Source organism: Saccoglossus kowalevskii, chromosome 16 (assembly GCF_978046115.1).
Source record: "Saccoglossus kowalevskii chromosome 16, keSacKowa6.1, whole genome shotgun sequence".
Lineage (NCBI taxonomy): Eukaryota > Metazoa > Hemichordata > Enteropneusta > Harrimaniidae > Saccoglossus > Saccoglossus kowalevskii.
In genome coordinates, this window is record NC_140656.1 from 13,783,206 (window position 1) to 13,855,294 (window position 72,089).

Consider the following 72,089-nt stretch of genomic DNA (forward strand, 5'->3'; position numbering starts at 1 on the left):
CCTAGGCTACAAAATCTATAGGAACAAGTTATAAGTCATGCCATAGTATGTTTACAGGTGAGTGAATTGTATACCTTCTCTAATTATAGCATAACTAGATATTCACTGCTTGTAATATTAATGAATTAATTTTAATATATTATTTTAATTTCAGAACTAAAGCAAATTCACTACCTGAGATGTATATCGTACATGTATTCACTGCGCCTAGGCTACCAAATCTAAAGGAACAAGTTATAAGTCATGTCATATTATGTTTACAGGTGAGTGAATTGTATACTAGTACCTTTTAATTATAGCATAACTAGATACTCACTGCTTGTAGTATTTGAATTGTAATGAATTATTTTTAATATTTTATTTTAATTTCAGAACTAAAGCAAATTGAATATTTGAGACATATATCGTACATGTATTCACTGCGCCTAGGCTGCCAAATCTATAGGAACAAGTTATAAGTCATGCCATAGTATGTTTACAGGTGAGTGAATTGTATACCTTCTCTAATTATAGCATAACTAGATATTTACTGCTGGTAATATTAATGAATAAATTTTAATAATTTAATCTAATTTCAGAGCTAAAGCTGAATCACTACCTGTGAAATCATATTTTAAAAGATTTCAACTGTGGCTAGACTGACCCCCCCCCCCCCCAGGGCTAAAAGTTATATGTCATGCCATAGTATGTTTACAGGTGAGTGAATTGTATACCTTCTCTAATTATAGCATAACTAGATATTCACTGCTTGTAATATTAATGAATTAATTTTAATATTTTATTTTAATTTCAGAACTAAAGCAAATTCACTACCTGAGACGTATATCGTAGATGTAATCACTGCGCCTAGGCTACAAAATCTATAGGAACAAGTTATAAGTCATGCCATAGTATGTTTACAGGTAAGTGAATTGTATACCTTCTCTAATTATAGCATAACTAGATACTCACTGCTGGTAGTATTTGAATTGTAATGAATTATTTTTAATATTTTATTTAATTTCAGAACTAAAGCAAATTCACTATCTGAGACGTATATCGTACATGTATTCACTGCGCCTAGGCTACCAAATCTATAGGAACAAGTTATAAGTCATGCCATATTATGTTTACAGGTGAGTGAATTGTATACGTTCATTAATTAAAGCATAATTAGATACTCACTGCTGGTAATATTAATGAATTAATTTTAATAATTTAATTTAATTTCAGAACTAAAGCTCAATCACAACCTGTGAAATCATATTTTAAAAGATTTCAACTGTGGCTAGATTGACCCCCCCCCCCTAGGGCTAAAAGTTATATGTCATGCCATAGTATGTTTACAGGTGAGTGAATTGTATACCTTCTCTAATTAAAGCATATCTAGATATTCACTGCTTGTATGTAATATTAATGAATTAATTTTAATATTTTATTTTAATTTCAGAACTAAAGCAAATTCACTACCTGAGACGTATATCATAGATGTATTCACTGCGCCTAGGCTACAAAATCTATAGGAACAAGTTATAAGTCATGCCATAGTATGTTTACAGGTGAGTGAATTGTATACCTTCTCTAATTATAGCATAACTAGATATTCACTGCTTGTAATATTAATGAATTAATTTTAATATTTTATTTTAATTTCAGAACTAAAGCAAATTCACTACCTGAGATGTATATCGTACATGTATTCACTGCGCCTAGGCTACCAAATCTAAAGGAACAAGTTATAAGTCATGTCATATTATGTTTACAGGTGAGTGAATTGTATACTAGTACCTTCTCTAATTATAGCATAACTAGATACTCACTGCTTGTAGTATTTGAATTGTAATGAATTATTTTTAATATTTTATTTTAATTTCAGAACTAAAGCAAATTGAATATTTGAGACATATATCGTACATGTATTCACTGCGCCAAGGCTGCCAAATCTATAGGAACAAGTTATAAGTCATGCCATAGTATGTTTACAGATGAGTGAATTGTATACCTTCTCTAATTATAGCATAACTAGATATTCACTGCTTGTAATATTAATGAATTAATTTTAATATTTTATTTTAATTTCAGAACTAAAGCAAATTCACTACCTGAGACGTATATCGTAGATGTAATCACTGCGCTAGGCTACAAAATCTATAGGAACAAGTTATAAGTCATGCCATAGTATGTTTACAGGTAAGTGAATTGTATACCTTCTCTAATTATAGCATAACTAGATACTCACTGCTGGTAGTATTTGAATTGTAATGAATTATTTTTACTATTTTATTTAATTTCAGAACTAAAGCAAATTCACTATCTGAGACGTATATCGTACATGTATTCGCTGCGCCTAGGCTACCAAATCTATAGGAACAAGTTATAAGTCATGCCATAGTATGTTTACAGGTGAGTGAATTGTATATGTTCATTAATTAAAGCATAATTAGATACTCACTGCTGGTAATATTAATGAATTAATTTTAATATTTTATTTTAATTTCAGAACTAAAGCAAATTCACTACCTGAGACGTATATCGTAGATGTATTCACTATGCCTAGGCTACAAAATCTATAGGAACAAGTTATAAGTCATGCCATAGTATGTTTACAGGTGAGTGAATTGTATACTTTCTCTAATTATAGCATAACTAGATATTCACTGCTTGTAATATTAATGAATTAATTTTAATATTTTATTTTAATTTCAGAACTAAAGCAAATTCACTACCTGAGATGTATATCGTAGATGTATTCACTGCGCCTAGGCTACCAAATCTAAAGGAACAAGTTACAAGTCATGTCATAGTATGTTTACAGGTGAGTGAATTGTATACCTTCTCTAATTATAGCATAACTAGATATTCACTGCTTGTAATACTTGAATTGTAATGATATATTTTTAATGTTTTATTTTAATTTCAGAACTAAAGCAAATTGAATATTTGAGATGTATATCATACATGTATTCACTGCGCCTAGGCTACCAAATCAATATCAACAAGTTATAAGTCATGCCATAGTATGTTTACAGGTGAGTGAATTGTATACCTTCTCTAATTATAGCATAACTAGATATTCCCTGCTGGTAATATTAATGAATAAATTTTAATAATTTAATTTAATTTCAGAACAAAAGCTGAATCACTACCTGTGAAATCATATTTTAAAAGATTTCAACTGTGGCTAGACTGACCCCCCTAGGGCTAAAAGTTATATGTCATGCCGTAGTATGTTTACAGGTGAGTGAATTGTATACATTCTCTAATTAAAGCATATCTAGATATTCACGGCTTGTATGTAATATTAATGAATTAATTTTAATATTTTATTTTAATTTCAGAACTAAAGCAAATTCACTACCTGAGACGTATATCGTACATGTATTCATTGCGCCTAGGCTACCAAATCTATAGGAACAAGTTATAAGTCATGCCATAGTATGTTTACAGGTGAGTGAATTGTATACCTTCTCTAATTATAGCATAACTACATACTCACTGCTGGTAATATTTGAATTGTAATGAATTATTTTTAATAATTTATTTTCATTTCAGAACTAAAGCAAATTCAATATCTGAGACGTATATCGTACATGTATTCACTGCGCTAGGCTACCATATCTATAGGAACAAGTTATAAGTCATGCCATAGTATGTTTACAGGTGAGTGAATTGTATACGTTAATTAATTAAAGCATAATTAGATACTCACTGCTGGTAATATTAATGAATTAATTTTAGTAATTTAATTTAATTTCAGAACTAAAGCTCAATCACTACCTGTGAAATCATATTTTAAAAGATTTGAACTCCGGCTTGACTGACCCCCCCCCCAGGGCTAAAAGTTATATGTCATGCCATAGTATGTTTACAGGTGAGTGAATTGTATACCTTCTCTAATTAAAGCTTATCTAGATATTCTCTGCTTGTAATATTAATGAATTAATTTTAATATTTTATTTTAATTTCAGAACTAAAGCAAATTCACTACCTGAGTCGTATATCGTAGATGTATTTACTGCGCCTAGGCTACCAAATCTATAGAAACAAGTTATATGTCATGCCATAGTATGTTTACAGGTGAGTGAATTGTATACCTTCTCTAATTATAGCATACCTAGATACTCACTGCTGGTAGTATTTGTATTGTAATGAATTATTTTTAATATTTTATTTTAATTTCAGAACTAAAGCATATTCAATATCTGAGACGTATATCGTACATGTATTCACTGTGCTAGGCTACCAAATCTATAGGAACAAGTTATAAGTCATGCCATAGTATGTTTACAGGTGAGTGAGTTGTATACGTTCATTAATTAAAGCATAATTAGATACTCACTTCTGGTAATATTAATGAATTAATTTTAATAATTTAATTTAATTTCAGAACTAAAGCTCAATCACTACCTGTGAAATCATATTTAAAAAGATTTCAACTGTGGCTAGACTGACCCCCCCCCCTAGGGCTAAAAGTTATATGTCAGGCCATAGCATGTTTACAGGTGAGTGAATTGTATACCTTCTCTAATTAAAGCATATCTAGATATTCACTGCTTGTATGTAATATTAATGAATTAATTTTAATATTTTATTTTAATTTCAGAACTAAAGCAAATTCACTACCTGAGACGTATATCGTAGATGTATTCACTGCGCCAAGGCTACCAAATCTAAAGGAACAAGTTACAAGTCATGTCATAGTATGTTTACAGGTGAGTGAATTGTATACCTTCTCTAATTATAGCATAACTAGATACTCACTGCTTGTAATATTTGAATTGTAATGATTTATTTTTAATATTTTATTTTAATTTCAGAACTAAAGCAAATTGAATATTTGAGACGTATATCGTACATGTATTCACTGCGCATAGGCTACCAAATCTATAGGAACAAGTTATAAGTCATGCTATAGTATGTTTACAGGTGAGTGAATTGTATACGTTCATTAATTAAAGCATATAGATACTCACTGCTGGTAATATTAATGAATTAATTTTAAAAAATTTATTAAATTTCAGAACTAAATCTCAATCACTACCTGTGAAATCATATTTTAAAAGATTTCAACTGTGGCTAGACTGACCCCCCCCCCCCCAGGGTTAAAAGTTATATGTCAGGCCATAGTATGTTTACAGGTGAGTGAATTGTATACCTTCTCTAATTAAAGCATATCTAGATATTCACTGCTTGTATGTAATATTAATGAATTAATTTTAATATTTTATTTTAATTTCAGAACTAAAGCAAATTCACTACCTGAGACATATATCGTAGATGTATTCACTGCGCCAAGGCTACAAAATCTATAGGAACAAGTTATAAGTCATGCCATAGTATGTTTACAGGTGAGTGAATTGTATACTTTCTCTAATTATAGCATAACTAGATATTCACTGCTTGTAATATTAATGAATTAATTTTAATATTTTATTTTAATTTCAGAACTAAAGCAAATTCACTACCTGAGATGTATATCGTACATGTATTCACTGCGCCTAGGCTACCAAATCTAAAGGAACAAGTTACAAGTCATGTCATAGTATGTTTACAGGTGAGTGAATTGTATACCTTCTCTAATTATAGCATAACTACATACTCACTGCTGGTAATATTTGAATTGTAATGAATTATTTTTAATAATTTATTTTCATTTCAGAACTAAAGCAAATTCAATATCTGAGACGTATATCGTACATGTATTCACTGCGCTAGGCTACCATATCTATAGGAACAAGTTATAAGTCATGCCATAGTATGTTTACAGGTGAGTGAATTGTATACCTTCTCTAATTAAAGCATAACTAGATACTCACTGCTTGTAATACTTGAATTGTAATGATTTATTTTTAATATTTTATTTTAATTTCAGAACTAAAGCAAATTGAATATTTGAGACGTATATCATACATGTATTCACTGCGCCTAGGCTACCAAATCTATAGGAACAAGTTATAAGTCATGCCATAGTATGTTTACAGGTGAGTGAATTGTATACCTTCTCTAATTATAGCATAACTAGATATTCACTGCTGGTAATATTAATGAATACATTTTAATAATTTAATTTAATTTCAGAACTAAAGCAAATTCACTACCTGAGATGTATATCGTACATGTATTCACTGCGCCTAGGCTACCAAATCTAAAGGAACAAGTTACAAGTCATGTCATAGTATGTTTACAGGTGAGTGAATTGTATATGTTCATTATTTAAAGCATAATTAGATACTCACTGCTGGTAATATTAATGAATTAATTTTACTAATTTAATTTAATTTCAGAACTAAAGCTCAATCACTAACTGTGAAATCATATTTTAAAAGATTTCACCTCTGGCTCGACTGACCCCCCCCCCCCCTCTAGGGCTAAAAGTTATATGTCATGCCATAGTATGTTTACAGGTGAGTGAATTGTATACCTTCTCTAATTAAAGCATATCTAGATATTCACTGCTCTTATGTAATATTAATGAATTAATTTTAATATTTTATTTTAATTTTAGAACTAAAGCAAATTCACTACCTGAGACGTATATCGTACATGTATTTACTGCGCCTAGGCTACCAAATCTAAAGGAACAAGTTATAAGTCATGTCATAGTATGTTTACAGGTGAGTGAATTGTATACCTTCTCTAATTATAGCATAACTAGATACTCACTGCTGGTAATATTAATGAATTAATTTTAATAATTCAATTTAATTTCAGGACTAATGCTGAATCACTTCCTGTGAAATAATATTTTAAAAGATTTCAACTGTGGCTAGACTGACCCTCCCCCCCCCAGGGCTAAAAGTTATATGTCATGCCATGGTATGTTTACAGGTGAGTGAATTGTATACCTTCTCTAATTAAAGCATATCTAGATATTCACTGCTTGTAATATTAATGAATTAAGTTTAATATTTTATTTCAATTTCATAACTAAAGCAAATTCACTACCTGAGACGTATATCATAGATGTATTCACTGCACCTAGGCTACAAAATCTATAGGAACAAGTTATAAGTCATGCCATAGTATGTTTACAGGTGAGTGAATTGTATACCTTCTCTAATTATAGCATAACTAGATACTCACTGCTGGTAATACTTGAATTATAATGAATTATTTTTAGTATTTTATTTTAATTTCAGAACTAAAGCAAATTCAATATCTGAGACGTATATCGTACATGTATTCACTGCGCCTAGGCTACCAAATCTATAGGAACAAGTTATAAGTCCTGCCATAGTATGTTTACAGGTGAGTGAATTGTATACCTTCTCTAATTATAGCATAACTAGATATTCACTGCTTGTAATATTAATGAATTAATTTTAATATTTTATTTTAATTTCAGAACTAAAGCAAATTCACTACCTGAGATGTATATCGTACATGTATTCACTGCGCCTAGGCTACCAAATCTAAAGGAACAAGTTACAAGTCATGTCATAGTATGTTTACAGGTGAGTGAATTGTATACCTTCTCTAATTATAGCATAACTACATACTCACTGCTGGTAATATTTGAATTGTAATGAATTATTTTTAATAATTTATTTTCATTTCAGAACTAAAGCAAATTCAATATCTGAGACGTATATCGTACATGTATTCACTGCGCTAGGCTACCATATCTATAGGAACAAGTTATAAGTCATGCCATAGTATGTTTACAGGTGAGTGAATTGTATACCTTCTCTAATTAAAGCATAACTAGATACTCACTGCTTGTAATACTTGAATTGTAATGATTTATTTTTAATATTTTATTTTAATTTCAGAACTAAAGCAAATTGAATATTTGAGACGTATATCATACATGTATTCACTGCGCCTAGGCTACCAAATCTATAGGAACAAGTTATAAGTCATGCCATAGTATGTTTACAGGTGAGTGAATTGTATACCTTCTCTAATTATAGCATAACTAGATATTCACTGCTGGTAATATTAATGAATACATTTTAATAATTTAATTTAATTTCAGAACTAAAGCAAATTCACTACCTGAGATGTATATCGTACATGTATTCACTGCGCCTAGGCTACCAAATCTAAAGGAACAAGTTACAAGTCATGTCATAGTATGTTTACAGGTGAGTGAATTGTATATGTTCATTATTTAAAGCATAATTAGATACTCACTGCTGGTAATATTAATGAATTAATTTTACTAATTTAATTTAATTTCAGAACTAAAGCTCAATCACTAACTGTGAAATCATATTTTAAAAGATTTCACCTCTGGCTCGACTGACCCCCCCCCCCCCCTCTAGGGCTAAAAGTTATATGTCATGCCATAGTATGTTTACAGGTGAGTGAATTGTATACCTTCTCTAATTAAAGCATATCTAGATATTCACTGCTCTTATGTAATATTAATGAATTAATTTTAATATTTTATTTTAATTTTAGAACTAAAGCAAATTCACTACCTGAGACGTATATCGTACATGTATTTACTGCGCCTAGGCTACCAAATCTAAAGGAACAAGTTATAAGTCATGTCATAGTATGTTTACAGGTGAGTGAATTGTATACCTTCTCTAATTATAGCATAACTAGATACTCACTGCTGGTAATATTAATGAATTAATTTTAATAATTCAATTTAATTTCAGGACTAATGCTGAATCACTTCCTGTGAAATAATATTTTAAAAGATTTCAACTGTGGCTAGACTGACCCTCCCCCCCCCCCCCCAGGGCTAAAAGTTATATGTCATGCCATGGTATGTTTACAGGTGAGTGAATTGTATACCTTCTCTAATTAAAGCATATCTAGATATTCACTGCTTGTAATATTAATGAATTAAGTTTAATATTTTATTTCAATTTCATAACTAAAGCAAATTCACTACCTGAGACGTATATCATAGATGTATTCACTGCACCTAGGCTACAAAATCTATAGGAACAAGTTATAAGTCATGCCATAGTATGTTTACAGGTGAGTGAATTGTATACCTTCTCTAATTATAGCATAACTAGATACTCACTGCTGGTAATACTTGAATTATAATGAATTATTTTTAGTATTTTATTTTAATTTCAGAACTAAAGCAAATTCAATATCTGAGACGTATATCGTACATGTATTCACTGCGCCTAGGCTACCAAATCTATAGGAACAAGTTATAAGTCCTGCCATAGTATGTTTACAGGTGAGTGAATTGTATACCTTCTCTAATTAAAGCATATCTAGATATTCACTGCTTGTAATATTAATGAATTAATTTTAATATTTTATTTTAATTTCAGGACTAAAGCAAATTCACTACCTGAGACGTATATCGTAGATGTATTCACTGCGCCTAAGCTACAAAATCTTTAGGAACAAGTTATAAGTCATGCCATAGTATGTTTACAGGTGAGTGAATTGTATACCTTCTCTAATTAAAGCATAACTAGATACTCACTCCTGGTAATATTAAAGAAGTAATTTTAATAATTTAATTTAATTTCAGAACTAAAGCTGGATCACTACCTGTGAAATCATATTTTAATAGACTTCAACTGTGGCTAGACTGACCCCCACTAGGGCTAAATGTTATAAGTCATGTCATAGTATATTTACATAGTATATTCCATGTCGTGATACGCATATCATCTACTGTTGTAGTAATATGTATGCAAGTGTTAGATCAGAATTTGATCATCTAATCTGATTTTTTACCATGCTATCAAAGCTCAAGCGTGTTACACCAAGGATCTGCTCATCAATATCTGATACAATGGCCATCTATATGAGTAATGTGGAAGAGCACCAATGGTAGTGAATGGCAGCCATACTAATTCCATTCGTCTGATGGTGCACGTAATTAAATTACCTTTTTTCTTTCTGCTTTGTATCACAAATGTAACATGTTGCTACATACTTTCAGGTTATAACACAAGAAGCTCATGTTCATAAGAAGTTCATGAGTTCATCAAGTTACAATGTCATCTAAGTTAACATGAAGCTTTCCGTTGTGTGTTCCATTATCAATGATTTTTTTAGTGGGGTACCTAATATAATTGTACCCAACCCATTTCAGAAACCTTGGGAATGATTTGTCTGTCAAGCCTGAAACGATTAATGACTACACCAGCGATGTGTGATGAGACTATGATGACGACATATGAGAGACATAGAGGCATATGGCAGTCATCGTAAAATTGCACTGTTAATTAGCTTTGGGCTTGTATATTTAAGCAATAACCCCCCGCCGAAGGCGGGTATACCACGAGATATTGCACAATTCACGAAATATATGCACGAGCCGCAGGTGAGTGCATATATGGAGTGAATTGTGCAATATCAAGTGGTATACCCAACTTCGGCGGGGGTTATTGCTATTATATTATACCAGTATATTGACAATTCGATAAAACTAGTAAAAAAAGAGGTTTTTTTATATCTACTAAAAGATCATGATTATGGCCCTTGAACATGAATATTTATAAGAAACACACACATTAGCATAACAAAAGATGACCTTTCTGACCTTTTACTGACTGCTTCAACGCGAATTGAGTGACAGGGTCGTGTACAGTTTGGATCATTGAAACAACGGATTTTCCACGTTTTCATTCCGCTTTTTGTACAATTTGGATTGTAATTTGCCCATTGAAAGTACAGTTGTGAAATAAACCGGTTTTGTAACTCATCATACTACTTTTAACTGTGGATATTTGACGTTCAGCGGTACTTGGTTCGACCAAAATTTGAGACGCGGCGGGACGCGGTGCATCATGTATCATCTGACCTGGATACCTTTGGTATAACCAAAGTTTTGTGACAGTATGACTGACAAGTATTGTCGTTGTTCTGGGGTAAGTTTGATGGTGTAAGATCGGATTCTCGCATCGTTTTTGTGACATGTACATGATATGCCTTGTCTCAACTCCGGCCGAAAGAAAGACTTTGCATGCCGTCGCTCTAATGCAGTGGTTGGTGTACACTCGACACAAATCTGCAGCCTTCAAAATTACCTTCATCATCTCCTATAGTTTATTCACCCACAGTGGAGAATTACAATATCATATATCGTCGTCGAATCCTGCATTGTCCCGTGTTTTTTGAAACAGATGGCAATTACCCGGGTGTAATTTCACTGCAATTTGGTTAGCTAGAATTCGAATGCCGCTACGGGACACTGGTTGTTATTGGTGGCATACATTTATGCCTGTGACTCATAGGTTTTGCATTTTTTTGTCCTTCAATCCCTCAATCTTATCTAGTACTTAAAGGTTATGTTGTCTTTGTTGGAGGCTCGCAATCCATCATCTCAAAGTCACAAGACGGAGAACACAGTGTTCTGGCGTTCGTTTAGGCACCTCACGGTGTTGAGGGACGGTGGTTTAGGTTTGTGTGACGAACTACAATGACCCAACGACCGACGCTCACAACTTGGATCCCACCATTAACAAAAAGCAATATTATGGTTATATAACTTTTCAGATGTTTGTAATTCAGTATTTTTTTCAATATTCTTCCAAAATTCAACCACTATATTTCCCTAAAAATCAAATAATACCGGTTTTATGTATTTCCGTATTAAACCTGTAGTCAATTCATGTTCCAGGGCCACTTGGTTTAGCCGTGCATTATCAGCCAATATACCATGGATTGCATATACAAATTTTGTGTTTGGACCAATCAAATCAATGGATTAACACCATCAATATACTGGTATAATATAATATAGAATATCTATGTAATATATTTGCATGATAGGAATGTGAAAGTGCCAAGGAGAATCTTTTGAATGTATAAAACCTCCTAGTATTGTGTCACACGTAACGTAATATTACCGTAATTGGTATAGTACAGGTGTAATGGTTCAAATACCAAAATGGAAATAGTAACAGAAAGACTTCCCTGGTGGCGATGATAAAACACGAACACGGAGCCAACATATGTGGTTTAAACTGGTACTGGTATTATTATACTCTGCAAACATCAAGTACAATAACGCGGTAAAACTCCACTACTCCAATAACTAGATACTTAAACTGCAATACAATTCAACGAGATCTCCGATCTGAACTCAGTGCTGAACAACTCCCCTATATATACCCCCACTGTCTATAAATAGACCATTACATCAGCATACATAATGAGCCTGGAACTTACTACAAATTTCTAGAATGTTCCATTAACTTCTACTACCTTCTACAGTGTTCTATTACCTATTCAACAAGTTCCTAAAAAATCTAGAATATTCTACCCAGACACAGTACGTTTCTAGAACATTCTCAGTGACACGGAAGTGGTAAACAAGTCGTATGCGACATATTGCCAGGCGATAGTTCCGGGCATTGAATGTCACTGTTGTCTCTTCTGACATTGTTTTTGTATGTGCAAATTCCAAGTTCTCGTGCTGACACAGTGCATTTTTGCCACAGAAGTCATATTCATATTTGGAACTACATGGGCTGTGCGGTCATCTTCCTATCAAATTGAATGCGCTATCCTGGCGTCAACAAAGCTCGGACAAACACAAGCACATGCGGACCTTAACCAAAGTTCCCCCCAAAGTCGCATTCGTTAGTGAATGAATCTTGGCCAGTGGAATTGGCCTTCCCATTGTGTCTGTGGCACACTCATCCAGGGTATGGGTTGACCCATTTGATGTTCAGTCTGAGGTGGGATTTGGGTCTACGAATCATGGGTCTGATGCGACAGGCACTATGCTACCAGTGACAGGCACCATCCCATTCATAGTGCGCCACCAAATGAACACTAAATATTTAATCATTTGCATCACATTGAAGAAGAAAGTTGAGTTCAGCGTAAGGGTTTCCCCCGGTAAGTATGATTTTTTATCTTATAAATGGTTAATTAGATTAATGTTGATTATAAAAATATTTGTGATCAAGTAACCCTTATGTATTATATAGTTAAGTGTAACAGCTACACAAGTGAGCATGTATATCAGCTGTGGTATGTCATGTGTGCAAACCATTACTTCGGTGTGTGACCTTTCAGTTTTTGCTTCAACCAGTTAGAAAAAAAAATAATGTGATATTATGAATTGTAAGTCATGGAGGCTCTGAGACAATTACATCACCATTGAATAGAAAACGTATGTATGTATAAAATGTATATTATCATATGAGTGATTGTCCGTCGTCGTCCATCGTCGTCGTCCGTCATCGTCCGTCGTCCGTCGTTCGTGTCAATGTTTTACTTTTTCGACTTCTTCTTGAAAACTACAAGCCTGAATGCTTTGATACTTGGTGTATATGTACCTCGGGTAGACCTCTCTTAGGTTTGTTCATTTCATCTTGATATCTTCAATTCTCTAATTTTGGTGAATATTTTTGTCATTTTTGGTAAAAAGTGATATTTTCGACTCCTTGTTAAAAACCGCAAGTGCAATTGCTTTGATATTACATATATAGGTACTACATGTGGACCTCTCTCAGATTTGTTCATTTTGTAATGATATCTTTAATTCTCTAATTTTGGTGAATATTTTTGTCATTTTTGGTAAAAAGTGATATTTTCGACTTCTTGTTAAAAACCGCAAGTGCAATTGCTTTGATATTACATATATAGGTACTACATGTGGACCTCTCTCAGATTTGTTCATTTTGTAATGATATCTTTAATTCTCTAATTTTGGTGAATATTTTTGTCATTTTTGGTAAAAAGTGATATTTTCGACTTCTTGCGAAAAACCACAAGTGCAATTGCTTTGATATTACATATATAGGTACTACATGTGGACCTCTCTCAGATTTGTTCATTTTGTGATGATATCTTCAATTCTCTAATTTTGGTGAATATTTTTGTAATTTTTGGTAAAAAGTGATATTTTCGACTTCTTGCGAAAAACCGCAAGTGCAATTGCTTTGATATTACATATATAGGTACTACATGTGGACCTCTCTCAGATTTGTTCATTTTGTGATGATGTCTTCAATTCTCTAATTTTCGTGAATATTTTTGTAATTTTTGGTAAAAAGTGATATTTTCGACTTCTTGTTAAAAACCAATAGTTCAATTGCTTTGATATTACATATTTAGATACTACATGTAGACCTTTCTCAGATTTGTTCATTTCGTGATGATATCTTGGATTCTATAATTTTGGTGAATATTTTTGTCATATTTGGTAAAAAGTGATATTTTCGATTTCTTGTTAAAAACCAAAAGTTCAATTGCTTTGATATTACATATATAGATACTACATGTAGACCTTTCTCAGATTTGTTCATTTCGTGATATCTTCAATTCTCTAATTTTGGTGAATATTTTAGTCATTTTTGGTAGAAAGTGATATTTTCGACTTCTTGTTAAAAACTGTAAGTCCGATTGCTTTGATACTATACATATTGTTCATTTTCTGATGATGTCTTCAGTTCTTTAATTGAAATGTGCATTTCTAACAGCGGAGCTATCTCAGCCGATAGGCTGCTTGTTATGAATTTGGTACAGGAGCAATTTGTTATAGCTAGACATGTGAATGCAGACGACATTAGTATAAACTACCAGCACATTAGAAACACATAAAGAGCCACATATGTGTAGACGCCAAAATCGTATACGTAGAGCTTTAATTTAGTTTGTGCTCGCTTTAATTCAGTGTGGGACGTGAAGCCATATCGAACCTCATAGCGTAGCTGGTGGGTCATGTTTATTTTCACTAACTTAAGGGTTCCGGTTTATGTGTATAAGATATCGCCTGTGTTGTGCAAGTTAGGAAACAGAAAATCGTTTTATGGGTATTTAGCCGTAGTGTGACAACTGTAAAGACCCGAAGAGAGTATTGAGTTTGAAGGAATAAATCGACGAACTTGTGAGTACACTGTAGCGTGTTGTTTTGACGTGTTTTCGTCGCCACAGGGGCCTGACGTTCTATTCGTCTCAATGCGTGGACGTCTATGGGTCCGAGCGACTATGTCCCGGTACAGGACCTTGCCCTTGCTCACAATACTAGAAATTATAGAATTAAAAGAGTTTAGTAATTTAAAGCTAGCATATGTTATTAAATTTAATCATCATGCTTCGAAACCACGAAAATCACTAATATTTGTTTCCGGCTGATCAGCTTGGACTATATATAAGACAAGGGAGGAAACAAAATATGCACACATTTTTCTAGCTGCCGAAAATCATACCTCAAAATACAAAATACCTTGTCCAAACCAGTTACGAGTGCTTATAAGACACTGGACTATCGTAAAATGTTGTCCGATTATATATAAATCATATATTTTTTCAGATTTTAAGCATTTATGACAAAATTTGACTATTTATATTCTCTGGTTACCAGCCTTCAGGTTGTGTCAATCTGCGCATGCGTGCACGCCCTCAAACGCCAGGACTGCATTTCCTTTCTTTTGCTGCCAGAGTTTGAAATTCTCAACTATGCATACTCATTTATATACAATTCTATATTGTCTAACCTGATTTTCTCGATTTAGTTGAAATATCAAACAGGATGCTTCAAATTTATCTCAAAGCGTGATGATTAAATTTAATAACATATGCTTGCGTCACATTACTAAACTGTTTTAATTCTAAAATTTCTAGTATTTTGAGCAAGGGCAAGGTTCTGTACCTTGACATAGTCGCTCGGTCCCATATACGTCCATGCATTGAGACGAATAGATTGTCAGGCCCCTGTGTTCGTCGCTTGTTAAAAGATCGACGACCCCCCACCACGCCGCTGAATGAAATTGGGTCATCGCTACGTCGTGTGCCTTATATAGACGAATCTGTGTCCGACTGTAGTCATAGGACCTAATGTACTGTAAATAAAACGGTCTAAGCGGAACATAGAATATGCAGTCACAATATGATTTCCACTAACGACTATGCAAAGCACCTTGCCACTGTAAGCATACGTGCACCGCAAAGGGATATGGAGTTATGGACATTGCAATGAACAGCTACTAATATGTAACTTATAATAAACTCACGCATTGTATTGTATTGTATTGTATGTTAAACTTTACACACTGGTGATTCGTGACACTCATTAATTGTATGTACCTTGTACCCATGGCGCTTGAGGCGAAACAAGGAGTTTCCATCTGAATCTGTCCGCTGCTATCCTGGAGACAAATACGCTAGTGCAAAGTTGACCCAGATCCACATTTATTCAAACTGAATATCACGAAAAGTAAATACTTTATTTTAATGTGTTATTTAAGTGGAAAGTTACAGTGAAGTTCTAACATTTTAAACTACTGAGTTTGGCATTCCTTGACATATGACTATTTTAGCTAAGCATTTTTATACGATGAAATGTTGATATATGTTAATATATTATGTAATTATCCAAGACAATAAAATATGCTTTACTTAAAAGCTGCAGTCTTGTGTATGGGAAAAGAGTAACATTTTACAAAGCTTGTCTCTTATATCGTGCAGCTATTTATGGCTAGAAAGGATCACATCCTGATAGTATAATTAATTTGGCATTAACTAGTTTGGAAGTGGACCATTTTAAAGTCATCAAGAACAGCAATATTAAAATAGCTACCTAATATGCAAATTATACAACAACTAAACATAATCTTATTTTGACACATGTTTTCAATGCCGATAATATTCGGAACTGTGACTTACTAACATGGCTTTATATACGTGTAGAAAAATCTACATATAATTTTCCTACATATGACAAATCCATTTCTAACTAGTCACTGTGACGGCCTTTACTACATGCTGTCATTTCGGAACCGTTATTGTGATGGTGGTTCACTTGCCATGATTGTGACTTTATCCATATCCATAACAACCTTGCATGCACATTTTGCATTATCTTTCTTTACAAATAATATACCGACTCTCGCAATGTGTATGGTTGTTGTCCGTACGTAACTCTTATGTGAACATTAAATCATGTAGTTGTATATTCTACAGAGGAACTACAGCCATTAGTCTTCGTATCTAGTAACAGCATATTTCTCTGTTTATTTCTTTGTTGTCATTAGATTACGATTACAATAAAGATGGCGGCTGCTCCACTTTCCGAAAAATGGGTTTACAATAATGATACGCTTAATGGTGCAAGACTAAGCGCACTTCTCATAAATGAAGGGACACTTTGCATGAGAAGAGTTTTTGATAATAACTGTCCACCTGGCACACTACAGCAAGTATTGAATACAACAAGAAACTCTAAAATGTTCAATGAACTGCTACGTAAGAAAATTCTCAATCAACGTCAATACGACCTACTTTACCCACCAGCGGGACAGAATCCCTCATTAGAAAAAATTGACATTACACTATTGGTTGTGTTGATCAGAAATCTCTGTAAATTAAAACCACCTAATTGGTCAGGGTGGAATAAGGACCCTCAACCCAATGACAACTCAGTTATAGCTGATGTGATTCGGTTGAAACAATTTCGCAATGAATTATATGGTCATATTGTCAGCACGAAAATTTCAGACATGCAGTTTACCCAGCACTGGAGTGATATTTCTAATATATTGATTCGACTTGGCTGTAAGACACCTGATATTGAAAAATACAAAACACAGTCACTCGATCCTACAACGTGGCTGGAATTATTAATGGAGATCATACAACTATGCAGAGACGACTCTCATTACAGAAAGGTAATAATGGCGAAATATGAAGACATGGAAAGACGCCTAACTGACAAGATAACAAGTAAGCAACATGTTTTTCAACTGCATCTATTGAGTGTAACGTTAGTTATTATTAGTTATTATTCAAATGTATATCGTGTGTAAGACAAATAATTCAATAGCTTCTCACGTTCTTAACTGCAATGTCCAAATATGTTCTTTTTTAATTTCAACACATTATGTTATAATGTTTATGTATGAAACTTTCACATTTGGTAACCATCCTCACTTGTATAACTTCAGCTATACTAAAAGAATTACTTTTAACATTTTTAGTAAATTCAATTATTTTCAGAATGTTTAAACCAAAATCCGTCAACTACTGTGAATTATATTACAAATATTGTTCATGGGGTGCATCTGACTGGAGCATCACATATACTGGCAATGAGATCGCCAGAATGTGAATTATTTTAATGAATTACTCAATCAATCATTTATTCAATCAATGCAAACAACCAAACACACACCTCTACATACACCCAACCACATAAATAACGTATGAACACATATTATACCTACTTATTATCAGTAGCAGTGACATATAGGCATGTAATATTGTTTTATGTTACACCCCTGGGCGGTGAATCGGATTAGTCACACAATTTTTAGCACAAAGTTTTTAATCGTGACGACACCAACTAACCCCTTTCTCAAAACAAAACTCGTTCAATGGCCAGACAATTTCTTATTGTTAAAATGCATAAAAATTATTGACAGAACTAGTCTAAAACTTAATTAAGATGATATAACCGTAATTGATGGTTCGAAATGAAAGTATAATAAATCGCATATTAGATATGGAAACGTGAAATTATTCTAGTTTTTAAATGTATTCATTTTTCAAAAGATTACATTTTCCGGTGAGGGTCTGAATATACCTGCAGTACATCAATATCCCATTGCTATATTAGTAACCCTGTGCCACTTGTCTTGTCGGTTTGAGCAGATTTACTGACACTTCCATTTTGTTAATACAAAACAATTGTCACTGGGCATAGCATGCTTTACACAGAGTTTCCATACAACGCCACCGCATATCATGTAGTAGCTATGAGTATATAATAATACTTTCTTAATCCTAATTCGAATATTCTGTGAATTTTTAATTTTACTCCAGACGAACGAAATTGGCTTGATACAAATGACTGTGCAGAAGAACTTAGGAAACATTATAAAGATAGAATGAACTATGTGGAGCCTGTACCATGGTATGAAGATGGATTTCAGCTGAACTTAGAGGATGTCTATACACAATTGGAATTCAGCGAAAGAACTAAACGTGGTGATGAAATTACAGATGTTGATTTTCAGCAATGTTTGTGTCAAGACAACCTGAATCATCGCATCTTAGTGGAAGGAGAAGCAGGAAGTGGTAAGAGTACACTTCTTAGAAAGCTAGCTTTAGAATGGGCTAATGAGACAGAACCAATGGTACGATACGATTTGGTATTGTTACTTGAATTGCGACAAATCACAAAGTATAGTACTATAATCGATCTAATTTTTGATCAGTTACTTCCAGAAGATTCAAACATTGATAAACATACTTTGAATAACTTCCTTCGCACAAATCAACACAAAGTGTTGATACTTTTAGATGGGGCAGACGAATTAAACGAAACATTTAAGACCGAAGTTTTTAAACTAATTGAAGGAAAGATTTTCAGCAAATGCAGGGTGATAATTACATCTCGAACAATAGGGCGCTTACAACTCATTCGTCGTGTGAATAAACATTATATTATGAAAGGGCTCACTGATGATAATATCAACTCATATATTCAGAAGTTTTTTAACAAAGAAAAAAAGGAACTAGCTGACAAGCTGAAGAAAGACGTGACAGACTGGAACATGACTTCATATGTCTCAACACCACTAATTCTAGTTCTTATATGTGTACTATACGAGGACCTTGAAGGCAAGTTTCCAAGTACATTATCCGAGCTATATCATGAGCTAACGTTTTGTGTATATAAAAGATATTGTCTGAAACACAGTATACCTATTTCTCCGACAATTAGCGACGACGACTCTCCAGAATTTAAAAGTTTGAAATCACGACTCGGAGAGTTGGCATATAACGGTCTAAAAGAGGGCAAACTTCGTTTTGACCAAGGGTCTCTAGATCAATACAAGATCACTGAATCGGATTTAGCAGTTGGCTATTTTAATCTTGAGTATAGCACTGCGAGAATTAAGTATCAACAAATCTATGCTTTCAAATATAAAAGCTTACAAGAATTTATGGCTGCATATTATTTGTATGCATGTATGAAAAAAGTTAGTGAAGAATGTATCCATTATATCATAACGGAAAAAGGGTTTTACATGGTTTGTGAATTTTTAGCAGGCTTGCTTGGACGCGATGAAGTACCGCTGCTATTCAGGAAAATAATTGACAACATAAAATCAGTGCAGAATACATATACTGAATTGTTTGAAAGACTGACGTGCTTGGCATTTATTTGCTTGTATCATATTCAGGAAAGTCAAATTGTTGGTGAGGTTGTGAGAACAATTATTCGTAACAACGAAATGAGATTTAATATGGAGTTGGTGGAAAAATATGTAGCGATATATGGATTGACATCTGTGATCCGATACTGTAACAAGGAGTCGATAAAATTAAAAAAACTTGAATTAGATCATACGTTTTCAAATTTTCCAGAATTATTTGAGAGTATACTGCCAGAATACAAATATTTACATTCAACTGATTTATTGATTGCAGGTTCTTCTATTCAAAATTGTTTTTTTTTTTTAAAACATAAAAGTGTTGGTCATGCTGCTTTAGCATCCACCATCTCTTCTAAGCATGATGAACTTGCAGTGTACGATTTACTGGACGAGTCTGGAGTTACTACATCATCATTATCATTGCTTCTTAATGCCATGGGAAAATACAATTTATCTTTTGTATCCGAATTATCAAAAATAAAATTGAATAAATCATTACATTCACTATCTTTATTAAGTTCTGATGATGTCGCGGGAAAGCTGCTCACTTACATAACTGTTCAAATTATTAATCATGCACGATTAACTTCATTGACTTTTGTAGCTGCATTCGAATATGTATCTTCCAAAGATGGAGATAGTATAGCAAATATACTTAAACATAATACGAATATCAATAAATTGCACACAGTTAGTGTTAATAATAACGCTTTTTTTAAAGCTCTCGAACAAACCACAAATTTGTGTTATTTTGTTTTGTTCGACTATGACAACCAAACCAATTTGGCGTCAATTATGTACTCCCTGAAAAACAATAACTCTGTACGTATATTTGTTATTAGACGCCAGAAATACCAAATGGACATCATAAATGACATGTTGAAGCACAACAGTCATATTGAAATGCTCGCTATTATCAGCGAATACAAGAACGCTGACATGAACATGAATCCAGAATTTGATGAATCCATGTCTAAATGCTTTGACTGTGTTGAATCATACACACGTGAACGCGGGGATTACCCATTAACCCTCATATTTGACAAGTGGTTCAGAGACATAATTAACTTCGAGAACAATACTTCTACAAAGAGTACCATAGACTGTGTTGAGCTTGCTCACAAAACGTTCCGAAACGTCGTATTTCCTAAAATATGCGCATTGGGTTTGCATGTGCGAATCCTTGCACGTAAACTTCGTAAGTAGTACCACCACCTAGCTTGGAAAATCCAAAATACTACTCCTGGAGAAAAATAAATAAACGTGTATATTGTCGTAACATAAGTAACATTACAGTAACAACAAGTGGTAAAATGCATTGACTCACAATCATACACCTATTGCACGATCCACTTTTCACTTCATACCAAGTCGCTAATAAAGCTATGACGTGACAAGAATGGAGAAAATACTTGGAAACGTTATGTGTTGCGTTCCGCGGTTTTGTGTTTCACATGCTTTCAGTTTTAGAAAAGGCGCTTTTTAAAACGTACTAATATATGAAACCACAAAAGGAAGATTTTACTTACACTATGTTTCAACATAGTCCCCTCTAAGTTCAATGCACTGTGTCCATCGGTGTTCCAGTGTTCCTATTCCCTGGTGAAAGAAGGTTTCATCTTCACCTCAACAGCTTGGATGACGTCATCATCAGTCTCAAAAGGGTGACCACGCAAGTGGGAATTCCGTTTAGGAAACAGGTAGAAGTCAGGCGGTGCCAGGTCATCTACCTTTTGTATTGTATTGTTATAATAATCATCATTTACCATTTAATGACCTGATACATTAATTATTAGTTTTTACAATATAAATAAACCTGAGTGTAATTCTGTATTATTCAAAACTTTGTAAATTATCCGTACTCAAATCAGTAAAATCTGTACTTTCCGAAAATATATGTTGCATTTTAGAAATTGGTAGATGTCCCATTTAATGACCTGATACATTAATTATTAGTTTTTACAATATAAATAAACCTGAGTGTAATTCTGTATTATTCAAAACTTTGTAAATTATCCGTACTCAAATCAGTAAAATCTGTACTTTCCGAAAATATATGTTGCATTTTAGAAATTGGTAGATGTCCCAGCGTCATCGTAAAACCTGAAATACATTTTTTTGTACATAGTGTTAAGGTAGCGAGACTATTATTTGTGTTGAATATTACGATTTTCACATTTATTTATTAATTGATGAAATACATTATAAACTTTCATATGATAAAGTCAACATAACGTAGAATGTCATGTAAGTTGGTTAAAATGTTGATTTTCTGAAGGGAAGCAAGGCAGCCACAGTAGTGTTTTCCAAAATCAACAACACATGTTTAATCTGTGTGCCTATGAGTTCCAAAGATAAACTAAAAAAAAGCAATCTTAAGATGTGCTATCAGTAGCTTTCTGACACACAATCAGTGTTTTCAAACACTTGAGTGGTTTGTCTCCGCCCCTGTTTGTTTCACAGATTAGTCATTTGCATATGAATGTGTCTGACACAAGGTCACACAGGCACTGAAAAAAATCATTGATTTTGGTGTTCTCATCTGCAGATTTTATCGAATTATAGCTATCCCATTCCTGTATTTTATGGTTTTCAATAGCCTTACACATGTGGATGCCCCTATATATGTTGAAACAGACCTTGAATAGAAAACAAATCGATTGTGCCGAAAAACAAGCTTGAAAATCTTTGCTGTGACTTCATGGACGTTTTCTAGGAGTGTATTTTTTTCAAAATACAAGGTCTTTAACAAAAAATAACGTATACTTATTGTCGTCGGATTAACACCAAATTCTCACAGCTTTAAGGTGACAATGACAGAAACTTGAATTTGTCCAGAAAAACTATTTCGTGGATTATTTATCAACGTGTTGTGGTTTGAGTTGGGGGCAATGCTACTAAAACGGAAATTAAAATTTAGCACACTACTTTTTAAAACTCATTCAAAACACATTCAATTTACCAGACTATTGAACAACTAGGAAAAGTGAAAAAAACTTCTTATCACCAGCATAAATGCGTAATTATTATTTTTTACAGAAACAATAATGTTTTACCTTTCATTGATTAACGCGTCGTACAATGCAGATATGGGCATGAAAAACACACTTTTGAAAAGTTTAAAGTCTGGCGATTCCAAAAAATACATATCTTCCTGGATCTTTTTGTAGTCATTTAGTCACAATTAGAAGATGAAAACAAGTATGCAAATAATAGTCCCGCTACCTTAAATTTATGTTAACATCTATTCAATAATGTATTTTGTTGACAAGCTTTATTATTTAAAATCGTGTTAGTTTTTGTATTTTAGTTATTACTGTGTGTCTTTCAATTTATGTAATTGATTTAGAAGTTGGTATATAGTTGTAAATTAATATTTATGTATATAAATTTGCATTTATATTTCCGAATATATGTGTTGTTGTATTCAATATATTGCAGAGAAATCTACATATCTGTATATTATATTTTATTTTTTCCTGCTTGTTTTTGATAACAATTAAATCTAGTCTTTAAATTTTGACACATGTCATCTTAAATCATTGTATGTTTTATAATAGGGTAATTCACATATATGATATATGGCTGATGTGTAAATTATTTTCCTACTGCAATTTAACCAATATATAATATAGGTAAACCAAAATGGTTCCTAAGTAAAACACAGATTGTAGATGTTGTCTAATATTGAATTATTGTAAATTTCATACAGTAGCAACTATCGTGATATTTTGATTATTCGTGAACTTATCATGTCGAATGTAAGTAAATTATCTATGTAATGTATACTTCAATTCAAGCTTCCAAAACAGTTGCTTTCCTGATACATATAATAAAAATGGGTATAATGAATTAAAACGATTGGTCTGATGTGTTGATAATGTTATTACGTGCACGTGACAGAAGCAGTTTTGGAATTATTTTGACGATTCTGATGTTTGATCAAGACAGATGACTGTATATTTTGTATAAGGCTTCTGTTTGTCAGTAAACAAATTACAAACAATTATTTCAAATTCATCATAACCAGCATTAGTTTCCTATATCCCACAAAATAAATTTTGAACTGCTACTTGTCACTTTAAAGCATTATTACTAACTCCTATCACCACTTCTCAATTTATATAATGCCACTCAAAACCTTCGACCCAATTCATAGATACGCGATTAACATATCGCCTTTGCAAGAGCTGTGATCAAATTATAGAATAAACTCGAACTTAGTACATGTATCTCTATAACATCAGTACATTTCTTCAGTCGTTTTTATTTTTCCTGACAAGCTATTTCGTGGTCAGAGAAAGTTATGTGACCTATAACATTTTAATTTGCATATTGTTGCAGTAACCTAGGTATAAACATTTTTTTTATAAAACAATACATCTGATCAACTTTTGTTTTGCGGTATTGAATATAGTTTGATTTGCTATGTTTTAAAATAAAATGCAAAAGAATTTGATGTGATCTTTGATGTTTTTATATAAAACATTTATGTCATACGACTTTCGGCGGAGGTGGCCATCTTTGATCACAGTACCTTAATGAGGTGTGAGAAAGTTCATTGGCGAGTAATTGGGGTAAAGGTAAGTGATTGACGTATGGCTCATGAATTATTTTGATAGAATATTCTACCAAATGTCCCCATTGGAAAAACATTTGCGGATTGGTGATATCATTCTAACTGTATCATCTCAAAACTATAACAGTGAGACAAAGTCAACTTTGGAGGGTGAATAAAGTGAATGATTTGCATTAGACGTTGCTTGAGGGCGCACAACACCGCGAATCAGGGGTGACACTAAATCGAGACTGGTTTGTGTTGGATATTAATGTAGCGCCCTCTGTGCCTGGATATAAAACATAATTCCGAGGGCGTCAGTATTAAATCACTGTTGGTCATGTAACACTTTGTAGTGGCAATGTGTTTATTTCTGTAACTCAACACATCGAGGTCACGACTCGATTAGCCTTGCTCAACTGGTTCGTAACCAGTCTTGTGATTGGTTGTTGACAAATGCTGAACAGGCCATGCCTCCAACGGTGTCGTGCGTTCGGATTAACCGTTAGGAATTCCTAAATGGAGTCAATTTGTGTAGTTTTCTTAATTTATTCTGCAGATATCGGTAAGGCTTTGGCGAAATTCGAAGGAGCAACTAATATTCTTCAACCTGGTATTTTTTTTATATTTTATTTTTCATTCTTTTCGTCTGTTTTTTCGAGTTTACAAAATGTGAGCTGGCTGGAGCCTTCATCCCTTGTCTATTTCTTACACTAGATACCAGCCGATACCCCTCCCCCCCCGCTCATAGAGACTGCGTACTACCGTTGATTATAGTTCCTGGGCCCCCTGTGGTATTATCAAGTCGATGGGAATAGAATAGTGTTGTCTTATCGCATCGATGTGAAAAGAATTGTGTGGTCTGACCACGGCGATGTGAATATTATAGTGTGGACTTACCACGTCGATGTGAATAGTATAGTGTGGTGTTACAACATGCACATCTATATGAAAAGTATGGAGTGGTTTTAGAGCATCGCTATGAATAACATAATGTAGTCCTACCACATCAATGTGAGTTGTATAGTGTAGTTTTATCACATCGAATTGAATAGGATGGTGCTGTCTTACCAGATCGAGAATTGTACAGTCTGGTCTCACCGCATCCACGTGAATAGTATAGTGTCGTTTTACCACATCGATGTGATTAGTATAGTGTGATATTTCCGCATGGATATGAATGAAATAGTGTGGTCTTGCCGCATCGACCCGAAGAGTACAGCAAGGTCTTACCACATCAATATAAGTAGTAGCATGTTCTTACCGCATCAATGTAAGTAAAATTGTGTGGTTTTACCACATATATGTGAATAGTTTAGTGTGGTCTTACCGCACCGGTGTGAATAGTATAGTGTGGTACTACCACGTCGATGTGAATAGTATAGTGTGGACTTACTGCATCGATGTGAATTGTATAGTGTGGTCTTACCGCATCGATATGAATAGTATAGTGTAGTAATACCACATCGATGTGAATAGTATAGTGTGGACTACCACATCGATGTGAATAGTATAGTGTGGTCTTGCCGCATCGACCTGAGGTGCAAAGCAAAGACTTACCACATCAATGTAAGTAGTAGCATGTTCTTACCGCATCGATGTGAATAATAGTGTGGTCTTACCAAATCGACTCTAAAAGAAAAGCAAGGTCTTACAATATCAATGTGAGTAGTAGCATGTTCTTACTGCATCGATGTGAATAAACTAGTGTGGTCTTAGTGCATCGATGTGAATAGTATAGTGTCGTGTAATCACTTCGATATTAATAGTATAGTGTGGTCTTAGTACATCGATGTGAATAATATAGTCTCTTCTTACCAAATTGATAAGAATAAAACGGTGTAGTCCTACCATATCAATGTGAGTTGTATAATGTGCTCTTATCAATTCGGATTGAAAAGAATAGTGCTGTGTTACCATATCGAGAATGGTATAGTGTGGTCTTACCGCATCGACGTGAATAGTAGTGATTTCTTACCACATCGATGTTAATAGTTTAGTGTAGTCTCGCCTCATCGAATATACAATTAATCAAATTAGCCAAATGACGCCATGCACGTCGCATTGGCACAGGTAAGATTGATACAGAGAATCTATTTGTGGCACATTGGCGTTTTAAAAAAACACATGTATTCAGTCAACCACAGTAATTGTTAAGTCTATTTGTGACAATTGAGGCAAGTCTCAGCATGTGTTGCCTCGGTTCTGAAATGTACTGAAAATTTAGAATCTGTGATAAAACAATAATCGTTAATTCGTACTTTCTACAATGTTAATAATATCCACTCAGCATGTTTAAAGAATACACGGAGTAAAGTGTATTGAATTATCTAGTTTTATATATTTCAATGCTGTCAAAAAAGGAGATCTGCCGGGCTTAGTATATTGCAGTGGGTTTTTCGCATACAGAATACAAAATAATTAAAGCATATTCAGGTCAATTCAGGTGGGTTACTTGTCAAAAAATCATTGTAAAATAAATGAATTAAAAAACAGTTAGTTTTCTTCGTATTCTGGGAATTCTAGATTCCGTATGTATAGCGACAACATGAACCCAAGCAGCAGTCCAATAAGTATTGTTAAATATAGCAACAAGTAGACGCGGTCGATAATACGAGATATTGCCCGCCATTTGTTCAATCGCCTTCTCTCTACCTCTTCGCTGACATAGTTGTCGTCATCTTTTCCGTCTTCTTCGCTCTCTGTAAATATTCCCATTTCAAGACTGTCTCGGTGCGTCCTTTGACCGTTTTGGTGAACGGACCCGTCCACAATGAACACACCATTAGGGATTTTATTAAACCTGGTTACCGACGATTGTCCGTTTTCGTGCACAAAACCTGAATTATAAGATGTACAGTTCATTTCTACTTCCTCTCGTATTTTTGTTGTTGATGATTTCGTTTTTAGATTTTTTCTACTCTTTCTTTGCAAGAACGGTTTGGCTCGTTTCGTCTGACAAACCACGGGAGCCAGGCATTCAAAGACTAGTGTACTCAGCCATGTGGGCACTTCTTCACAATGTGGACCTCTGAAGTGCATACTGAGCGACCATGCTATTACAAAAGAAGATGCCGCCACGAGGCCAATCGACGCAAAGAAATATCGTTCTGTAATATACAATAATATACACGTGAGCTTCAAAATAACGGCCAAGTTTACGATTATTTTACCTGTTCGAAAAAATAAAATTGAGGCAACAGTCCATATATCTGCTTTAAACAGGGTTTACTATATTCAAATTGGGTTAGATATGCTTCATTATTCAAACACAAACACCGTCACGCCAGAGTGTCGAGCAATGAAGTGGAGTCTAGAAGAACTCAGTGTATGTTTCCTAATCTCCTAATTCCTACAAATACAGGTTACTCTATATACTTATACTCCGCCAAGTGCAATTGATTCACGTAGTCATATGTGAATACAGTATTTTAAGTGTGATCTCTCCTATACCGAGCCGAATCTTAAATGTGCATTACATATACATACATTGAACAATATTTAAAAATAATACTACCAGTACTTACGTAAAAATGGTAGGTGTTCTGAATTAGGAGGCATGAACTCCGACACCACGTTGAGAAAAACAAATTGAGACAATATACTGGTCACCCATAAAGTCACACGTTCTCCCGAATCCGATGGGAGGTAGAAAGCAACAGCGACCAAGGTACTTGCAAGAAATGACGGGAGAATTATATTGAAGACGTAAAAAGTAGAGCGCCGCCTCAGGTGCATTGTGTATATCAACTTGGGGAATGGTACTGTGCAGCAAGGATCCTGCTCCTCTTCGCGTGTTTTGGGCATTCCTAGAAGTTCCCATTCGCCGTTCACCACGAATAACTTGATGTTGGTGTTTGGATCCATAACAAGATTGATTTTATCTCCGGGGTAGGACCATGACGCGAATTTGAATGCGCAGTACTGCTGGTCAAACGGGAAATATCGCGGATCAATTTTGCAAGTGGCTTCCAATACATCTGGTTGTAAAGCTGTTATTGTTCCATCAAACGAAATGATAGCATCCGTGTCATAATGTCTTTGGAATCCCGGTCGAACACTAAAAAAACACATGGATGATACAGTGAGTAAATTGTATTCTTAATCACCAACGTTAGTTTGGTTAGGTCGTAAGATGGGTAAAGATGATAACAAATCATAAAATTATATACATATAATCGTATTGAATGGTGTTTGTATTGGAACTATATAAAGAAAACAAACGGTTCTCGTAATTATTATGATTACTAACAACAACTAACAACTATTACACCTCAAATTACAGATCATTATGCCAGGTTTAGTTTCATCATTAACGCTATAATATACTTGCTAACAAAACTCTTGCACTTGCGATTTTATCTAGAAAATTGCAATCAGAAATACGTGTGGTGTATTGCTTTATGTTAGCCATCTCAAATAATGTATTTCTTAACAATAGTTGGGCGTGTGTTGACAAAATTAAAAAGTACAATTTGATTGCTAATTTCTCGTATTTGTTGTTTTGAAATATCAAAAAAAATCATCGCTAAGAAAATCTATTTTATGTAGGGTTAAAGAACGAATTTTGTCACCAAACTTCTTACTTCTCATAATTTTTCTTTTTATATTGACCAAAACTGACTCAGAAATTCGTCGTTGTATGGTAAATTTCGTACAAGAATCGAGTGTTTTTTATTGGCTAAATATATGTATATTTTCTAATAGTGTTAGTTAGTATGAATACAAATATTTGCGTCCTGGAAATTTAGTCTATATATGGATCAAAAATGATATATCGTCGCTTTAACGACTTAAGTCTCGGGAAACGTGAGAACACTAACTGTCACGTTATTTATACTTTGTAAGTACATTCGAAAATGAACAAATTAAGAACAGTACATCAAACTCGTCGCTACGGAAATTGTTTCGCATGAAATATAACGTATCGTTAAAATGACATGCGCTATGATTGTTGCGTTAGGGTTTTCCTAGAATGTTCTAGCTAATCGAGAGCATCACGCTGTAGAATAAAACTTATACATTATTTATTTCCAATTACCTGTTGACGAGTGTGATATCTGGCTGCCAAACTTCGGTGATAGGAACCTGCAACTCGTCCACACCGCCATAGTCATCAGGATCCCAGCTCAGAAAGGCGTCGTTCCAGATCTAGAAATAGAAACATACAATAAGTATGAGACACTTCTCACCACAATATATAAATGCAACGCAATCGTCTCGCTGCGCACCGCGGTCGTGGCGTAACCCGTCGCAGTCGCCACACAGCGCGCTGTTTGTTTAACAAACAAAACGTCACATAGGACCCACATTGTGCAGGACGCATCGTGACCGCTGTGAATAATTAAAACGTCATTACTGTGTTGAAGTAATTATTACCTGACTCATCCATGTTTTCATGCTGATAACTTGATTTTGTTCATCCTTCAAACAAAAAATAAACAAGACATAGTAGATGAGCTAATCTCGTTAATAAATTAAATAGAAATATTGTGTTATCAGTAAACTGTGTTATCGGCGGTTGGTGGCGCTGTTATACTCACCACATTGAGTATCTGTATTGGTGTCATCCTGTGTACGACGGTGACGACTGACGATCTATTGTAGACAGGGCGTATATACTTCTGATGGTCGCTGAACAAATCTTTGACAAGTTTCGACGCAAATGCTGTTTTTATGCCATTTTCGTAATATACTGTTAAGTAATCAGATAAAATACGATATCCAGTGTTAACAAACATATGTTGAATAAAAACTCGACAAATAGCGCCACCATGTTCATGAGGGGACGGCGCAGTACTGTTTCAGTCATTTAACATGGAAATGAATTGTATACAATGAGTACGAATATATATATATATATGCGATTACCAGGAATAAAAAGCCAAAATTCTTTAGCTCCGCTGTAATAATGATTGATATATGTTCATATATCCTTCGTCCATACGTCCATGGCCCGTCAACAATTCCTTTTATGACTTCTTAAAAATTACCAATCCGATTATATTTGATATATTATGTGTAGGTACCTTGGACCCACCTCTATCGGATTTGTACATTTTCTTCAATTCTCTATTTTATATAAAATATTTATTTTTGACAAAATATTTTATTTTCGACTTCTTCTACTACTACAACTAGCCCGATGGTTTTGATAATTATATATAGCTTGACATTAATTCTACATTTTTAGCGAACAGTTCTTGAAGATTACCATCGTAATTGCTTTTATAGGTTATATAACCTTGGATTGACCTCTATCAGATATATTAATAGGTGTACATTGTTTTTGTGAATAATTTGTTTGATGAAGGTTGGCATGTTTACAGACAGCCAGAAACAAATTACTTAGTGTGGGTTAACTGCGTTTTGTTTTCTGGGTGTGCATTACTTGCCTTGTTTATCACAATAATCTTGTATGAACAGAGTAGATCTCGTAACATGTATATGCTATCCCAGTGGACACACGGACACTTCATAACCATTATATTCACGCACACAACAATGCATATAGTACGTCGGATGAACTCTAACAAAATATTTTTTTGGTATTGAAGTTGTGCCAATCTCGAAAAATTTTCCCCGCACAGAACCAGCCGGTAAAGGTGTAATTTACCTTAATTAGTAGTAAACACGTATCTTGCATTTATAATCTAACTGTGTTGTTTAAGGCGACGTTCCAAGATAATGTATCCGAGGGTACATGTGTATTTTGTATGGTTTGTGAGAAGATAACTCGAGATTTCAATGCAGAAATCCATATCCGGAAAGATTTGATGATCGAAATTGCATTTTGTAAGCCGAAATGTTCAATTTTAGTATGCGCTTAGTTAAAATGTTTACTAATAACTGTGTGCTCTTTCGTGGCTCTTTCATGCGACCCTACACTTTACTCAAAGAGCCCTCCTACTACGAATTAACTTTATTTCAGTGCATGAAATAGTTGTTTATATTCTGAATGTACTATCCTACCACGTCATAGGATAAGTTTTATACGTGATTTACTATTCAAGTCCACTGCCCAATACTTGCACATTGGCTGAGGGAGATATTACACAAAACAACAACTAATCTGATATTTCTATGACGGAATTGTGACGAATTATCTTGATGGTGGAGGCAGCATTATTTGATATATTAGCATATGCTGACTGCTGATTTTATCTAAACGGAAGTTGAAAGCGAGTGAATGACATCTGTGTGAACCTAACCAAGTGTAACTATCCGCCATTGTTAACTGTAATTTTGACAGGCTCAATTTGGGAAATGACGCCCGCAGTCGCCGTTCATATATACAAAGCAACGCTCTGCCACGACAATTTGACAATTATTAATAATTTTTACGGAAGTATGGGTGATTGGTTCATTGTCCAAATAGATGATTTTTTATACTATGTTATTGACTGTGTGTAATCGTAGAGGGCGGTAGTTCCAATTTCAATATGTTAATAATTCTAGAGTCTCTGATGTTGTACGTTATACTGTAGAAGTCAAACGAATGTCACCCTAAGCGAAGTATATTGTAAGAGTTCCTAATATGCGTATTGCATAGCGTGCAAGTCTGAAATGAGAATTCCGATCCCGTGTGACCTATCTGACCACTGCGACAGAGCCCAATTTGACTGTTACTGACTGTTACAATTTGAACCAAGGACTTTAAAATAATCTGAAACATTTATACCTGGTGAAGTCAAATTCAAATATGATAATACCAACGTATAGTGAAGAAAACTTATATATTGTATAACGAGTGATGCTGCTATAATGTGTTTGTTGTCTGATCACGATAGAATTCAGCAGTCAATCTTCACTGGCAGTTTTACTGTCCTGTCGGCACCATTGCCATGCGATTAATCATTGGAACGACTTTGTAGTAAAAAAGGATTCTATTTTAGCGTGGTCATATTTATGTGCCCGTAGAGGGAGAAAGAAAAGAACAGATCACGCCTACAGGGAAGTATTGTAATTATGATTAATGCATAAAAAATACCGTACGTGCGTGTAATCCCGCTTTTGGGACTACGTTGAATAAATAATGCAACATTCGACTTGCACTTAAGTTATTAAAACAGATTCCCATCCGGTTAATAACATCCAGATCTTGCATTTTGCAAGGACCTCACAGAACCACCAACGATCAATTTATTTATTCAAAGCCAAAATCAAAAAAAAAATATTAGATCTGCCAGGTGCGCGCGGGTCCGATGGCCAAAGATTTATTTTGTCTGCCCTCGGCGATTTTATGGCATATTAAGGAACATGGTAGGATTTGGACGAAGATTCTCAGCAACGGGAAAGGGATCTACTATGTTCTCATATGACTGGTTTGAAAGAGAGCATAACAGCTCAGTAAAGTTTTTCGCTAATATTTAATTTCAAAGGGACTTCGACGCTTTTTTCACATTGAACGTTTACTTGCCCTAGCTGACGTTTTTACTAAATACTAGGATCGATGTTTGCAATACTATTTACAGAACAAAAGTTCAGCAGAGTGGTCTTTTATGGCGACGTTGTCAAATAAAATTAAACTAATAGAAGGGTACAGAATTTCGGGATGGGTGAAGCCGCAGTTTTTCAACACCCGGTTGGGAAACGCCTTTGTTCGAAAGTGTTGATCCCCCGATCGCTGGTAACAGTGTGCGTTATGCTTATGGAGTAAAACCCATGACGTCATAGCATCTTTGGATCTTCCCAGATTTACACTGTCATCCGTTCTGCGCATGTGAATCTTTTCCATTTTATACAGCTTATTTCGAGCCAGCACTGTTCATTGCAGGGTGACGTGTTATGGTGAAGCTGTACAAAAAGTTTTCACCCTGTGAAAATGCGTCCCTATATCTAAAACAATCACAGTCGTCATATTGGTTGTAGTTTAATTGTTTCCAAATGTAGATTATTTTGTGTAAAAGCAGCATTAAAGGGTTTATTTCAGTCGGTTATTTTACCGTTAGTTTTGCCCCCGTAGATACTTGTATCCGTCCACGAACCAAGATTGTCGTTGAGTATCGCTCAAAGAAAACGACTGTTCAAAGTTTTTTTTTAATATTGATGCCTAAAATTTCGAAGAACCGTTGATTTATATCTTAGAAATAACTGAACCATTTTGGTGTAGTCGGATTCCGATATTCAGAAAATCACAGAATTTAGACAGCTCCCTGATTTACAGCATACAAAATTCGTTCATGTTATATCAAGATGGTGATTCGAACGACCAAAGTCGATGTTATAGTGAGAGTATCTGATCTTAATAACCCTCCCAAACATACTTTTTCAACTTGAACTACTATTTTATTAATAATAATATTAAGGTGGAAGTTCAAAAAAGTGCCCAATGCTGTTTTAATAGCTGTTCTGTTGATTTTATTCGTTTTTATCAATCAAACTTAGATAGTGTTTTAACACATAAACGTTCAATACGTTTTTTGCGGTCCTGGCAGAATGGATGGCTGCGTCGATGTCTCCGTTTCCGTAGCCTTCTTTCATGCATTCAGCAGCAACATTTTCTGGTTTCTCTTGCAATATATTATTCCAATCGATATCGAAATTGACAAAATCCTCATAGTTTTCCCGCATTTCGGTAAATAATATACCGTCTCTCGCGTTGTGCCAAAATCAAAACGAAGTGTATAGGGATTCGTAGAATCAAGAAGGCTTCTGTTAAAAATTATGTCATACCATATGCTAATTTTATGTTAATATAACAGTAGGTTTGCGTTCACATGGATTAATGAATAAACATTTTGACGAACGCGAAACACTCATTGAGACAAAAGAAATATTAGCGTTTCCCAACCGGGTGTTGAGGGACTGTGGTAAAACATTGCGCCGGTGCCAATGTCAACGATGGTGACACTAGCGAAACCTGGTGCTACGATGCATCGTGCATCAGTACACCGCAGAAACACATACATGCTATATTGAAGTGATTCGTCTCACCATTCACGGATCAAAACTAAAATTACGGGTGTCACATAAAAAATGGCGTGGGCGTTTTATTGGCTTATCTACTTTCTCGATGTGAGCAGTAATATTTTAGAGAAATCAAGCTGGAGTCTCGTGCTCCTGGGTAAAACAACAACTTTACTAAACACACATTCAATAATAATTTTTCTAGATGGCATCCCATGGGTATTCACGTGCTGCCCATTTAATATTGCCTATGAGGCTTGTGATTATATTATTTTAAATACGATCTATTTTATATTAAATGGCAATTCATTCTATAATACTGTATGATTGTATATATATCCATCAAACCACACAAGACAATTGTAGTTTACCTATGTGACTGGCTGGCTCTTCGCTATATATGTGAGAGGGATGGAATGAACTAATTTTGCTGTCCTTTATATGTCTAGAAACTACGTTAGATGAGACCATTCATACTGTTTAATTCGTCAACATTGTTCATATATAAGTATATTCCTGTACCACAGATCCTTGTAATATAGTTTAGTTTTAGGGTATATATTTTTCGGGAGCAAGTGTTTTATGAACGCCATCCAATGATTCCTAATGCAGCTCAGAAGGTGAATACAAGAACATTGATTTCTGCTTTGGTTTGTTTCCCTAAAACTTTCACCATAACACCCACAGGCTATTAATATATAGTATATTGCTTTTCTTTTGAAAGTGATTAACTGTACGTAATTAATGTCAACCAGAATTTGTACCGGGCTTACAAATTACAAAAGCCAATCATAATAATTTGCTTGGATAGAATGAAACGTAATATTGAAGTATAAATAATTAAACAAATATATTATCGGTGCATCGAATGCATCAATAATTGGAATGGCATATCGTGAGAACACCGTTGTTATAAGTCAATGCGCAACACGCGTATAATTCAATATAGTATTGTGTTCTAGACCACTCTACTCAACACTATGTCATCGTACGTGTTCTCTTTACTTATTTATTGTATAACACTAATAAGCGTGAAATAACAATGAGTGAGAACATCCGTTCAATTGCTTACTGTATATTTTTTCCCTTTCAAGTCGACATAACATGTATCAGATTGTGGCAAGGCATCCACGACGAGATGGTTCAGCTTAAGGATATACTGTACATAGTGATATGTAGAGACCGGATTCAATACCATGCTCTGATCAGACATTTGATTACAAATATTTTGCTTTAATCTGTAACATCGGTAGCAGTAATGGCGTATACATACACTCACATTGAATCTTGATTGCCAAATGTGACAAATCAACCACACACACACAAAAACAAAAAAAAACCAAGTCCTGAGGTACTTACACATTTGGGTGTAATGTTTAAAAATTCTTTGTTTCCTTTTCATTCTTATTCTCCGACATGTATCTTATCACTGACAGAATTGACGGTGTTGACAGTTGTTTGTATTGTTTACACAGTTGGTATACCATGTACATATAATGTAGACAAGTGGTATGAGTATGGGATTTATTATAATGTTTGATTTTTCATTTGTGTAAGAGGTCCAAATGCCGAATACGCAGGTGTACTGAAGGGGCTTTAAAGTCTACCTGCATTCAGGATGTAATATACATATTAATGCCAATAGTATATATTTGAGTCAAAGCTGTTTCAAAGTTGAGGGCATAGACTTTTTTTACAGATTCTAATGTAAATTTTTATCCACAGTAGAAGTACAACTAGGAGTTAAATCATGTAATAATACCTTTTGGTAATACCTTTAACCATTGAAGTAACAGCCTGCTAATATTCGACAGAGAACGGTATTTATTCAGCATTTACCCTGAAAAGTACATTCTCAAATAGAGCCACTTTACTAGTTCTGTTGTTATCAACAAACCCCATTTACTATCATGGGACGCTTCAGTATTTACGAATGACACATTATATAAGTAGCAACGCCCTGGATTTGAAACAACGAACAGATCGATGACCTTTGTGAATGAAAATTCTGTTTACTCAACAAGCTAAGCAGTTGGGTTGTTGTAGAAAACAGCATGTTAGTTTAATGTGATATGTACATAAATCAGTTACGATTTCACAGGTCATTGGTCTATTGTCCTTCGATACAAAATGCGTGACACACGTCACTGTGATAACACACAGCCTGCGACAGGACTGTACAATTAATACCTACAACTTGATTGTACCGTGCATTTTTTTAACAAATGGTCGATTGCACCGAAAGACAAGTAACTTGCCGCGTCCGCGAATGAAACAAAAGCATGCTTAATGGTCACGATGCACTAAAAACCTATTATCAACGTTAATTTAGCCTCGGGTAATGTTACTAGTGTACGTTGATAGCAGCGAAGGTGCCACCATTACGGTATTTGTTTTTTTGGTGGATATTGACGAATGTTAGCGCCTTTTATTGCAGTAAGCGGCTGTGGTGATGTGATTATATGAAGGAGTTTAGGATTTATGAGTTGCACAGAAATCATTATAATTATCAACTAATCTTTGTTATGATTTACAATACCGCGCAGTAAACAAAATCAATAAATCAGAGTCGGAGTTGCAATCCGCTTAATGTAATTCATACTAGACGTTTTACTCAGATTGTAAATGTGATGATTATTGGTTTTACATTGGCACAACCGATACATGGTTTTATAAATGCAAGTCGATGTTGCAATACGTAGCGAATAAATAATGTTGGTTGGCAGTGGAATCTGTTAATAAGAAAAAATAAAAGATTTTGTCTAGTATTATTTCAATATTTTTGTTATCAACTATATTCGAAACCCGATCCTAGTCAACTGTAGCAACACACCTACGCTACTGGTAAATGTGCGCAGTATTATTAGAATAACACAGTACTATAATTATTCCAAAGGTCATGCATTCAATATCGAATCAATTATCCAGGAACAAGCATCAGCGGTAAACGGCCAGATGTAATAAACTCCTTTGTTAATGAGAGTTTAATTTTGGTGGAAAATGATTTATTATTTATTTGACCTTGAACTCTGTCTGTGACCGTTTTTAAGAATCGATTAATATTCTGAATATGCATTTACCCAATAAATGGCAATAACCATGACAAAAAGATTTGTGATTTAAAGTGTGTATCGACATAGACTCATCCACGTGACTCGGTTCGCAAGTAGATTGCTGAATGTCATTAGCGCCGTGCATACGTCACATTGGGCAGGGTTTTTTTTTTGAAGACGACGCCGTGCGGCAATTTCTGTTATACAATCAATCATTCAGCGGCATTGCTGTATAATGAATCGATCAGGATCGAAAATGAAAATGGGAGTTTCTTGAAGACTGGCTGCATGGACAGAAACTTTGAATCACTTACACAATATTTATGTTTCTAAATTGTCAACTTTACTTTTTAATTGAATAGTTGGTCATTTGTTACCTCTAGGTATTTGTGAAAACCGTGCCACTGTGCACATTTGCTAGTCAGGCCCGCTTATTAAGTAATCGCATCATACAAAAGTGTGTATTAAAAAAACATTATTATACATTTGTCATCGTAACACCATAAATTAGAGCGTGCCGTGATTTTGCGATATTGCCCTGGGTATTTTCATCCTACCAAATTAGGTAATGCAAATTCCAAATATGGAATGATTACCCCATGCAAAGGAGCTCGCTCAATCTGTTCGAAATATGATGTATCCTTAGTAGGAAAAGATGTATAATAATAAGGTTATTACGAGGATACCGAAATGCATGCACGCGGCCATAGTTCTCCGCTGCGCGTTGGTCGATACTTCCGCTGTACTGTCTTCGTGCATATTTTCGGTATCCTCGTAGTAACCTCATTTTATTCGCAGCAATGCGACTTCAAGTCACGTTGTTTTATGTCCTATGCCATGTGCTGCGCAAACACTCAATAGGCGCATGTTTGACAGACGCGTCAAAATGGATTCATCTATTCTATCAGAATCGGATACGCGACCTCCCGGTAGCACACAGGCTCGTGGAGGTGTATATTTATATCGAGTTAGCAAAACCGTAGGATGTACTTCTTTATTTCTTTAACGTGACAGACGTACAAACTAACATAAATTATTCAAGAAGCTGCTGTTATAATATACCAACCTTGATAAAGAGTGTTATTAAACGCGAAAGTGTGAAAACAGTGAGTCACATTAAACCATCACGCTTGTATTACTGTGGTACTAGATAATGGATGATCAGCAAAATATATTAATCTAGATGTACTACGAAGTAGAGTGTATTATTATTGTCATACATATGCAATAGTCTGCTAGGGTCGACTACAACAGTTCTTATCAAACTGCTACATGATTTACATCGGATTAACCATTATTGGTTGGCCATCAATGGTGTCAGCTGGCAGTGCAGCGGTTAGTGATTCAAACACACGATATGACGCATCATCAGAACAGCCGAACCGAACATCCATATATAAAGCTGTCTGCGTTGCGGTGTACGATGAGTTTAAGTAGTCGAAAACTAATGAACCGATGTATTCTATTTTGTCGCATAATGCGGCTACTGTCTTTTGCAATACATGAACGAGCACTGTAGCAGAGTTTGTTATTTAAATTACGTCTTAATCTCATTGGCAATTTATCGGCTTATTTGCCACGCAGCGCCGTGTTATTTCAAACACCATTACGTCCATAAATCTGATTTACTGATATCAAATTAACGGACATAATGCGAAAGAGTATTGAAGTGCCGGGGTTGGATATAATCCTTGTTGCGTGTTGATCATTAAAGAGATATACAGCGAATGTGATCATGGAACTACAAAGCGAAATATATTCCTCAGTCTGTTTCCGGAATTACACCGGTTTCCAGAACTATTTGCGTAATCCCACATCGCTGCAAGGCGTCGAAATGTTCACGTTCACTGTGAGCAATATGCAAATATAATCAAATGTCAATTTAGTATTCATGTATTTTTTATACTTAGCGTTATACTATATTTACACACAAAAACCCATTACATATTTAAGTAGATGCAAAATGATATCATATTTCCGATTCAGACTATTTTCATACAACTGGAGTATATTTGGTACTTATATGTGATGATGACCGTGTTAATTTCATATCAACAATTCATCAACACTTTTATATTTATATTTTTTTCTAGAATATCCACAATATGATTTATATCAAATTTAAAGTTTAAAACAAAATATATTGAGAATAATATTTTATTTATTTGAATCTTTATTAGAGTGTACCTTTGATTCTTATTCATTTAAAAATAAATTCAAAATAAATGGCGTCCTAGTCAAATTATTATTGTGATTACGTACAATTCTCACTGAATGATTTTTCATAAATACTGTTTGTCAGATTAGGAGAATTCAGAATACAGATTGTAAAATGGTGTGAAGTAGTACAGAGTCTCATTATCAGTTTTCTCTAGAGAATAGTGTCTCTGAATATGCTCGCGTTGATTGTCATGTCGTACATCTTCCAAATTAACTTTGAATACAACGGTATTTTGGCCGCTTACTCCGAGCTAGTGTTCGCGAACACTTCGTAAGCCCGTTCTAAGGTTCTAGCCCGCGTCTCGTAACGTATCAGCTCGTAATATCATAATTTCAACCTCGAAGCCCGCAAGTATTGATTGAGTAGCCTAAGCCGATTTTGCAGTTAGAGACAACTCCATTCAATCATCAAACATTCAATAATCACTAAATTGCAGATATATCACAACTTAAAGAAAAACGCTCAAATCAATCAATCAATCGCGTGATTTATAACTCACGGTTATAGTATATCAAAAATAAAATATATTATGTTATATTATAAGAATCAAAGTTTTGATATATATATCAATTACAGCCATAATATAGACTCATTGGCCATATTATTATTTTGTGTTCGGCGCTGTTAAATTAGATAGATAGTGTGACCGAATTGCATGTCAGATAGTGTTGCCATTAGCAAAAGCGTGTTTGTTTTGACGTATTTCTGACCTTTTCTTCTTCAATGAATGTGTTTATCATTGTTCAATATAACCTTGAATAATTCATACAATTACAATAATATTTTACATTGCATTTGTCCAATATTTGCGATAAATGCATTTTATTAGTCGACTCGCACGTTTAAAAACTTCTAAGAGTTCCTGTGACGTTCATAGGGGAAATTACGGCATTATATTGCCCGTGGTCATCCAACAATGACAAATGAATTCATTTTAGAATTTTATAATATTCCGATCGACAAACGACAATTCAACTAAACAACATTGTTTATAACCGTCTCCCATATTTTGTTGAGTTCACCAAATTGCTTTTGTCGCTAGAGTGCGCGACTTCTTGGACGGGTACATTAACATTGTAAATTTAAAATCAGATATTAAAACGTGAGGTAGTATATTGTATTTTTCACGGTGACCATTCACGCATCAAAATAGTAGACAGACAAATACACGGTAAGACCCTGTATTTGCGACAGTCGTAGTATTCTCTCTGTTAGCAATTGGCGATACGCATTATCTATGTTATGTACCCATAAATAATTTCTGATGCAATTTTAAATTTGTTTGGTTAGCACTGTTATATGCAAGCGTGATCTCTCTAAGTAGCCGTACATTTTATTCATATAGTGCCATGTTCTATATTATATATTATCCAACCACTGCAGAACATTGCGCGCCAGACTGAAATACAATCACACTCGATTGCAAATTCATTATGTCTCAGTGTCAGTCACAATACGCAATGCATGCATCATTTTCTATATTGTTAAGAGAAGTTTATATTTACTGAGTTATGTTCACCCTCTGAGAGCATCATACTAAATAGTAAATACCGCATAAATGCACATACTAATCACGTGACGATATGTTGCTTTCACTGCCTGTTATTTCTGCTTCCATGTTTTATTTAGGGTGACATTAATTATAAATAATGAGTGAAGTTAAATTTATATTAGACCAAACTGACGCATTTACCATTTTCTTGTTTACAGTGTAAATTGCGTGTTCGTAAAATTTAGTTCATCAAAAATTACACAACGCAAGGAAATCTTGTACGTGGTATTCTGTTTATAAACATTGGTTGGTAATTGTTGTCTCTTACTCTCACTTCTGCATAAGACCTTAAACATGATAATATGATGATATTTCTAATTTTATTTCAATATTAAAAAAAAAAAACTTTTTGACGCAGCAAATAATGGATGTTTCAAGAAGAGAATCTTGAAACAAATATTTTCTAAACAAATTCTTTAGAGCTAATGGCGATTAGGTATCATTGGGAGTGCAAGTGTTACGTGACTATGGTTCTTGCCTTTCAAAGTCCATTCCAATCTCTCCCTTGATCGCGTCTACTGTTTCAATCAAATTGATTATCTGAATCAGTAAACGCAATGACGGAGAGACACCAGAGCCCACTCCACAAAAAATCACCGTGGTCATTATTTTGCGTTGATGTTTGTGATATTATATTTAGATGATAAATACTTCTTTTTGATACTAACAAATTGAACAGCGAAGAAAGCTAAATAAAATAAATAATAAACTTATTGACCATTGATTCTTCACAGTTCAACAATATAATTTTAATTTGTTTTGTATTATTAATTTATATTGTTTTTTTGTAATTATAAGCAAAATTTATAACAGTAATTTATTTCAAATACATTGTTTATCAAGACAATATTTATGTTATATCAGTGTTAATAAATGGTAATATGTTATTAAATATGCAGTACGCGTTGATAATCGTTTTTGTTATATTTGTATTTAATATATGTTATTGATACAAACTACACCACCACTATGGTATGCTTAAACAAATACGATGTCAATAATGACAATATGGTATGAACCCAGGGAAGAGAATGCTGTACTGAGAAAAAATCGGATATATTTTGCAAATGAAAGATTAGTACATATTTTATAACAGTAGAACATTTCCACGAACTAACACGTCTGTAGGCTCGTTCAATATTTATACCACGAAAGCTTGAATTAACCGTCAGACAGGCACTCCGTTAGATAGTCACGACGTGCCACAGCCCCGAGTACGTTGCAGGATCGATAGATACATGTCGAATACGATACTCTGCTGATGCCATTGTGTATCAGTGAAATGGCGAGACGACATTTGATAGTTTCCGATCAGGGATACGCTAAAATGCACTGATATTAGCTAAACAAAATTCCCGCTACGCCCTTGATACATAGACATTTAATTTTGTCCCTCACTTCTTCGATTCCGATCGCTTCAAAAACAGCTGAACAAGCATATTTCTAAGCTCCCTGTGGCTAGTTAATGCTACGATCTTCTCTTCGTTTCTCTGGTGTGAGCTGCTGACAGAAATGTTAGGAACTGTAAAGTACGGTGGCTCATATGTAACCAACTTCAACGTCGACTCAGCAACTTTTCGCGAGACGTAAGCAAGTTCCTTATTGACTTAGAATTGAACTGATAACTTGGATATTACAAATAGAATGAAATGCTTCAATGCAGTTACTCTACTAAGCATCGTATTATTTATAAGCTACTCACCCGGTTGTCATAGACCATATTCTCAAAGAGCAGATGCTATCATTTAATCAATTGTACCTTGTAATAGCCGAATATGCACCCACATGCATTGTGCAGATTAGCCGATAACAAACGTTTATATGCATATGTATGTATATACGACTGTCACCAAACCCCGATACGGGTAGAACCTGCCATATCTGGTCAATACACTTAGCATGACCTCCGTAAACATAATCTTCATGGTGTGGCCATTCGTGAACAAATGAATATGTTTTTTTTTATTTAAACATTGTCTAATGAGATCATTCCACAATTGTAGAAAATTAATATAATACGAGTTTCGACATAACTGATTGTTCTAGCGTAATTTACATTCATATTCATAATACATTGAGAGCTTTATCATCATCATCGTCAGTATAATAATTATTATACATGTCTAGTGAAACGACCACAGTTTGAATTGATTCAACAGTGAGTAATTATTTTACCAGTGCATTTTCAAATCTGTTAATATAGTGATGCCTTTACAAATAACGATATTTCTTAACCTTAATATAATGAACTAACAGCAATCGGCGCTCATGCACGACGATCTTTTTTATGCAAATGTATCTGAACGCTTTTCGACGTCTTGAATACGCGTCCAAAACACATTGAGTTGATTACAATTAACAAAACTGTGAACGTTCTCCATATGATGTGGTCTTTTTAGTGTATATCATATATTTTTTATTATTATTTTAATGTCACACACTCCGCAACTCAATAAATATTGCAGGAGTTTTTTGTTTCAAAAACTAAATGTAAAAGTGTTACGTAGGTTCACGGTAAATGGAACACATGACGTTAAGCATGGGTGAATTATTATTGATGTGATATTACGTATATTTGGGTTAAGAAAAGTGTCGAATTAATTTGCAGAAATTTTGAACATTTGTTAATGTGATTTGTTTGAATGTAATGTCCACTACATACTTTCTTCTACATACTTTGCTACATGTGATGTCGTAGCGTTGTATATATGTGAACATCTATCTGAAGAAATTGAACTCTTTGGATATAACGAAAGCACTGTAGTTATAAGTATATATCAGGTATCGTAACAAAGATGAGGACAATAATGAAACTGCAATTCGTTACAGTTATTATCGGCATTTATTATTTATAATCAGTATCAGCATTTCTATTTAATTATGTTATTGCGACATTAATTATCAAAGTAACATATTCCCAAGTGTGCGTGTTCAAGTTGAACTTTCAAGCAAGATTAAACAATTGAAAAAAAAATAATTATTCATTTTTTAATCAATTTTGATAATATATCATGGGGGAAATTAATAATATTTAACTGTGAAAAATGTCGTATTTCATGCAATAATACCAACTTGTGATTGATTCCAACTCAATCTAAACATACAGAATAGCCTTAGCAGGCAACATGCTAGGAACGGCGTGATGTACTGTTACTAAATATGGAACCTTTAGCGACGTACGAACGCGAGTAAAATACATTGTTTGTCTACGTGCATAGAATAGTTCATTCTCAAAACGTCAAATGTAAATGAAATATTCGACATGACAGTGTTTACCGGGTTACAATCAACGTATGGTGTTATATCGTTAACTCAGTGCCAATAAAATGTGCAACTGAAATCCAGAATTCAACGCGATGTGTGACGAATAACCATACACTGGAAATCAGCGAATAGATACGTAATACGCAAACTCAGTGTAATGATTATCGTCACTGATTTGGGTGAACTATTCTGAAATCGTGTTTCACAATTATGTACGAAAAGAAAAAAACGATTCTCACGAATCAGCGCAATATGCAAATAATAACCATATTTCAAAGCAAATTGGCATGGATGTGTTTCATAAAATGTATTATGTGTGTGTTGTTTGCTGACCATATTGTTTGTTTTTGTGACAATGGTTGTTACAGTAAAGCGCCGCAGGCTTTGTTGTAAACCTTCAAACACATGTTTTTATACCCGCAACTCTTATTCCATGCACCGTATAACAGTATAGAATAGGACGAATCCACGCGCTATCCAAACTATAACAATATCAACTGTTAAATGTACATAAATTTATGGCTTGCGTGAATAAGTTATACCGTTGATGCCCATGGTGATGATATTTTCATGCGTTTTAAAAATGTCCAAGTCGGTTTGATGTTTTGATAAGCAACATGTTTAGCACTGACCGTGACATTATACATATGTGCCGATTTAACCTTGGCATTTGGTATGAACATATGCCTATCAAAAATTGTTCTTTAATTAAATAATCAAACTTCGAATATGGTATTCAAATGGTGTTCAGAGATCAAAGAATTCATGTGTTATAGCTAATGTAATTGAAGACCATTGAATGTGAAATAGCGTTTCTCATAATTCACGCCTGCATATAAAAAAACACCGAATCTCCGTTATTGGACCAATCGGTACAATAGTTGCAGGAGAAATGAATAGTTTGCCGTTTATTATGCGGTATTGCAGTATGCATTACAACTGTCTAGTCAAAAATTCTATACAAGAATGCACGCGACAGCGCAGTATGTCATTATCATTAGAAATAATTTATTTGTCCCGCAATATTATATTTTTTTAGGTAGTATAGAAAAATTATACAGCAGTGTCATGCATTTGTTTTCGCGTATCTGTTGAGCGACTTAATTCGCTGATTATTAGCGAATTGCTGTGTTATGTCTGTCATCGTTTAGGCCTATTTGAAGTTTTTGACGGAACTTGGCTCAGTGATTTGGAACTAATTACAAGATAACCGTAGCTATTCGGACTATTAATTCTGACAGTTGGTATTCGTAGTTATTAATGTAGTGAACGATTAATCAAAAGATATGACGTATTCAGTACTTAGTGTGATTGGCTGTATGATTGAAGGTTACGCCTTATAGTCTTTTAACTGTATTGTAATTGGTTAGAGTTTTGAAAATGAATAAAGAGAGTTTGAGTTGGTCTTGGCGAGTACACCAGAACAGGGGACGCAGTCCCGAGGAGTCGTGGTCCAGTCCTGGAGAGACTTGGGGCGAGCCTTGACGCAGTCTTGGGCGAGTCTTGGATCAGCCTTGCGATAGTCTTGGGGATTTTTCCCCAGGGCGCTGTGTCTTATAGTGCTCAAAGACCGACTAAGACGAGAGTTGAAACGTATTTTGTTGTGTGTGTCTTATTTGACTGTAAAGCTTAAGTGACTTTCCTGATCCCGTACCTCAAGAGGACGAGATATAGAGACGAGACGAGATTCCCCTCTGACACGTGTGGAGAACCCGAGGAGAAAGATTTACCCCCGTGATAGCAGCTCACACCAATTATACACACTATAAACGGAGATACTAAACTATGACGTCAATCACGGTTTACACAATACATCATAGCGTGCAGTTTAAGTACACATCATATTGCAATATGGTGCTGTATTTGGACATTTAAACAACTATATTGAAACATGATCAATCATTCTGGTGTAGAATTGAACAGAATAGAACGAAATATTAACATGACTATAATCGATTTGCACGACATGCCACCCATCCTGTGTACGTGTACGTTGGCGCCAACTGTAATCCACCAGTGTCGTCTGCGTTATAGCAACAAATTGTGGTTATACGTCTTTGATTATATTTGTTGATAACAATGAAGATATAGAATTTAACAAATTATCAAAAGTATGGGTGTATATTAGGTAATGCAGACATTTCAAAAATCATACATGATTAGAATAATAAATGAAAGTCATAGCAATTCAAATTGCTCTTCATGCCTGTCAATAACCACATAGACCTCCACACAAGCTACACCGGTTTATTTTCAACGTTGGGCACAATAATTTTATAGCGTTGGTCAAACAGATCGACACATTTCATTAAACACATATACAACGAACGGATAAACATGATATATAAATATAAACTGTGTTCCTGAAATAAACACGAAGCGAATAATTTATTCAATTTGCGGCTAGTAAATCATGATACTGGATTGGTGTAAGAGTGTGTTGCATTTAATAATAATAATAATAATAATCAATATCAATTACTTTTCAATTTATGACAGATTGAAGTTTGCACAGCCTATATATAGACCATTTTGTGTAAGCCAGGAAACAGATCACTACTAATTATATGAAATTGGAAACCTTAATTAACGTTAGTTTGCAATTACCTATATATTAAATACATGGTAATGGGTATACATTTGTATATATTAGTCAAGTGGAACGCGAATATAGAAATGAGTGATATATAAAACGCAGGCGTCGTTTTATATAATAGCAGCGACATTATATTTTTAACATTTGTTTTATTATTATTGAACCAATAACCAACAAGATTCATTGGTCAGTTCGTGGCAATGATATTCCAAGTGTATTACCGTGTTATTTTAAGCTATATAGATTTACATAACATCGTTTACCTCACGATAGACCATGATGTTAGAATAGTGAACGTCATCGATTACCCAGTTTAATTTCGAGTGAATGCTCACATAGAAAATAAATAATACGCGTTCATCTGAATCTATCGGCCCAAAAGGTATGCAATTCCTATTCCCAACACTGTTCAAAACGTTGAGTACATGCTTATCGCAAGAGTTCGCATCGGCATGTCATGAAGCAAGTTATTGATAAAGCATGTTTATTATCTGTACATGTGTTAGCTTCATGGTTGTGTGGCTCCATTTTAGTATATTTCTATTCTATTCTATTCTATTCTATTCTATTCATATTCTGTTATTCTGAACTTTTTATTAAATCAACAAGGTTTGAATAAATGTTATATCTTCAGTGAAACAGTATGGTATTGTAATTATGGTTTTTAAATTTACAGGAAAATAATTTCGTCCAAATTATATTTCCACCATTATTACACTAGTCCAGAGTATGTCTGCTTTTAGATGCAAGTACATGTTCAATCAAGTCATATGACGTTGTTTAAAACAACTTATCGATAAATAGATGCTTTCGGGCAAGTGATATGCAAATCATGCATTTAATGAGAAAATTCTAATTTCTGCTTATAATTATTTACAACGCAATTTGTTCAAATTATTGTTGTTATGGAACACATCATTTGTCGTCACTATTCAGTTCATTGAAAATGTTCAATGAAGTGTATATAGTGTGTTATAATGTGATTAACGTGCAGTATAAGGTAACCATGCGACATTCACTTGTCGCATAAATTTCACTGAAACTCGTCTGACGACGTTATCACTACGTGCGGATTTATATAAACCATTGTTTAAACTTTGGAAAGCAGCGAATATTGCAGATTGCCACATACATCGTCTGTCTAATTCCGATCATGTGATCGCGCTAACAATCAACTAGTGCAGGTCTGTTCATTTAAATAGCGGATGTATTACTAGGATACGGTGAGGAATCGGTATCCTAGACGTCTACTCAAAGGCCACTATGAAAAATTCTTATTTAATTAAAATATAATCAAGAAGTAGATTTATGGTATACGTCGATAATCTATTAAAGCGGGGGGGGGGGGGTCGTCATCTATGCATGCGCGGAAATTAAGTCCCAGGCGACGATAATAACACATGCTAAGATCGCAAAGGCTCATAGGTAGACGTTGTTTTAATCAAAGACACGCTAGGGTCAGCTGACGCATGCGTAGGTGACGACTCCCCCACTTTAAGTTCTATCGTGCGTTGTACATGTCAGCTATTAAAGGAATTCCCCAGTTTGGGATTACAGAATAATTGCAAACACATGCAATATCAGTGTGTTTAATTAACGGCTTTTACATAGAGCGGGTCACTGGACACCAATAATAACGGAGAAAAACATTTCGTCACGGGTCGATCAATGTAGACGCGTGTATGCGTGGAGGAGACATTATTGCACTTATTTACTTTTTAAAGTTGATTATTATAAGTTTGGACTGGTTTTATAGTGATCGTTGTCCCGACCTTCACATAGCAGGTTGGTAACGAGACCAATTACACGATACATTGTAACTGCCTAGAGGCATGGGATTTTATTGCGCGATGTACTGCCCTGGCAACTGATATTTATTTTATTTCAATGAATCATACTAAAATAATTTGATTTAATTTATCCTCTACTCCACGCATGGTTATTGTCATTTTAATTTATCGAAAAAGCTGTGGCAATGTTTACTCTTTCTTTTTAACAAAGGCCTTAAAATAACAAAAAATAATTCTGTGATGTCGATAGCGGAAAAATAAATTGAATAACAATTGCGTGGCTGAATTTCAAAAAGCAGCACACCATTGCGTTTTCTGTTCTGTATAAACGAAAAGAAATGACATTATTCCAGATTTAATCAAATATTTGTCTAATAGCATCTTGTTTTAATACAACTTTCACTTTAAATTTCCGTTTCCTGTAGCCGTATCAAGTGACAGCTTAAATTGAAAGCGAGCTTGAGTTATCAGCCAACACCCCGTCGGCTGCTCCAGTGTGCGTTACAAAATAATCCAATTACAGGTGATTCGATTACCGCACTCATTGTCGCTAACACATGCAATTTTCATCAAAGCGCCATGTCCAGAGTGTTCAAACATTCGATTGTCGTGGTCTGATTGATAGAGGTTTACGATATTTTTGTTTTTCGACCCAATGTTGCCACGGCGACGTGACTGGAAATGCATATTAAACCTTATATGCATTTTTACGTCACAACATTGGACAGCGAATCCAAAGAAACTGGCAGATTGTAATTACTTTAAGTGAAGCCCTCCAGATACATTTAACTTCGTACTGATTGCGTAATTGCCATGTCAATCAATAATTCAAATATCTAGGTCGGCAATGAGTTGTTAATATGATAAGATTATGAAAAAACATCTTCCCATGATCATAGATATGATATTATGAAAATACATAAATATTATCAATATTGAATTTTTTGAAATACGGGCGGCCTGAAAATTGAAATTTGAATAGGATTTTGGTAAAAATTGTTGTGTGATTGTTCTTTTACAATATCGTCAACAAAACGGTGGTGTTGGTCGCGCACTTTGTTTTAATGACGTTTGACAAAATGGTCTCTGGCACAGTATGTGTTGAAGGCTTGTTTTCGATTTAAAATCATTCGGTAATTAATCCCCAATTTGATGATATGCGCTATTTAATTTTAAAATATGCCCTGCCTGACTGATTAAATCTACCTATGTCGGCACAACAATAAGTCCATTGACATACGTTATCTATAATGATGTTAGTTTTTGTACCATTTTGTTCTGGTGGGAATCATATTGGAAATGATTGATATCATTTATCGCGTTTATGTGTGCTTTCTTTAACATATGCAGCGATGAACTTTAAGTGACGTACACCCAACAACGATGCTGTAGTTGCACGCTACACCAAGCGAGGGTATTGATTTACAAAGAAAAAGCTACTCGATGTTTATGTTGTTGTACAACAACGCCGGGTGATGTTGCATTTTGACGAGTTTTAAGGTTCATGGACACCGGTGCTCAAATAACAATTCGTTAACATAAACAAATACGCATACAGTGCTTTGGTGACCCTGTTTTGTAAGATCCGCATTTACAAAAATGCGTCTGCAACAAACAATTATTAAAATAATGAGGGCTAATTAACCTATGCAATTTCTTTGAACGAAACGACGATTGTTAATCATTCTATTTTTCTGGCACTTTTCTAAAAATTGTTCATTCATGCATAGAATTAATTTATACTAACTATAATGAGAATAAATAGTAGTATGTAGAAGTGTCTGAGACACACTTTCGTTGGCTGCATTACGTCTGTTACTTCTATGTAGATATTCCACGATATATTTATATCATTGCTATATAGATCGTTTAGTAGCACGGGTTTAGTAGCACGTCGGTTGTATTGTTGACCTAAAGACACTAGTAAACGCTGTTCAATTGACCATTTTTTTTCTGCGATAAATTGAGGGACTATAGCTTGTTTCTGAACAAAATCACTCAATACACTCACCAAACAAGAGAGCTTTTTAAACTATGTGAATTTATAATTATGGTTTAATAACAGAGAAATTAATTTGTTTCGGGCGCTATCGAGCGATTCGGCGTGAAAACACAAATACCCATGACCAGCCCCGTCTATCGAACTATCGTTGATGGAAAGTTCTCGGGCCAAAGAGTAATACTTATTTTAAATATCATTAGTGGCTAAACCTACTGATATAGCATACCATCTTGCAGTCCATGTTATTACGATCCGAAACAACCGTGGAGATATTTAAAATCAGTCAAACCCAATCACTTTTCACCAATGAACTCCTGTTGCAAATACCTGTGATATGTTGGATGTTATTCAGTGTCAAGCGTAGTCGGAATTTGTTTTAGTCAAGATAATGTTTTTTTTAACTATTGGAATTATGTTTAATCTACATAGCTTTACGTTGTACGTTGCCATATATGTAGTATATTTCTTTGCTTTCATTTCGTTACTAGTAAATCTATATTCCAGTTCATTCCCTCACGTATTATGTGTTTCTCTATGGCCTAATTATTATACATTAATCATATTACCTTCAGGTGGCCTCATTAATGAAATAATAGCATTTGCTATTAACGTCGTAAACAATTTATTAACAAAATTAATTAATTAAATTAAAAAAAACATAGCCTAATGTTGGTTTCAGTCGTTAAGTGTGCTACCGAATACAGCGACTTTCCATCGTATATTGTATGTGATATCATTATTACTAGCACGCTTTCATTTCATTAAAAATGTTTAAAATTATAAATATGAGCTATAAATTTTCGTATTTTTGAATAAAAAATAAATATTATAAATTGTGCTCAAAGAAATCTGCTCACGTTTGATGACTAGTTTCTAGCGCAGGGAAACATACATTACATTCTGCAAATACGTCATGTATAGGAGGAGCCACTCAATCTACAAATAATGTTTTTGTAATTCTTAATATAAGCATTATAAATAAACTAGATTATAGAAGAAATATACTGATCGATGATGCGGTAAATGCTGTACTTCATGTAACTTCTGGTCTTGCTATAGCAATTGAAACATTATTCAGACGATTACATTTTCCACACTTAAACATTTGTGTTTATAACTGATTAAATTAAATAATTATGTACACAATTTCAGTAATGTGTGTTGCAATGTTTTCTACCAACAAAAGGTCACGATTAGTGTGCGCAGTCAGCTCCGTTGTAGACGAGTCTCTAAATGACAACATGAAAATACGGATATTGATTGTACGATCTCGGTTGGCGTTCAGCGTTTATAAACGCCCTCATTTTTTTTAAATTAACGGCACTGGCCTTATTGCCGCTATCATATTTGCTTCGTTGAACGCTCCAAGCTGTGTCTTTGTCAAATATAATAGAAACACAAGTTAGAGATCAATTCAATTCGGTATTCAGCGCTAAATGAAATGATTCAATACCGCTCTATTGATCGCGATCGGTGACCACCTTACATGAAACATAAACCACCTGCACACAGTTCTACATGTATCGCAATTCACAATAGTCACAACAATTGCAAACAAAGCAAGTTACAGCTTGGTATAAACCGAGTGCTCACATGTATAGCCTTCAAGAGAATAGTCATTTACCGCAAAATACTAACTGCACATGCACATGTATGTTGATTTTTAGAGTCCCATGCATATCTGTGTTGTTTTGGGTTTATTAAAAATTCATAGCATTACGCTGCTCTAGACAAATATGGACGGTCATATTCGTACAGCCTTGATTGTGTTTTGATGGGAGCTACGTTGCATAGGATGTACAATTAGCAATACAAGTTATGTTTTTTTTAAATTACATTAAATAACCACGACTAAATCGTCTTCGTCATACTAAGGTGTTATGCAGAGACGTTATGTGAGCTGTCCAGTCAATTAACAAACGTCAAAGAAACGGGAATTTTTGATAAAAAAAAGTGTGCTTAAACATTCTGAACTGACATTTATAATCTATGAAAAAAAATCAACGGCAAATGTTAAGAAATGGAATAAATATATTTCTTGAGTTCGAATACAAAACACACGATTGAAAGCATTAACGGTATTCTAAAAAGCTCAAGTTCTAAAAGCTAGTCAACTCAAAGAAGAACTGGCTCCAGAATTGTGTATAGCATCGTTATAGAAATTCTATGAAGGAAGTCGGGAACCTGCAAAATACGTAGCTCTATTCTATTCTATTCTATTCTATTCTATTCTATTCTATTCTATTCTATTCTATTCTATTCTATTCTATTCTATTCTATTCTATTCTATTCTATTCCAACATGACGATAATGATCAATTTATAATGTATTCTATTATGTATGATAAACCAACATTAAATGACGATAGTGATCAGGCCAGATTATATTAGTTGTGTTCCGCTCTAATTTATATGCAAATATATCGACTGCTAAATGATCGAATCTGATTGGCTAACAGAGCTGTAATAATATAATAATAATAGGAGGTTATTATGAGGATGCTGCAAAGTATGCACAAATAAAGTACAGCAGAAGTTTCGCGCAGCGGAGGTTTATGCGATTGCGTACTGTCTTTGTGCATACATTGCAGTATCGTCGTAACATTATTATTAGACATCTTTTCCAAAACGTTTAGAACAGATTCAGCGAACTTATTTGTGTGGGGTTCTGTCAAACCCTGGGGGCAGCCATGTTTTTTTTTTACTATTAGAGGACGCTTACGCGCGTAATTGTTCTACATTTGGAATTCGCGTTACGGTAACAGATGTATAAAATGCATCTTATATAAATTTGACGAGTTTGGGGAGTTAAATCAAGCCACAATATTTCGTTCTTTGCTTCGGCATAAGTTCATAATTCGATTCCTGAAGGCACCTGATTAATAAATCATACACAGTGTATTTACTCATTTATCACGTGCCGTCCATTGGGACAGATTATATATATTCCGCAATATACTGCTTAGTAATTAAATATGAAAGTTCAAGAAAATGCCACACTGGTAGTGCAGGACGAGAGTAACATCTTAGTCTAATCGGCTACCAATGTCTGTGTACGCTTTTTTTTTTCATTGGAAATGGTGTCGTACGAGCGCAGGCGCAGTAAGAGGAATAACTTTCTTTTTTGCAACAAACGCCACAGCTGTGGAACAACAGAACACGTTGTCATGGAAACAATACACAGTCACTATAGCTGGGACGATTGTTAAATACATATTTAACTATATTGTTCACAGAAATTTCTGTGAATATTTCGACGTGCATAATAATTGCAATGCGACAGTGACGATATTATATATAAAATTGATATAATACCTTAGTTGATTACATTATATAACTTGTTATTACTATCAATACGTGAGCGTGATAATCGGAAATCAATTATTATCGTGAATGTCTGGTCGGGATCAACGTCCTTCAGACGTCCTCGGCAGTTTATTGCGTATCGTCGGCTACCATCGTCTGATTAGATTAGTATTAGATTTATTATTATGGGGTCTTAAGCCAAGCGTTTCGGTGAGATATTATTTTGGATTGATATCATCACGGTATTTGGTATAACATATCATTTTAAAATACTGGTTATATTTCCTAAAGTATGAGGTTATCAATTTTTAATAACTGATTAAGGACCATCTCAAAATATTGGCGAGATAGCACAAGTGTGTATCGCCGATGTGTATAAGCTTGTATGATCAAGTTTGAACCTGGTGTTACGTTGTTCGGCTGCACTGAAAAGCAATAACAAGTTAGGTATACATGGGGTGCTGCGAGTAAGCTTTTTGCACGAGCTAATTCTCTACTATATTCTCTTCAATTCAAAATTTGCAATTTTTCGCAAATGACTCTAAACGGGAGTCTACAGGAGTATTCATTATGAATATATAGAAAATGTTTTAATATCAAAGGCGGCGCTCATTAAAATGGTGACATATCGCAGTTCATATATTCAGGGCATATTTACACATTAGAATGTGACGATTATAAATATTGCGTTGCTACAATACACGCATAGGCATGGTCTATAGTGTGTTTGGAAAGGTAACTACAGTTACAATAATCATCATTCAACTGGTAGTGGCAGTTGGGCTTCCGTTTTGCTTGATATAATTAAACTTACATGGGACGCGGAGTTTGAAACCTAATACACGGCCTTCATCACTTTAAAGAGTACAAACGCTGTAACGTAATTATGTATTTGCAGTAGCATGTTAATTTTAATTGCATTAGTGCGAAGTGGTAGCTACTCCCTGTTTGACTTGATAGAGTGATGTGGAGGACCAATGCTCCATCGGTAATACTGCGGTTACATGTACGCAGGCATGGTAAGATAACTTTAGGAATATATTATAGTTTACTTTTCTTACCTTGGCTGTATGCAGATGAGGATAAAAACAGTATTAGCATGTTAAAACGGACAAAACTCAACAACTTGTCCATTATTCCTCGCGCTAGTTAGAATAGTCCATCAACTATCGACTGCCGGCACACTTCCTCTTACGACCTCCCGTCATCGAATTTAATTTCGAGTTTTTGTTCACGCGGACGAATTTTTATACTCGTTGAGTCGGTTCGTGTCTATTATCCTATTAGGACACAGAGTAGTTTAACTCGACTCCGTGACAGCGTTAATGACCTGACGTTTATCGTATCAGAGTCAAATAACCAGTCCTTCATTCATTGAATATGCAAACAGACGACATTTGTTGTGACGTACGAGGCACTGAATGTAGCGCAGAGATTACCATGATAATGGTGATTACAAAAATAACTATAGGAGGCGCCCTTCAGGGCAATTCCTTGAACAAATCAGATTATTAAATTTGTGAATATGAGTTGCTTTTCCACCAGCCTGTGGCGTTGACGTCACGTTGCCGATTCAATACAGACATTTGGTAACTAAGATACCCATATTTAAATAATTATAATGGCGATATAGAGCATTTTTAGAAATGTATAACGAGTTATAGTAATCGCGTGAGGGCGCAATCGCAAGTAAATAAGAAAGTTCGTGATTAATTTATTTTCTAAATCGATGCGGACTCACTATTTGTTTTACTTCGTTGTTCAGATTTGTGAGGTGTTTTTGCAAAAAGAACATTTTCACTTGACGCACGGTGACCAAAAACCTGGTTATGTTTACTTAATCACTTATAGCCAACAAGGAACTGATCCAACGCCTATGTAATTCCCGTTCAAATCTCGCATAAGTAACAGCCAATCACAGCCCTCCTTTTAAACAGGCTGTCGGTTGCTTACTTTTCTATAGGCAAACTTTCTGTACATTATATTTTGCTCACTTGAATAAACCATTAATAGAAAATTACTAGTATATTTTTATTCACAACATTTCAAGTCACTATTTTGTCATTACATTAAATATTTTTTTTTCATTTCCAAAAAAAAAAAAATGTGTGATTCCTGATACATCTTTGCTAGCCAAGGTTCATTTATTCTGTCATCGGTTCAACTTTACATCAAACACTGAGCATAATTATCTAAAATGGAAGTAAATCGCAATGATTACGGTAAACAGCTATAGTAAACAATGCAAACTGATTTTTAATTATAAAACGGTCACCGGCCCACAAATATTTCCTGATCAATTGCGATGTGTTTCAATTAAAAAATATTTTATTCCAGTTCAAATCAGCTCAATTACTTTAATAATGTGTTATTGCATAATGTACAAAATGCTGGTACATTTTGATGAATATTTACAGCTACGGCTTCAATACCGTAGACGATTTCGGCACGATCGTCAACTAAACATCACCCGTCTCAAGGGCAAGCGACTGGAAAAAGATACCGGTGTTCGTTCGAATCGGTGGAAAAAAAATCGTCACTCCCAGAATAACTACACAAAATAACGACCTAAACTGGAACCATTCGAGCCACAATATAAACATAGACATAAAAGATGACTTTTGTTGCCTTTGACAATGATAAACTTACCGAAAAGCCGTAATTTTCCCGATCATTTTCGTCGCTAACGTCGTAATAATCCACCATTTTCGGTGACGTCGTCAGGTGCGCTATAGAAGGAGGTCTGTGATTCGTTGACTAAAATCGTCTATAGTGCGTCTCGTTGAAATCTCGTTACATGGGCAGAGGCTCAGATGTATGTAGGGTGGAATTAAGAAGATCACGCATCGTAAAGTCTATGTCAGATATACTAAAATATTTCTTGATATTCCGCATCGCGGTTTTTGATATTATTATACATCTGTCACCGTAATGCCATGAGTTACAGCGGGCCGTAATTTTGCGGTATTTTATGGGTATTTTCATGTTATCATATTAAGAAATGCGAATTCCAAATATGGAATGATACTAATACTAATATAAAACAACACAATATAATACAATATAAAACAACCGGACTCCATACAAAGTTCGCAGATTCTGTTCTAAACTTTTCTGATTTCGTCATTTCTATGATGTATCATTGGGACCGTATAATAATAAGGTTTTTACGCGGATACCGGAAAGTATGCACGAAGACAGTATAGTGTGAGTATCGATCGACGCGCAGCAGTGGGCGATTTGACTACGTGCTGCCTGAGTGCATACTTTTCGGTATCCTCGTAATAACCTCTTAGTATTTTGTGCATCCCTGCTAAACAAATAAAACTATCAAATCAGTGAACTTTTTATCAAACTGTTTCATGTTCGTACATAAAGAGTGTGGGATTAATTTTTCTTCACATTGGTACTGGTGTTCTTACAATCCAAACGTCGGATGTATTGACCCACATCGTGCTATCGTACTCAGTTAGTAAAGAAATTCCAGTGGGAACGTATGCATTAAGTTACTCTCAACTGTATTCATCAAACAGTTTATTTAGAAAAAAACAGCATCCAGCCGGCCAGCATTATATTGACCCTAAGCCAATGTAAATTAACATTACAGCTTCAACTGTAGCCAACCATTATTCAGGAGCGATCTTGCCGAATTCACCTGTTGGCTATGAACATGTGTTTTAAAATTATATTCGCTAAATAGCTCAACTTATTTCATTCCAAGCGTGGTTCGTGGCCACCCTAGCTCAACCTAACCAATGTGTGCATTAGGCCTTACGATAGTTGGTCGACCTCAACCATCTTGTGGTCATGAAGCATCCATCTTCGACAGGCAGTATACATTATTACACCCACATCGGAGAAGTTGAGAGGCACAACTGATGAACATAGTGTACCAAAAAGCCGTTCAGTTCATTGTAGAGGTGTTTCTGTCATCAATCAAAGGCAATGTGGTCTTTTTTGAAAGCGACAATATCACTGACTGGTTGAGAAAAGCATTTTTTCTCATTCTAGCGTCGTGCGCGTGATTCATTAAATGCATGATGGCCTCATTTGATGACGATTTTTCACATTGACTGCTTTTCGATAAACCACCTATTCAGGGCGAAACTCAAGCTATCGACGAATCTACGCTCCAAGAATAGCGCTCGCAACTGGTCAACGAGAGGGACAGCGAGTCCCTGGGCCAAATCTGCTGTCACCAACTCTTTTGTATAACAGAGAAGATTTTAGTTGTGTGTCGAGATTGTACTATTTCATTTGACCATTTTCTAGTGGGACGAGATATGCAAGTATTCTACTTATATAAATGCGATAATTCATTTCGTAGTTCGACGTGTGGTAAAAGCTGTTATATAGGGTCATACCTGATAATTGAAAAAATCGAGTTTTTTTCAGTTCGATTCCGAGCTTGTTTTTTTATGCATGGATTGCATGCACATTTTTGCTGGCCGGAAATGCAGAGATTTTATTTTCTAACCATGCCGAGAGAATAATGTAATGATGATGGCGGAACATTCACAGCATACTCATCAAAAGTCGAGAATTTTTTAGCAGTTCCAAGGAATTCTATTTTGTCGAGGTTGTTTTCTGACAAATGCGTAGTCGGTAGTGCCGCGTTGCAAAGAACATTTGTGTTTGCCTTCAATGCTGAGGAAGTTCTCCAAGTTCTCCGTCCGATCGTGTCTGTCACTGGTTCGTTCATCGCGGCATCCATCGCATGCTAAATACTGTAAAAATGAAGTAGAGGAGCATGTGTTAGACAGCGGGGTCGTTTTGTCACTTTGTTGTTTTTCAAATGACTACTGCCTAGATCGTGACATATATTTTGTCAGTCGTACACACAACGTTCATGTTATAGTCGAGGTTATTATAACTACATTTACAAGGTGTTTAACCACTTCAATAATTATTCTAGCGTATAAAAGGTGCGAGTTGAAAGTGATTTAACATAATTGAGATTTATTTTCTACATTTGATAATCATGATACAATCATATATATTTTGTCTTTAAACCATATAACCCAAAGAAAGTTATATTGATGACTGCGAAGATAAGTTGAAAATAGAATATCAGTATAAGTTGAAAATTAAATTACTTTAATATGAAGTTGGTCAATCGGCGTGACCGAAAAAAACGCATTTGTCAGAAAAGAAAAAATAAAAGAAGAAAATTTTGAAAATTTCGTATTTAATCACAATTGTATATAGTTGTATTTTTATATTTGCTAATTGGTTGCACAACAAATATTCCCACGGAACTATATTACAATTAGTTTAAAATAAACAAAATTATCAAATAGATTAATCAATAACAATACATAATTTCTTTCAGTTGGAGATAATTGTAAATTACTACACAAGAAATGGACTATCTATATACTCAACAGTATTGTCAACACCACTACCACTTTCAATACGAGACACTCTCTTAGATTTGACGATATGCCCACATGTACTGCTGAGAAGCAAATTCCCTGCATTACTGAAACATAATAGAACATACAAATTAATTATGCTCAAGGGATGTAACATCACCTTACTTGTAATTCACTCAGTTATAGTGATAATATGCGCAAAGAGTACATATATATACGTCTCATAGTTCAAAACATTGTGAAAATAATGTTACCCAACTACAACGAATATTCCCACAAACCTTTACAATATAGTTGACTGAAAACATTGACTATCAACGTATTTTCAACGTATGACTCATAAAAGTCTTAAATAGCGCAAATGTGTAACTTTTTTTCAACACAGTCTATACCTTAAAACAGCACCAAATATTTCAACTTCATTGACCATTTCCCGCATTTCAGAGTCTTTTCCACTTTGCACTGTGTAGTTATTTACTACAAGCGGTTGTGTTTTGTCCATCAAGATGTACCCTGTTCTTCTTTCGTCTTCGCCAATTTCATTTAGTGTCCTTACTATGTCATCTCCAAATAAATCCTTTCCTGTCGATGAAAGAATAGAACTACTCGTATAGTTACAACAACTGTATGTAACACGGCATGGCATCTTACAAGATGTAGTCATTATGTTATGTAATTTTCTATGATTACCTCCAAGCTTTCTTGGTCTTAAAATATATTTGTCCGGGTTCCGTAAAGCTTTCCGAACATTGTTTGATCCATCACAGCCCTGTAATTAAATTAATTAATATCTGTACTTCAGAACAGTATCACAAAATATTTTCATATTTTGATGATAATTTCATTCACTGGAGAAATTAAATATATTTTAGTGATAACGTTATTTTTATCCTGCCATATCAGGTGTATACATTCTGGCAAATGTTAGTTGATATGTTTCGGTGATGGATGGGAATACATAATAGGCCAATAATGGTTGTGTTTCCCTTACCACATCAAGAGCATAGACTCCAGCAAATTTGTCCCGAATCCGCTTTATAGCTTCTTCTCCATCCGGGAAATATTTCTGTAATTTTTCAATTACGTCATTTCGGAATATTTCTTGTCTTGTTGCCGCGATACAAGCTAAGCGATAGCCAATATGTGGACATTTGATGGCAAGAGATTTCTCTATCATAAGACGTGCTTCCCATTCCTTTGTACGAACAATTCATAACATACGTGACTTATACTTCACAGTCATATATACCACAAGTCATAACATACATTAACCTTTATAACACTGGACTTTCTCGACCAATGAAAAGCGAGAACTGGTGGTGAAAAGGTCAACACTCAATGTGTAGGGGAAAGTGTTGGTTAGTTGGTGGTTGGGTGTGTGTGTGGGTTTAACTACATTTGAAAATAGCGAATGCCATTATAATTGCCACACACATTCCCCAAAACTTGCTACATTTTGAGGTCAAAGGGCATGGGTATATAGGCATATGAGTTTATTGTATAACCAGTTGAACCACAAATCGGAGAGGTAATTGCCAGGGCCTTAAGAAATGGTAGATGTGTACCGCATGCGACTCACAACACCCCGGCGCATGTTTATGACAGAAGGTCACGGTCACACTATGTGTTTATGTATGGTACACATATTCTCAATGTAACAAGTTTGTGAGTATCAATATATATGTGTATGTATATTCACAATATAACTACCGGGTAAAGATCGCCGTTGTTTTTAAAACTTGACACACATGTTGCTTCTGTAACCTCAATACTTACATTTCTAGGTCAAAGGTCAAGCTAACAGTATTTATGTGTATAATGTCTAAACTGGTATTGTTAGTAGCAGGTTGGCATCTACTCTGAGTTGTGAATATTACCCAGTTTTGTTGTTATATTGTGCAGTTGAAAATAAGCATGCAAGTAATTATCGGAATAAAATAGTTTGATGGAAAAAATAAAAGTTTTACTCTGAAATAACTGATTAAGAGAAATAAAATGGTACTGAGATGCACACAAACTTTAGAACGAACCTTCTCTGTTGGGTAATGTTCAGGCAAATATCCAGTCCTATAATAAACTACAGCGACTTCATAGTTGTCTCTTGTGAATTGATACAAGCAAAACATTAACTTCAAATAACTTGAATATTACTGCCTTCTAACGGGAACGAAGTAGTACAGAGTCGTTTGCAGATTGTGAATAATTAGCATTGGTAGACAGAAACGCTGTTTTCACTCATTTTGCTCAATTTAAACCAACGCAATAATCAATGCATTGAAAAACAGTTCTGACATATCAGCAACTGTGATATGTGTGTATTAGTTTAGCTGCATCAATCACAATATCTTTTGACTCCATTTTATGTTTTGATCAAGGTCAACAACTGACAACAACATACAGAGCGCGATACCAAATGAAAGAACCTTGCAATCACTTTGTAGTAACTCGCGTATTTATTACCGATATTTACAACGAAACTAATCTTGTTTTTGACTGAACAAAAAACCTAAATTAGAGTCTACTTTAGAACGCTTCATGGAAACATTCTTTGGAAATATAGATTAATTATTCACAAAATTTATAATCACAGATTATAAAATAATTCACACATTTAATATTTGCTAATATTGCTTTTCCAGGAACAATAACGTGTACAAGCCTTGAATTACGCGCACTGCGATCTCCGCCATTGTCACTCCGCTAGCCCGCGGGTTTTACGTCTGTACTCTTTCCGGGGTTAATATGGTGATTTTCATACTAATGATTTTTTACTCAGGTCAGACACTCGAAAAAATAAAAAAATGGACTCTCGCAATTAATGGCATCTTCTTGTATCACTAGGGCTAATATGAACCTGATTATACGAATTGTTTCAATATTATGTTGGCAAATGTCTTCACGAAGTTTGCTGGAAAGTACATAAAATAATACATAAACAAACAACAGCATTGCTAATTATAATAACAAAGAAATAATCAATCAATTAATAAATAGATTAATGGGGGAAAGTAGGTAAATAATAATTAATAATACTTTTTGTGGATCTCACAAAATAGCTTTTACAAATGAGCCTAGTCTTTTGAAAATGACTGTTTTAATATATATTTAACATAGGCATGTGCATCCACATACACCTACTGCATATATTTGTCAGCAGCTATAGAAGCTGCGAAACCTGGATGTATTTCAATTAATGCTTACATTATTAGTTTACTGTCCTCCAGTTTAGCTCTTTCAATAATGTCTTGAAATCCTCCTTTTATAATCGGAATTGATTTATCAATATCTCTTATTTCATATTCCAACCATCTTTGATCTGTAACAGTAGATGAACCTGGCCTAGCGAAAAACATAATGACAGCCCTGCAGAAAATCGATACAAATGCATAATTGTTCACCTGCACATCAATACCATTGCTAAACAAGCACGTATGATATCAGCCATATAGTCACATAATACAAACAGGTCAGTGGTGAAACACTACAAAATACACTACAAGATTTTACAAAATATTGTTGATACTGTTGGTAACAGTCCATATACATTTATGCATTGTTGCTATTAAAAAGTATAGAAAAACATACCTTTTATTACCATACAATCTCCAAGCTTCAACAAAGGCTTTGGCCATATTACCCACAGCCCCACTTTCTTGCAAATTGTCAACAATTTCCAGTTTTCCAAGATTTGCCAGATTAAACCTACAAGACAAGGCATCAACATTTTCACTAGGAAAATATAAGTTTGTGACAACAACACAGCTACATCCAAAATACATATCAAACACATTACAAACCCCGTCAAATCAGTGAAAAGTTCATAAATAGACCTTGAGGTATTCAACCAAAATGCTGGAATGTTCAACTGATTAATTAAATAAATTATATTAAACTATTATACTTGTTCATAAGTAGGAAATACTCACCTATGAAGCCGAGTGCATTGGCTTCCGAGTCCAGCCAAATAAGGCGACATGCTGACGTTTTTAACTTGTCACCATTTTAGTTTGATGCCCCTTACTGACATGTCCTTGTGGTCAGTACAATCAAACACATAGTCACATCGTAGTATGCCCAACATTATAGACTGTCGCAACATTTCAATAGTAAGGTATATCATTATTTTTAATTAAAGGTAACCGTGAACTTTTATGAACATCTGATTATTCGTGGGTCACACACTTATTGTATTTTTACTTATCGATCGAGTGCGTAGTTGTACGGTAACTATGATAAATAACTTTCACACATGAAGCTCATTGGTCATCAGGAGAATTGCAAGTATATGACAACAATAAATTATTTTGTATTGAACTTTATATGGTACAATATAAATTTAAAAAAAATCATTACGTACCTGACATGGTATATTTTGGATATAAACCTTTTCGTAAATATCAAAAAGTCTCTTGAGGAACTCATCATGTGGAATTGAACTGCAAATCCAATGCAATGTATTACTATTTGAACTGTTATTCATCACGTTTTTGACCCCAGAATTCATGACATTTGTGTTACATAGCAAGATATAACGTTTTTTCGATTATTGTATAGAAATATAGTCATCCAAATCAACGATTTATATCATGCATAGTGTAAACCAAAAATACAAAAGTAACAATAAATGTATGAATAATAACATTTAAAACAGTCTAAGGTATCCAAACTTGTTTCATAGAAACAACGATTTTGTGCCTTCATCTTTGCATTCACAGTGAACATTTGTGAAAATAGAGACAACCGAGTACTATAAACAAATTAAGACACTGAAATAGAAGATCACATAACTTATGAAAGAAACTGTATTTTTCATTTTTAAAATTATCAAATTTACCTTGCTAAGGCTGACTTAAGAAATTTGTAGTCACGGCTCATACCATGCATCAACATATTGAAATCATTTTGCACATATAAAGCTTGATAGAACAATTTCTTCGGCATAGGAGATGGTATTAAGGTATGTGGTGTCAAACACACAATATCCGATGAGAGTGGTGTCTGTCGTCTTCTCGATACTATTTCATGTATACTGGCGAAGTCTTTACTCTGAGCCACCACGTCATCTAGAAGTGCTTTCTCCAATGGCAGTGAGATACATGCTTCCATTGTCCAAACTTTTTATCTGTAATGCGAGTGATTTATATAGAGAGATTTATATGATATGGGGAGCATCTGAGATATATATTGTCATTTATGTCAAATGGATACACACGGTGGAGTCTTGCCTGTATTTATGAATAACATGTTTGTTGAAGTTTACGAATTTGCATATCAATATAACCATTCGATTTCCTAATTTTCATACAAAATTAGATGAAGGCATAATTTAGTCCTATGCAAAACAATTGTGTCGGCATGCTTTGCATATATTTCGTGATACACAGTCTTGGGACGCTATATTTTTGGATGGTCAGTGTATTAATCAAAACTCTACCTTTCTCATTTACATTGTTGAACCTATTGCTGGTACCATGTTGACGCTAGAAGGGGCCAAACAATGTAATAATACAAAGTGTTTATATAAAAGCTGTACGGATAATTCCTCTTTGGATTTTCTCATTGAACCTAAGGAAATTATTGTCTGTAGAGGTTGATATAGTTGGCACTATTTCTGAGTAAACAGACTCCTGTATAAATTGGTTGAGGCCACTGATCACGCCTAAGAGCAGGGGTATGTTGAAGGAGAACTGGTTCTTAATGTATAAAATGTATTGCAATGTAACTATGACCGATTTTCAATTTGACATATTATGTTCACGTTGTTTTGAACCAACCTCCATGATCCTTTTATGGGTGTAGGAACTTGTCTATGCAACAACAGTCATCTGTACATTATGAGTCACCCATGGATGGATTGAAGTTCTGTTATGTGCTTGGTAATGTGGTAACCAGGACCCACAGAGATGTCGTTATATTTTGGAACTTTTTAACACTACTACGGCTACAAACCAGTCGACACTAAAATATGAAGAATAACAATAGAAGCTCAAACGTATCAGCTTGACAGCTTGAACCCCATATGTATTGAATAATGCACGTTTGGAGTACATTCGATCGTTCGGATATTGAACGTACAAGGGTCGCAAATCTGAGAGAAGTTCAACAATATGATACTAGAAATAATACATCAATATGTTGGCTAAAATAAGTTATTAGTAAAATTGCAATCAGAAATAAAAAAGCAGTACAACACGCATCGCTGTAGTAACATGTTTTCACTCGTTGGTTTTGCTCCCTGCTCAGACTCCGAGTTTTAGAATACGTACGCCTAGCGCGTACAAGGTATCGTTGCCCTTTTTGAATCGTTTGAATGTGGGACGCTTTCCACCCGCTATTCGTATTCATAGACGGCGTATGGAACGATTCACGCTGACCAATAGGTGTTCGCCATATTGAACATTTGACCAGCATTGTTTCAACCAATCCTCGTACCATTGTTTGCGTGTTTCCGTGCATTATAGTGTACTTTTGCCGTTCATAGTACAATCCATCTTAAATTATTTTAAAAATATAATCTGGGGTCAATATTGAGGGTTTGCTGTAAAATCCAGAAACTCCAATAATCGTTGCTATGTGATGTATCGCTGCCACTAAATGCGTAGCCGCTGTTCTGTACATATTTAAACTTATTTCTATGACGGGAGAAGGTCGATAAAAAACGATATATAGCGTTGCAGTACTGCAGCCAATGATCTAACAGCCAAGCAACTTCCCGGGAGAGCACGACGCACAAGTTGTTATTTGGGTTTGGTGATTCGAGTTCAAATGCAGGCAGACATTTTGCGTCAGTAACACTATCTATAAAGTCCACAAGACAATCACATTGGCAATCAGTAAGGGAATGTGAAGCCGCTGTCTACTTCTAGCATGCCCCAGTATGTCTTTTCTGTCGTGAGCGCGTTTAATAAACATAGCAACCAGGGAACACTCGGGGATTCACATCCCGTCCGTGAATCAATTTTCTACATCAATATATATTGTGATTGTAACACTACTGATGGTAAAATTTAAGACGCAGTTTTATTTCTAATTACGTGATGCCATTTTCAATATGCTTACTTTCGCACCATTTTTCGTTTTTACACTTGTGATGATGTCAACTGAACTGCCATTGATTATACAAATTTGTTAGCAACCAATCCTTAGACTCAGTCCAATAAAAGTAATATGACGAGTATTGTAAGGCAGCGCTTGTTAAATACCTTTGCATATTGGGAGTAAAATTATAGTTGAAACAAACAGTGTAATGCTTAATGACGTTTACGTTGTGTGTTTCATGTATTCATAGTTAATAATACGCCTACCTATGTAACACAATATAATTTATAAATACTAATAGTTTATTTACGTTGAATGACAGTTTTGATATTTTCAATTCTGTGTAAATTAATCTCTTCATCGGTTTTAGTATTCTTTATATTGTTATATAATTGTTTTGTAACATATTTAAAGCAAATGTTTTATATATAAATGTCTATGGCAATTATGTATATAGTCTTATAAGGATTCTTATTAATTATAGTACCGCAGTTAGTAAAATCAATTACCTTTTTACTTTCCTTTTATTTAGTGACAACACGTCTTAAATTCTATCCATGCCAGAAAGAATTTAAACTTTGTTTTTGTCTTTAAAAAGCCGCGCATAGACTGGAAAACGACTACAAACATAAGACGCAGTAGTTGATCTAGGTAGAGGCAAATGATTTGAAAATGATATTGGGTACAGGACATTTGCTGAGAAGAGCCAAGAAGCTGCATTTTCCACATCTAGATGATGGGTCAAGAATTGAATACAAGCTATCTTGAAAAACTAACTGCAAATGTTTCAAGGATATTAAAGTATACATTACTTTGTTGTTGTAATGGTCAGTGAGTTATTGTACTGTTGTTCATGACATCTATATGTACACAAGGCAGGTGAGTGCGTGCATGGAATAAAGTGTGCAATATTGAGTGGTATACCCATTTTCGGCATTAATATCCAGTAGTTTTAGAGATGGACACAACAATCAAACAATAACAATCGAGAAATCAAACTGCAAACTCGTCCTAGACTATTTTCGATAAAGTGCCGTGCCTCTTTAAAAAAAACACCTATATACCTGGTATAAATCCAATTTTAATAAGATACTGATTATATTATCAATATTTAGTATTCAAATTATGTGCAATAACTGCGAAACCATAAACCATGGATTAAGGTGCATTTTGCTGTAATAAAAGTGCCACAACAGGGAGGGGGGGGCATTCGTTGCCTTACCAAGTAACACAAGCTTGCTACGTCTTTAAGACGTAGATCGCTGTTAACAAATATAGAGTTGGACATTATGAACCACTGACGTCTTAGCTGTAGTACCAGGTATCGTCAAACCACTATACTATATTCATGTTACTAATATAATATAATACAGACCAGACCAGCGTACGTACATATATGTATGTCGTTCTGTTTTTTTTTTCAGGCACTGACTGACATCATTTTACATTGACCAGTTATTCGTCAAACATGCACGAAAACTATTGTAATCGATCTGTAAATTTTACCATTCGTGATATTCATCATAGTTAGGATTGAGGTTGGGGTAACCATGGTAATAGTTTCCAAATATTGATCATGTCTTTGGGAGTAATTGTTGGTGAAAAATGGGGTAAATGACATGAACAAATGTTTTAGGATGAACATAAAATACCAAACAATTATCAAAGTAATTAAGCAAAGTTATTACATTCTCATTTGCATTTTTGTATTTTGTGTTGAACGTGGAAAATTAAATACATCGTTCTCAAATATTATATCTCCACATGCGGTAAATTGTCGTCGCACATAGGTCAGGCAGAGACGTTTCGTGTAATTCTTCTAATTTCCAGCTAGGCGCACAACATAGCTAACATAGTATATTTCAAAATTTTAGTCCGCTCATTGCTCGTCAGTAGGGAGAAGCTATAACGGCCCTTTTACGGATACATGGGACCCTTAATTTTAATAATAATCGATGCCCTCAACAGGCCAAACGATTGTGCATTTCACTATTTCTCAAAAAAACATACTGACTATGTGGGTTGGAAACATTCAGCATAGAAACATTTTTTTAAAGCACGCAACCTCATTTTCAACAAAAGATAACAGCAAATACAGTGCATGGTAACTACTATATTAACCCATATTCTGACAATCACATGTACTTTTACATTGACTTAAAACCAAATAAGTGTTAAATAAAATATGCATACTACTTGCGTTAACCTAATTCCGACGCGTCGTGCACAGTCTCTGCCACCTTGTACCCCGAAATAAGTTCAGCTTGTACGTCTGGAGTATGAACGGTCAGTTACATGATCAATGTTCGTGAATGGACTATGGCCAGATTTTAAACCTAATTCTCGATAAAATAACACGTTGCTTGAGAAATATATAGTGTTTCCCAGTAATTCCTTGTAAATGTGTATAAATGTTGGTTCAAATTCAGTCGACAATTTGTGATTCGTTATAAGGAAGCGCGGAGTTCATAGAATAGTCAGATGGTGGTATAGTATAGACGGCTTTTCTTTTTTTAATTTCTACATTTCTAATTTCTACAGACCACGCTGTGTGTAATTGAGTTTAATGATTAATATAGCAATTTACCAGTTACACGATAACAAGGCTTGTGTGCAATTACTAGTTAATTTGGTCATTTGGAATAATCCCAAGCAATTACCATTAATATTTCACTACACCGAAACACGACGTAGTCCCTCTCATTTTGCAAAGGAAATAGATACTCATTATTCATATGTTCAACATTTATTAATATTTATAGCAATGACACGGAAATTACATTTTGTATTTATTTGTTAATGGGCGATCGCAAATAGCGTCCAAACTTTCCCGCATCATATTATAATACAGAAAGAATAGAAGTCAATTAGCACTAATTATCTGAAAGGTTTTTAAATTTGAATTCAAGTTATTATTCACCTAATTGCACTGTTTTCTTTGATATTCGTGTTTTGGTCATGTTATATTCGGGGAGTCTATTATAAACACCTAAGATAAGGCATTATTTTAGGGTTATGTCACATTGTGTCCTGCCCAAGGAAAATATCATCAAATATGCATCTTTTATAATATCACGCTGATGAATATTCATCAAATTTATGATATATGAGGATTTAGGGACAATAACTATCTTAAATGATTCGAAATACGCATTGTATACAAATTTAGTACATATTGAAGTCCCTTAGATTGTGCTACAAGATTATTTTTACATGCTGTAGCAAAGCCGTATAAAAAGAATACAACTCTCTTGATATGAGATATAGACCATTTGATTCCAAGCGACTTGTTTCTGAGTAGAACCGAGTTTCTCAGCCGAAAATGCTTCCCTTTTTTAATTTATTTTTAAACCTGCTACAAGTGCGATTTCTTTCACTGAACATGTGACATTGTTTTAACACAATTAATTTTTATTTATCTAATTCCTACACCATTTTGATAATATGGGCATTATAATAAAACAAAATCGGACAGAGAGAATGCCGTTACCTGACCCATTCTTTAATGGAAAAGTACCTGGTTGACTGTCCTATATTCGTAATACAACTAGATGGGTGGGTGTATAGTTGCTTTGATTTTAAATTTAATGTATTTTCACAACCACTTGTAATTGCTCTGCATGTACTTTGGAATCGAGGGCATTTTTTTCCATTAAGAGCCCACGAAACTTGCCACCTTTTGTCTCGAAAGAGATGACTTCTGACATGTGATCGGAGAATATAAGTGATATAATATAACAAGTTCCAACTTATATCTGAAGAAAATACTAACAAAAAATAAACACGTATAGGCACCTCTACATAAGGGTAATCCACGGAAAAGGGTAGAATTTAATATTACGTTCGTGTAGTTTCTTGAAGCACAGTGATGAAATGATGAACCGAATAGTTAACTGATAATGGGCTTTTAATACGAGACAAGATTGTTTGTTTATGTTCATCCTTGATTTCTACAGGAATATTAACTCAGTGGTATAATTGGTGACCACATATTTTGCATGAAAATAAAACAGTTGCCGAATATAATTAACATAAAAACATAAGACGGAGAAGAAACAATGTTAGCAACAATGTTATCAACATTACTATTCGACTATTACATCAAATAACAATAGAGGTTAAGACTACCAAAGAGAGGCAAGCCCTGGAGTCATGGGTGATATAACATTCCAACCCTTTCACGTACATGTGTTATCGCTTGAATAAAGAAGTGAAATGAAACAATGACCTGGAGGAATCGTATTCATGTACATATCATAGTAAATTACATGTTGCTTTCACCTGCTTAGCTCATTCAGTAGAGTGACCATGCTTCCACACAGCTCGTAGATATAGAGCGTTGCTGCCTACAAATTACCCATTTTCAAATAGAAATAGGAATGTATTTTCCTGTTGCGTTATATGAGAACAATCTTCTCCTGAATAAAGTAGTTTAACAATAATTACCCTCACTGGTGTGGCATTGTGACAGTTTACATGTAGCGGAAATATATAACACTAAAATATTGTCTTCCCCCACCCGATGTATATATCGCTAAAATTTGGGCTAACGTGGACAATGTCAGCAACATCAATTTATATGTAAATAATGTTAATTAATACTATATTATAATATAATTGAGAAATAGTGGACCCCATTTCCGATAGACAATTACCGAATAATTACTAACAATAATTTCCGTGTCAGTGTTATAAAATCATGTTCAGCATGGGGAAAGAAAGTATTTGTTTCTAGTACAAAATGCAGAGAATAGGAAGTGTTGTGCTGGTGTTTTGTATTCTGTATCAAATATGTGCAGCTAAAAACCAAGGTATGTACTTGTATACATAAGTTTTATTGATGCGAGTCACTGTGATAATAGACACATGAATTATCATGTTATACGCATTTTAAATATTAATTGAGAAAACTGCACTAACGGTGTTAGTTGTCTCCTAACAATAGTGAACGTCTTTTACAGTATTTTAGACAGCACGGTATTCCTTCGCGAGTGTCCAAAAAACAGTCGTTCAGTTTGAATCCTTATATACTTAAAAAATAGCATGGATAAATTATCGATATTATCATTTCCCGTTATTAAAGATTGGACGCAGGAATAATGTGGTGCAGGACTGAAAAATAATTATGTCACAGAACGCAAAAAAATCGCGAGGACAGAAATACATGTTGCCGTCATTTAGAATTGTTATATCTGATTACATAACTATAAGAAGCGTGAGATGTATAACTACTAGGTTATCACGAGTATACCGCACTAAGGCAGTAAATCGCATCGATCGACAAGTATGGCCACCGACCACCGCAGTACTTTAATGCATTTTGTGGCCTTTACGTAATAACCGCATAGTGTATACTTATATTTTATTTGATGATGATTTGTGATTCTAGATAACGC

The 72,089-nt window shown here is 34.6% G+C and overlaps 4 protein-coding genes across 5 annotated transcripts in view; 2 read left to right on the plus strand and 2 right to left on the minus strand.

Moving 5' to 3' along the window:
• Positions 1 to 16,922: 16,922 nt before the first annotated feature.
• On the plus strand, positions 16,923 to 22,933 carry LOC146733677 (uncharacterized). The gene is made up of 2 exons (XM_085490881.1): positions 16,923 to 17,592; positions 18,691 to 22,933. The coding sequence occupies exons 1-2, from the start codon at positions 16,923 to 16,925 to the stop codon at positions 21,234 to 21,236; spliced, it is 3,216 nt and encodes a 1,071-aa protein (XP_085347007.1). The 3' UTR covers positions 21,237 to 22,933.
• Positions 22,934 to 26,905: 3,972 nt separating this feature from the next.
• Positions 26,906 to 55,504, minus strand: LOC100372996 (neuronal acetylcholine receptor subunit alpha-10-like). Its single transcript, XM_085491513.1, has 6 exons — positions 55,342 to 55,504; positions 30,132 to 30,283; positions 29,968 to 30,012; positions 29,630 to 29,739; positions 28,116 to 28,648; positions 26,906 to 27,698 (listed from the first exon to the last, which is right to left on the minus strand). Exons 1-6 carry the CDS (start codon positions 55,412 to 55,414, stop codon positions 27,085 to 27,087), a joined length of 1,527 nt encoding a protein of 508 aa, XP_085347639.1. The 5' UTR covers positions 55,415 to 55,504; the 3' UTR covers positions 26,906 to 27,084.
• A 5,037-nt stretch (positions 55,505 to 60,541) lies between these two features.
• On the minus strand, positions 60,542 to 64,761 carry LOC102810033 (glutathione synthetase-like). The gene is made up of 5 exons (XM_085490882.1): positions 64,490 to 64,761; positions 63,241 to 63,357; positions 62,857 to 63,018; positions 61,686 to 61,755; positions 60,542 to 60,850 (listed from the first exon to the last, which is right to left on the minus strand). Exons 1-5 carry the CDS (start codon positions 64,759 to 64,761, stop codon positions 60,542 to 60,544), a joined length of 930 nt encoding a protein of 309 aa, XP_085347008.1.
• Positions 64,762 to 71,433: 6,672 nt separating this feature from the next.
• The window catches only part of LOC100372846 (uncharacterized), a 22,817-nt gene continuing 22,161 nt past the window's right edge, over positions 71,434 to 72,089 (plus strand). For both annotated transcript variants that reach the window (XM_085491089.1, XM_085491090.1), the window contains exons 1-2: positions 71,434 to 71,504; positions 72,083 to 72,089. The exon at positions 72,083 to 72,089 is cut by the window's right edge and continues 218 nt beyond it. In XM_085491089.1, coding sequence (XP_085347215.1) covers positions 71,435 to 71,504; positions 72,083 to 72,089 — 77 coding nt within the window. In that variant the 5' untranslated portion in view covers position 71,434. The remainder of the gene's footprint in view (positions 71,505 to 72,082) is intronic.

What these genes read in the sequence shown, in the direction of transcription:
- LOC100372996 (XM_085491513.1), bottom strand. Translation starts at nt 55,414, where the DNA reads ATGGACAAGTTGTTGAGTTTTGTCCGTTTTAACATGCTAATACTGTTT. An exon ending in CTCATCTGCATACAGCCAAG is followed by an intron (nt 30,284 to 55,341) that starts GTAAGAAAAGTA and finishes ATTACTTAACAG; the next exon opens with TATATTACGAAAATGGCATA. An exon ending in AGAACACCTACCATTTTTAC is followed by an intron (nt 27,699 to 28,115) that starts GTAAGTACTGGT and finishes TGTATATTACAG; the next exon opens with AACGATATTTCTTTGCGTCG.
- LOC102810033 (XM_085490882.1), bottom strand. Translation starts at nt 64,761, where the DNA reads ATGGAAGCATGTATCTCACTGCCATTGGAGAAAGCACTTCTAGATGAC. An exon ending in CTTAAGTCAGCCTTAGCAAG is followed by an intron (nt 63,358 to 64,489) that starts GTAAATTTGATA and finishes CTTGTCTTGTAG; the next exon opens with GTTTAATCTGGCAAATCTTG. An exon ending in GAGGACAGTAAACTAATAAT is followed by an intron (nt 61,756 to 62,856) that starts GTAAGCATTAAT and finishes TCAATTCACAAG; the next exon opens with AGACAACTATGAAGTCGCTG.
- LOC146733677 (XM_085490881.1), top strand. Translation starts at nt 16,923, where the DNA reads ATGGCGGCTGCTCCACTTTCCGAAAAATGGGTTTACAATAATGATACG. An exon ending in CCTAACTGACAAGATAACAA is followed by an intron (nt 17,593 to 18,690) that starts GTAAGCAACATG and finishes ATTTTACTCCAG; the next exon opens with ACGAACGAAATTGGCTTGAT.